The sequence below is a fragment of the Pristiophorus japonicus genome, unplaced genomic scaffold, assembly GCF_044704955.1.
Source record: "Pristiophorus japonicus isolate sPriJap1 unplaced genomic scaffold, sPriJap1.hap1 HAP1_SCAFFOLD_417, whole genome shotgun sequence".
Lineage (NCBI taxonomy): Eukaryota > Metazoa > Chordata > Chondrichthyes > Pristiophoridae > Pristiophorus > Pristiophorus japonicus.
Genome location: NW_027254058.1, coordinates 319,104 through 391,192, shown reverse-complemented (window position 1 = coordinate 391,192; position 72,089 = coordinate 319,104). Strand labels below are relative to the sequence as shown.

General features: G+C 49.0%; 1 protein-coding gene across 1 annotated transcript; it reads right to left on the bottom strand.

Annotated features, from left to right (window-relative positions):
• Window positions 1-37,166: 37,166 nt before the first annotated feature.
• fgf9 (fibroblast growth factor 9) lies at window positions 37,167-69,351 on the bottom strand. The gene is made up of 4 exons (XM_070873101.1): window positions 68,652-69,351; window positions 64,383-64,556; window positions 41,400-41,503; window positions 37,167-37,594 (listed from the first exon to the last, which is right to left on the bottom strand). Exons 1-4 carry the CDS (start codon window positions 68,827-68,829, stop codon window positions 37,406-37,408), a joined length of 645 nt encoding a protein of 214 aa, XP_070729202.1. The 5' UTR covers window positions 68,830-69,351; the 3' UTR covers window positions 37,167-37,405.
• Between the last annotated feature and the right edge of the window lie 2,738 nt (window positions 69,352-72,089).

Genomic DNA, 72,089 nt, shown 5'->3' with positions numbered 1-72,089 from the left:
TATAATTTAAACAAGATATTTCTCTGTAAAAGGGGAGAAGCTGCTCCATTCTGGCCGTTGGTGCGCCGCTGAGACATTGTACAAGTTTAAATTAAGGCGGCACTTGGTGCAAACGGAGGGGAGGAGAGAGTAGGGGACGGGAGGGGAACGGAGGGAAGGGGACGGGAGCGGAGGGGAGGGGAGGGAGTAGAGGGGTCCCAGGGCCCCGGGTCAGGAGCTGCTGACCAGCCGCGGGATGAAGTGTGTGCTGGGGTGGTGAAGCCGAGCTTTGCTCCCGTTCTTAGCCCCCCCTCGCTTGGTTAACGCCACGTACAGTCGAGGATGGGAGTGTGAAGAGTAAGTGGTGTAATGATTCTCCTCCAGCTGTTCTTTAAAGAGACAGTCTTCCGTGAAGGTCTCCTAAACACAAGCACAACAGGGTCAGCCCCAACGTAAACTGCACGCTCGCCGCTTTACTCAAACAGCACGTCTGGATTTCCCCAATGGCACGATTCCTGAGGCGTATATCCGAGCTACACAGCCCAGGATCCATCTCTAGCTCTGTGCTTGTTTTGCTCATCTCAGCACCTTCAGGGACTGTACCCCAGGGAGAGTCAGCACCTTCAGGGACTGTACTCCAGGGAGAGTCAGCACCTTCAGGGACTGTACCCTAGAGAGAGTCAGCACCTTCAGGGACTGTACCCCAGGGAAAGTCATAGAAACATAGAAAATAGGTGCAGGAGTAGGCCATTCGGCCCTTCGAGCCTACACTGCCATTCAATAAGATCATGGCTGATCATTCCCTCAGTATCCCTTTCCTGCTTTCTTTCCAGACCCCTTGATCCCTTTAGCTGTAAGGGTCATATCTAACTCCCTCTTGAATATATCCAATTAACTGGCATCAACAACTCTCTGCGGCAGGGAATTCCACAGGTTAACAACTCTGAGTGAAGAAGTTTCTTCTCATCTCAGTCCTAAATGTCCTACCCCTTATAGAAACATAGAAGCATAGAAAATAGGTGCAGGAGTAGGCCATTCAGCCCTTCGAGCCTGCACCGCCATTCAATGAGTTCATGGCTGAACATGCAACTTCAGTACCCCATTCATGCTTTCTCACCATACCCCTTGATTCCCCTAGTAGTAAGGACTTCATCTAACTCCCTTTTGAATATATTTAGTGAATTGGCCTCAACAACTTTCTGTGGTAGAGAATTCCACAGGTTCACCACTCTCTGGGTGAAGAAATTCCTCCTCATCTCGGTCCTAAATGGCTTCCCCCTTATCCTTAGACTGTGTCCCCTGGTTCTGGACTTCCCCAACATTGGGAACATTCTTCCTGCATCTAACCTGTCTAACCCCGTCAGAATTTTAAACGTTTCTATGAGGTCCCCTCTCATTCTTCTGAACTCCAGTGAATACAAGCCCAGTTGATCCAGTCTTTCTTGATAGGTCAGTCCCGCCATCCCGGGAATCAGTCTGGTGAACCTTCGCTGCACTCCCTCAATAGCAAGAATGTCCTTCCTCAGGTTAGGAGACCAAAACTGTACACAATACTCCAGGTGTGGCCTCACCAAGGCCCTGTACAATTGTAGCAACACCTCCCTGCCCCTGTACTCAAATCCCCTCGTTATGAAGGCCAACATGCCATTTGCTTTCTTAACTGCCTGCTGTACCTGCATGCCAACCTTCAATGACTGATGTACCATGACACCCAGGTCTCTTTGCACCTCCCCTTTTCCTAATCTGTCACCATTCAGATAATAGTCTGTCTCTCTGTTTTTACCACCAAAGTGGATAACCTCACATTTATCCACATTATACTTCATCTGCCATGCATTTGCCCACTCACCTAACCTATCGAAGTCGCTCTGCAGCCTCATAGCATCCTCCTCGCAGCTCACACTGCCACCCAACTTAGTGTCATCCGCAAATTTGGAGATACTACATTTAATCCCCTCGTCTAAATCATTAATGTACAGTGTAAACAGCTGGGGCCCCAGCACAGAACCTTGCGGTACCCCACTAGTCACTGCCTGCCATTCTGAAAAGTCCCCATTTACTCCTACTCTTTGCTTCCTGTCTGACAACCAGTTCTCAATCCATGTCAGCACACTACCCCCAATCCCATGTGCTTTAACTTTGCACATTAATCTCTTGTGTGGGACCTTGTTGAAAGCCTTCTGAAAGTCCAAATATACCACATCAACTGGTTCTCCCATGTCCACTCTACTGGAAACATCCTGAGACTGTGTCTCCTGGTTCTGGACTTCCCCAACATTGGGAACATTCGACCCGCATCTAACCTGTCCAGTCCCGTCAGAATCTTATATGCTTTTATGAGATTCCCGCTCATCCTTCTAAACTCCAATGAATCAAGGCCCAGTTGATCCAGTCTCTTCTCATAGTCAGTCCTGCCATCCCAGAAATCAGTCTGAACCTGTATCTGCAGTTCCAAAGGGATATGAACCTGTATCTGCAGTCCCAGAGGGATATGAACCTGTATCTGCTGTCCCAGAGGGATATGAACCTGTATCTGCAGTCCCAGAGGGATATGAAGCTGTATCTGCAGTCCCAGTGGGATATGACCTGTATCTGCAGTCCCAAAGGGATATGAACCTGTATCTGCAGTTCCAGACGGATATGAACCTGTATCTGCAGTCCCAGAAGGAACAGAACCTGTATCTGCAGTGCCAGAGGGACATGGACATGTATCTGCAGTCCCAGGTGCATGTGAACATACATCGGCAGTCCCAGGGCATATAAACATGCATCGGCAGTCCCAATGGGACCTGAACCTGGATCTGCAGTCCCAGAGGGAGAGGAAGCTGTATCTGCAGTCCCAGAGGGATTTGAACCTGTACCTGCAGTCACAGAGGGATATCAACCTGTATCTGCAGTCCCAGAGGGCTTTGAACCTGTACTAGCATTTCCAGAGGGATATGAACCTTTATCGGCAGTTCCAGAGGGATATAAACCTGTATCAGCAGCCCCAGTGGGACCTGATCCTGTAACTGCAGTCCCAAAGGGATATGAACCTGTATTGGCTGTCCCAGTGGGACCTGAACCTGTATCTGCAGTCCCAGCGGGATATGAACCTGTATCTGCACCACCAAAGGGATATGAACCTGTATCTGCAGTTCCCGAGGGATATGAACCTGTATCTGCAGTCCCAGGTGGAACTGAACCTGTACCTGCAGTCCCAGGGGCATATGAACATGCATCGGCAGTCCCAGGGGCATATGAACATGCATCAGCAGTCCCAATGGGACCTGAACCTATATCTGCAGTCCCAGAGGGACAGGAAGCTGTATTTGCAGTCCCAGAGGGATTTGAACCTGCACCTGCAGTCCCAGAGGGAAATGAACCTGTATCTGCAGTCCCAGAGAGCTTTGAACCTGAACCAGCAGTTCCAGAGGGATATGAACCTGTATCGGCAGTTCCAGAGGGATATGAACCTGTATCAGCAGTCCCAGAGGGATATGAACCTGTATCTGCAATCCCAGCGCGATACGAACCTGTACCTGCAGTCCCACAGGGATAGGAACCTGTAACTGCTGTCCCAGAGAGATATGAACCTGTATCTATAGTCCCAGAAGGATATGAACCTGTATCTGCAGTCCCAGAGGGACATGAACCTGTATCTGCAGTCCTAGACGGATATGAACTAGTATCTGCAGTCACACAAGGATATGAATCTATATTTGCAGTCCCAGAGTCATATGAACCTGTATCAGCAGTCTCAATGGGACCTGAACATGTATCTGCAGTCCCAGAGGGATATGGACCTGTATCTGCAGTCCCAGAGGGATATGAACCTTCATCTGCGGTCCCAGTGGCATCTGAACCTGTATCTGCAGTCCCAAAGGGATATGAACCTGTATCTGCAGTCCCAGAGGGATATGAACCTGTATCTGCTGTCCCAGAGGGATATGAACCTGTATCTGCCGTCCCAGAGGGATATGAACCTGTATTGGCTGTCCCAGTGGGAACTGAACCTGTATCTGCAGTCCCAGCGGGATATGAACCTGTATCTGCACCACCAAAGGGATATCACCCTGTATCTGCAGTTCCCGGGGGATATGAACCTGTATCTGCAGTCCAGGAGGTATATGAACCTGTATCTGCGGTCCCAGAGAGATACAAACCTGTATATGCAGTCCCAGAGGGATATGAACCTGTATCTGCAGTCCTAGTGGGACCTGAATCTGTAACTGCTGTCCCAGAGGGATATGAACCTTTATCTGCAGTCCCAGAGGGATATGAACCTGTATCTATAGTACCTGAGGGATATGGACCTGTATCTGCAGTCCCAGAGAGATATGAATCTGTATCGGCAGTCCCAGAGGGAGATGAACCTGTATCTGCAGTCCCAGAGGGATATGAACCTGTATCTGCAGTCCCAGAGGGATATGAACCTGTATCTGCAGTCCCAGAGTGATATGAACCTGTATCTGCAGTACCAGAGGGATATGAACCTGTATCTGCGGTCCCAGAGGGATATGAACCTGTATCTGCAGTCCCAGAGTGATATGAACCTGTATCTGCAGTCCCAGAGTGGTATGAACCTGTATCTGCAGTACCAGAGGGATATGAAGCTGTATCTGCAGTCCCAGTGGGATATGACCTGTATCTGCAGTCCCAAAGGGATATGAACCTGTATCTGCAGTTCCAGACGGATATGAACCTGTATCTGCAGTCCCAGATGGAACAGTACCTGTATCTGCAGTCCCAGAGGGATATGAACCTGTATCTGCTGTCCCAGTGGGATCTGAACCTGTATCTGCAGTCCCAAAGGGATAGGAACCAGTATCTGCAGTCCCAGAGGGATATGAACCTGTATCTGCAGTCCCAGGTGGAACTGAACCTGTATCTGCAGTCCCACGGGCATATGAACATGCATTGGCAGTCCCAGGGGCATATGAACATGCATCAGCAGTCCCAGTGGGACCTGAACCTGTATCTGCAGTCCCAGAGGGACAGGAAGCTGTATTTGCAGTCCCAGAGGGATTTAAACCTGTACCTGCAGTCCCAGTGGGACATGAACCTGTATCTGCAGTCCCAGAGGGATATGAACCTGTATCTGCAGTCCCAGAGTGATATGAACCTGTATCTGCAGTACCAGAGGGATATGAACCTGTATCTGCGGTCCCAGAGGGATATGAACCTGTATCTGCAGTCCCAGAGTGATATGAACCTGTATCTGCAGTCCCAGAGTGGTATGAACCTGTATCTGCAGTACCAGAGGGATATGAAGCTGTATCTGCAGTCCCAGTGGGATATGACCTGTATCTGCAGTCCCAAAGGGATATGAACCTGTATCTGCAGTTCCAGACGGATATGAACCTGTATCTGCAGTCCCAGATGGAACAGTACCTGTATCTGCAGTCCCAGAGGGATATGAACCTGTATCTGCTGTCCCAGTGGGATCTGAACCTGTATCTGCAGTCCCAGAGAGCATTGAACCTGAACCAGCAGTTCCAGAGGGATATGAACCTGTATCGGCAGTTCCAGAGGGATATGAACCTGTATCAGCAGTCCCAGAGGGATATGAACCTGTATCTGCAATCCCACCGCGATACGAACCTGTATCTGCAGTCCCACAGGGATAGGAACCTGTAACTGCTGTCCCAGAGAGATATGAACCTGTATCTATAGTCCCAGAGGGATATGAACCTGTATCTGCAATCCCAGCGCGATACGAACCTGTATCTGCAGTCCCAGAGGGACATGAACCTGTATCTGCAGTCCCAGAGGGATATGAACTAGTATCTGCAGTCACACAAGGATATGAACCTATATTTGCAGTCCCAGAGTCATATGAACCTGTATCAGCAGTCTCAATGGGACCTGAACATGTATCTGCAGTCCCAGAGGGATATGGACCTGTATCTGCAGTCCCAGAGGGATATGAACCTTCATCTGTGGTCCCAGTGGGATCTGAACCTGTATCTGCTGTTCCAAAGGGATATGAACCTGTATCTGCAGTCCCAGAGGGATATGAACCTGTATCTGCTGTCCCAGAGGGATATGAACCTGTATCTGCAGTCCCAGAGGGATATGAAGCTGTATCTGCCGTCCCAGTGGGATATGACTTGTATCTGCAGTCCCAAAGGGATATGAACCTGTATCTGTAGTTCCAGACGGATATGAACCTGTATCTGCAGTCCCAGATGGAACAGAACCTGTATCTGCAGTCCCAGAGGGACATGGACATGTATCTGCAGTCCCAGTGGGATATGACTTGTATCTGCAGTCCCAAAGGGATATGAACCTGTATCTGCAGTTCCAGACGGATATGAACCTGTATCTGCAGTCCCAGATGGAACAGAACCTGTATCTGCAGTCCCAGAGGGACATGGACATGTATCTGCAGTCCCAGGTGCATGTGAACATACATCGGCAGTCCCGGGGCATATAAACATGCATCAGCAGTCCCAATGGGACCTGAACCTGGATCTGCAGTCCCAGAGGGAGAGGAAGCTGTATCTGCAGTCCCAGAGGGATTTGAACCTGTACCTGCAGTCACAGAGGAATAGCAACCTGTATCTGCAGTCCCAGAGGGCTTTGAACCTGTACTAGCATTTCCAGAGGGATATGAACCTTTATCGGCAGTTCCAGAGGGATATAAACCTGTATCAGCAGCCCCAGTGGGACCTGATCCTGTAACTGCAGTCCCAAAGGGATATGAACCTGTATTGGCTGTCCCAGTGGGACCTGAACCTGTATCTGCAGTCCCAGCGGGATATGAACCTGTATCTGCACCACCAAAGAGATATGAACCTGTATCTGCAGTTCCCGAGGGATATGAACCTGTATCTGCAGTCCCAGGTGGAACTGAACCTGTACCTGCAGTCCCAGGGGCATATGAACATGCATCGGCAGTCCCAGGGGCATATGAACATGCATCAGCAGTCCCAATGGGACCTGAACCTGTATCTGCAGTCCCAGAGGGACAAGAAGCTGTATTTGCAGTCCCAGAGGGATTTGAACCTGCACCTGCAGTCCCAGAGGGAAATGAACCTGTATCTGCAGTCCCAGAGAGCTTTGAACCTGAACCAGCAGTTCCAGAGGGATATGAACCTGTATCGGCAGTTCCAGAGGGATATGAACCTGTATCAGCAGTCCCAGAAGGATATGAACCTGTATCTGCAATCCCAGCGCGATACGAACCTGTATCTGCAGTCCCACAGGGATAGGAACCTGTAACTGCTGTCCCAGAGAGATATGAACCTGTATCTATAGTCCCAGAAGGATATGAACCTGTATCTGCAGTCCCAGAGGGACATGAACCTGTATCTGCAGTCCTAGACGGATATGAACTAGTATCTGCAGTCACACAAGGATATGAATCTATATTTGCAGTCCCAGAGTCATATGAACCTGTATCAGCAGTCTCAATGGGACCTGAACATGTATCTGCAGTCCCAGAGGGATATAGACCTGTATCTGCAGTCCCAGAGGGATATGAACCTTCATCTGCGGTCCCAGTGGGATCTGAACCTGTATCTGCAGTCCCAAAGGGATATGAACCTGTATCTGCAGTCCCAGAGGGATATGAACCTGTATCTGCTGTCCCAGAGAGAGATGAACCTGTATCTGCAGTCCCAGAGCGATATGAACCTGTATCTGCAGTTCCAGACGGATATGAACCTGTATCTGCAGTCCCAGATGGAACAGTACCTGTATCTGCAGTCCCAGAGGGATATGAACCTGTATCTGCTGTCCCAGTGGGATCTGAACCTGTATCTGCAGTCCGAAAGGGATAGGAACCTGTATCTGCAGTCCCAGAGGGATATGAACCTGTATCTGCAGTCCCAGGTGGAACTGAACCTGTATCTGCAGTCCCACGGGCATATGAACATGCATTGGCAGTCCCAGGGGCATATGAACATGCATCAGCAGTCCCAGTGGGACCTGAACCTGTATCTGCAGTCTCAGAGGGACAGGAAGCTGTATTTGCAGTCCCAGAGGGATTTAAACCTGTACCTGCAGTCCCAGTGGGACATGAACCTGTATCTGCAGTCCCAGAGAGCATTGAACCTGAACCAGCAGTTCCAGAGGGATATGAACCTGTATCGGCAGTTCCAGAGGGATATGAACCTGTATCAGCAGTCCCAGAGGGATATGAACCTGTATCTGCAATCCCAGCGCGATACGAACCTGTATCTGCAGTCCCACAGGGATAGGAACCTGTAACTGCTGTCCCAGAGAGATATGAACCTGTATCTATAGTCCCAGAGGGATATGAACCTGTATCTGCAATCCCAGCGTGATACGAACCTGTATCTGCAGTCCCAGAGGGACATGAACCTGTATCTGCAGTCCCAGAGGGATATGAACTAGTATCTGCAGTCACACAAGGATATGAACCTATATTTGCAGTCCCAGAGTCATATGAACCTGTATCAGCAGTCTCAATGGGACCTGAACATGTATCTGCAGTCCCAGAGGGATATGGACCTGTATCTGCAGTCCCAGAGGGATATGAACCTTCATCTGTGGTCCCAGTGGGATCTGAACCTGTATCTGCTGTTCCAAAGGGATATGAACCTGTATCTGCAGTCCCAGAGGGACATGGACATGTATCTGCAGTCCCAGTGGGATATGACTTGTATCTGCAGTCCCAAAGGGATATGAACCTGTATCTGCAGTTCCAGACGGATATGAACCTGTATCTGCAGTCCCAGATGGAACAGAACCTGTATCTGCAGTCCCAGAGGGACATGGACATGTATCTGCAGTCCCAGGTGCATGTGAACATACATCGGCAGTCCCGGGGCATATAAACATGCATCAGCAGTCCCAATGGGACCTGAACCTGGATCTGCAGTCCCAGAGGGAGAGGAAGCTGTATCTGCAGTCCCAGAGGGATTTGAACCTGTACCTGCAGTCACAGAGGAATAGCAACCTGTATCTGCAGTCCCAGAGGGCTTTGAACCTGTACTAGCATTTCCAGAGGGATATGAACCTTTATCGGCAGTTCCAGAGGGATATAAACCTGTATCAGCAGCCCCAGTGGGACCTGATCCTGTAACTGCAGTCCCAAAGGGATATGAACCTGTATTGGCTGTCCCAGTGGGACCTGAACCTGTATCTGCAGTCCCAGCGGGATATGAACCTGTATCTGCACCACCAAAGGGATATGAACCTGTATCTGCAGTTCCCGAGGGATATGAACCTGTATCTGCAGTCCCAGGTGGAACTGAACCTGTACCTGCAGTCCCAGGGGCATATGAACATGCATCGGCAGTCCCAGGGGCATATGAACATGCATCAGCAGTCCCAATGGGACCTGAACCTGTATCTGCAGTCCCAGAGGGACAGGAAGCTGTATTTGCAGTCCCAGAGGGATTTGAACCTGTACCTGCAGTCCCAGAGGGAAATGAACCTGTATCTGCAGTCCCAGAGAGCTTTGAACCTGAACCAGCAGTTCCAGAGGGATATGAACCTGTATCGGCAGTTCCAGAGGGATATGAACCTGTATCAGCAGTCCCAGAAGGATATGAACCTGTATCTGCAATCCCAGCGCGATACGAACCTGTATCTGCAGTCCCACAGGGATAGGAACCTGTAACTGCTGTCCCAGAGAGATATGAACCTGTATCTATAGTCCCAGAAGGATATGAACCTGTATCTGCAGTCCCAGAGGGACATGAACCTGTATCTGCAGTCCTAGACGGATATGAACTAGTATCTGCAGTCACACAAGGATATGAATCTATATTTGCAGTCCCAGAGTCATATGAACCTGTATCAGCAGTCTCAATGGGACCTGAACATGTATCTGCAGTCCCAGAGGGATATAGACCTGTATCTGCAGTCCCAGAGGGATATGAACCTTCATCTGCGGTCCCAGTGGGATCTGAACCTGTATCTGCAGTCCCAAAGGGATATGAACCTGTATCTGCAGTCCCAGAGGGATATGAACCTGTATCTGCTGTCCCAGAGAGAGATGAACCTGTATCTGCAGTCCCAGAGCGATATGAACCTGTATTGGCTGTCCCAGCGGGAACTGAACCTGTATCTGCAGTCCCAGCGGGATATGAACCTGTATCTGCAGTTCCAGACGGATATGAACCTATATCTGCAGTCCAAGAGGTATATGAACCTGTATCTGCGGTCCCAGAGAGATACAAACCTGTATCTGCAGTCCCAGAGGGATATGAACCTGTATCTGCAGTCCTAGTGGGACCTGAATCTGTAACTGCTGTCCCAGAGGGATATGAACCTTTATCTGCAGTCCCAGAGGGATATGAACCTGTATCTATAGTACCTGAGGGATATGGACCTGTATCTGCAGTCCCAGAGGGATATGAATCTGTATCGGCAGTCCCAGAAGGAGATGAACCTGTATCTGCAGTCCCAGAGGGATATGAACCTGTATCTGCAGTCCCAGCGGGATATGAACCTGTATCTGCACCACCAAAGGGATATGAACCTGTATCTGCAGTTCCCGGGGAATATGAACCTGTATCTGCAGTCCAAGATGTATATGAACCTGTATCTGCGGTCCCAGAGAGATACAAACCTGTATATGCAGTCCCAGAGGGATATGAACCTGTATCTGCAGTCCTAGTGGGACCTGAATCTGTAACTGCTGTCCCAGAGGGATATGAACCTTTATCTGCAGTCCCAGAGGGATATGAACCTGTATCTATAGTACCTGAAGGATATGGACCTGTATCTGCAGTCCCAGAGAGATATGAATCTGTATCGGCAGTCCCAGAGGGAGATGAACCTGTATCTGCAGTCCCAGAGGGATATGAACCTGTATCTGCAGTCCCAGAGGGATATGAACCTGTATCTGCAGTCCCAGAGTGATATGAACCTGTATCTGCAGTACCAGAGGGATATGAACCTGTATCTGCGGTCCCAGAGGGATCTGAACCTGTATCTGCAGTCCCAGAGTGATATGAACCTGTATCTGCTGTCCCAGTGGGATCTGAACCTGTATCTGCAGTCCCAAAGGGATAGGAACCTGTATCTGCAGTCCCAGAGGGATATGAACCTGTATCTGCAGTCCCAGGTGGAACTGAACCTGTATCTGCAGTCCCAGGTGGAACTGAACCTGTACCTGCAGTCCCAGGGGCATATGAACATGCATCGGCAGTCCCAGGGGCATATGAACATGCATCAGCAGTCCCAATGGGACCTGAACCTGTATCTGCAGTCCCAGAGGGACAGGAAGCTGTATTTGCAGTCCCAGAGAGCTTTGAACCTGAACCAGCAGTTCCAGAGGGATATGAACCTGTATCGGCAGTTCCAGAGGGATATGAACCTGTATCAGCAGTCCCAGAAGGATATGAACCTGTATCTGCAATCCCAGCGCGATACGAACCTGTATCTGCAGTCCCACAGGGATAGGAACCTGTAACTGCTGTCCCAGAGAGATATGAACCTGTATCTATAGTCCCAGAAGGATATGAACCAGTATCTGCAGTCCCAGAGGGACATGAACCTGTATCTGCAGTCACACAAGGATATGAACCTATATTTGCAGTCCCAGAGTCATATGAACCTGTATCAGCAGTCTCAATGGGACCTGAACATGTATCTGCAGTCCCAGAGGGATATAGACCTGTATCTGCAGTCCCAGAGGGATATGAACCTTCATCTGCGGTCCCAGTGGGATCTGAACCTGTATCTGCAGTCCCAAAGGGATATGAACCTGTATCTGCAGTCCCAGAGGGATATGAACCTGTATCTGCTGTCCCAGAGAGAGATGAACCTGTATCTGCAGTCCCAGAGCGATATGAACCTGTATTGGCTGTCCCAGTGGGAACTGAACCTGTATCTGCAGTCCCAGCGGGATATGAACCTGTATCTGCAGTTCCAGACGGATATGAACCTGTATCTGCAGTCCAAGAGGTATATGAACCTGTATCTGCGGTCCCAGAGAGATACAAACCTGTATCTGCAGTCCCAGAGGGATATGAACCTGTATCTGCAGTCCTAGTGGGACCTGAATCTGTAACTGCTGTCCCAGAGGGATATGAACCTTTATCTGCAGTCCCAGAGGGATATGAACCTGTATCTATAGTACCTGAGGGATATGGACCTGTATCTGCAGTCCCAGAGGGATATGAATCTGTATCGGCAGTCCCAGAAGGAGATGAACCTGTATCTGCAGTCCCAGAGGGATATGAACCTGTATCTGCAGTCCCAGAGGGATATGAACCTGTATCTGCAGTCCCAGAGTGATATGAACCTGTATCTGCAGTACCAGAGGGATATGAACCTGTATCTGCGGTCCCAGAGGGATATGAACCTGTATCTGCAGTCCCAGAGTGATATGAACCTGTATCTGCAGTCCCAGAGTGATATGAACCTGTATCTGCAGTACCAGAGGGATATGAAGCTGTATCTGCAGTCCCAGTGGGATATGACCTGTATCTGCAGTCCCAAAGGGATCTGAACCTGTATCTGCAGTTCCAGACGGATATGAACCTCTATCTGCAGTCCCAGAGGGATATGAACCTGTATCTGCAGTCCCAGGTGGAACTGAACCTGTATCTGCAGTGCCAGAGGGACATGGACATGTATCTGCAGTCCCAGGTGCATGTGAACATACATCGGCAGTCCCAGGGCATATAAACATGCATCGGCAGTCCCAATGGGACCTGAACCTGGATCTGCAGTCCCAGAGGGAGAGGAAGCTGTATCTGCAGTCCCAGAGGGATTTGAACCTGTACCTGCAGTCACAGAAGGATATCAACCTGTATCTGCAGTCCCAGAGGGCTTTGAACCTGTACTAGCATTTCCAGAGGGATATGAACCTTTATCGGCAGTTCCAGAGGGATATAAACCTGTATCAGCAGCCCCAGTGGGACCTGATCCTGTAACTGCAGTCCCAAAGGGATATGAACCTGTATTGGCTGTCCCAGTGGGACCTGAACCTGTATCTGCAGTCCCAGAGGGATATGAACCTGTATCTGCACCACCAAAGGGATATGAACCTGTATCTGCAGTTCCCGAGGGATATGAACCTGTATCTGCAGTCCCAGGTGGAACTGAACCTGTACCTGCAGTCCCAGGGGCATATGAACATGCATCGGCAGTCCCAGGGGCATATGAACATGCATCAGCAGTCCCAATGGGACCTGAACCTATATCTGCAGTCCCAGAGGGACAGGAAGCTGTATTTGCAGTCCCAGAGGGATTTGAACCTGCACCTGCAGTCCCAGAGGGAAATGAACCTGTATCTGCAGTCCCAGAGAGCTTTGAACCTGAACCAGCAGTTCCAGAGGGATATGAACCTGTATCGGCAGTTCCAGAGGGATATGAACCTGTATTAGCAGTCCCAGAGGGATATGAACCTGTATCTGCAATCCCAGCGCGATACGAACCTGTATCTGCAGTCCCACAGGGATAGGAACCTGTAACTGCTGTCCCAGAGAGATATGAACCTGTATCTATAGTCCCAGAAGGATATGAACCTGTATCTGCAGTCCCAGAGGGACATGAACCTGCATCTGCAGTCCTAGACGGATATGAACTAGTATCTGCAGTCACACAAGGATATGAATCTATATTTGCAGTCCCAGAGTCATATGAACCTGTATCAGCAGTCTCAATGGGACCTGAACATGTATCTGCAGTCCCAGAGGGATATGGACCTGTATCTGCAGTCCCAGAGGGATATGAACCTTCATCTGCGGTCCCAGTGGGATCTGAACCTGTATCTGCAGTCCCAAAGGGATATGAACCTGTATCTGCAGTCCCAGAGGGATATGAACCTGTATCTGCTGTCCCAGAGGGATATGAACCTGTATCTGCAGTCCCAGAGGGAAATGAACCTGTATTGGCTGTCCCAGTGGGAACTGAACCTGTAGCTGCACTCCCAGCGGGATATGAACCTGTATCTGCACCACCAAAGGGATATGAACCTGTATCTGCAGTTCCCGGGGGATATGAACCTGTATCTGCAGTCCCAGAGGGATATGAACCTGTATCTGCAGTCCTAGTGGGACCTGAATCTGTAACTGCTGTCCCAGAGGGATATGAACCTTTATCTGCAGTCCCAGAGGGATATGAACCTGTATCTATAGTACCTGAGGGATATGGACCTGTATCTGCAGTCCCAGAGAGATATGAGTCTGTATCGGCAGTCCCAGAGGGAGATGAACCTGTATCTGCAGTCCCAGAGGGATATGAACCTGTATCTGCAGTCCCAGAGGGATATGAACCTGTATCTGCAGTCCCAGAGTGATATGAACCTGTATCTGCAGTACCAGAGGGATATGAACCTGTATCTGCGGTCCCAGAGGGATATGAACCTGTATCTGCAGTCCCAGAGTGATATGAACCTGTATCTGCAGTCCCAGAGTGATATGAACCTGTATCTGCAGTACCAGAGGGATATGAAGCTGTATCTGCAGTCCCAGTGGGATATGACCTGTATCTGCAGTCCCAAAGGGATATGAACCTGTATCTGCAGTTCCAGACGGATATGAACCTGTATCTGCAGTCCCAGATGGAACAGTACCTGTATCTGCAGTCCCAGAGGGATATGAACCTGTATCTGCTGTCCCAGTGGGATCTGAACCTGTATCTGCAGTCCCAAAGGGATAGGAACCTGTATCTGCAGTCCCAGAGGGATATGAACCTGTATCTGCAGTCCCAGGTGGAACTGAACCTGTATCTGCAGTCCCACGGGCATATGAACATGCATTGGTAGTCCCAGGGGCATATCAACATGCATCAGCAGTCCCAGTGGGACCTGAACCTGTATCTGCAGTCCCAGAGGGACAGGAAGCTGTATTTGCAGTCCCAGAGGGATTTGAACCTGTACCTGCAGTCCCAGTGGGACATGAACCTGTATCTGCAGTCCCAGAGAGCTTTGAACCTGAACCAGCAGTTCCAGAGGGATATGAACCTGTATCGGCAGTTCCAGAGGGATATGATCCTGTATCAGCAGTCCCAGAGGGATATGAACCTGAATCTGCAATCCCAGCGTGATACGAACCTGTATCTGCAGTCCCACAGGGATAGGAACCTGTAACTGCTGTCCCAGAGTCATATGAACCTGTATCTATAGTCCCAGAGGGATATGAACCTGTATCTGCAGTACCAGATGGATATGAACCTGTATCTGCGGTCCCAGAGGGATATGAACCTGTATCTGCAGTCCCAGAGTGATATGAACCTGTATCTGCAGTCCCAGAGTGATATGAACCTGTATCTGCAGTACCAGAGGGATATGAAGCTGTATCTGCAGTCCCAGTGGGATATGACCTGTATCTGCAGTCCCAAAGGGATATGAACCTGTATCTGCAGTTCCAGACGGATATGAACCTGTATCTGCAGTCCCAGATGGAACAGTACCTGTATCTGCAGTCCCAGAGGGATATGAACCTGTATCTGCTGTCCCAGTGGGATCTGAACCTGTATCTGCAGTCCCAAAGGGATATGAACCTGTATCTGCAGTCCCAGAGGGATATGAACCTGTAACTGCAGTCCCAGGTGGAACTGAACCTGTATCTGCAGTCCCACGGGCATATGAACATGCATTGGCAGTCCCAGGGGCATATGAACATGCATCAGCAGTCCCAGTGGGACCTGAACCTGTATCTGCAGTCCCAGAGGGACAGGAAGCTGTATTTGCAGTCCAGAGGGATTTGAACCTGTACCTGCAGTCCCAGTGGGACATGAACCTGTATCTGCAGTCCCAGAGAGCTTTGAACCTGAACCAGCAGTTCCAGAGGGATATGAACCTGTATCGGCAGTTCCAGAGGGATATGAACCTGTATCAGCAGTCCCAGAGGGATATGAACCTGTATCTGCAATCCCAGCGTGATACGAACCTGTATCTGCAGTCCCACAGGGATAGGAACCTGTAACTGCAGTCCCAGAGAGATATGAACCTGTATCTATAGTCCCAGAGGGATATGAACCTGTATCTGCAATCCCAGCGTGATACGAACCTGTATCTGCAGTCCCAGAGGGACATGAACCTGTATCTGCAGTCCCAGAGGGATATGAACTAGTATCTGCAGTCACACAAGGATATGAACCTATATTTGCAGTCCCAGAGTCATATGAACCTGTATCAGCAGCCTCAATGGGACCTGAACATGTATCTGCAGTCCCAGAGGGATATGGACCTGTATCTGCAGTCCCAGAGGGATATGAACCTTCATCTGTGGTCCCAGTGGGATCTGAACCTGTATCTGCTGTTCCAAAGGGATATGAACCTGTATCTGCAGTCCCAGAGGGATATGAACCTGTATCTGCTGTCCCAGAGGGATATGAACCTGTATCTGCAGTCCCAGAGGGATATGAAGCTGTATCTGCCGTCCCAGTGGGATATGACTTGTATCTGCAGTCCCAAAGGGATATGAACCTGTATCTGCAGTTCCAGACGGATATGAACCTGTATCTGCAGTCCCAGATGGAACAGAACCTGTATCTGCAGTCCCAGAGGGACATGGACATGTATCTGCAGTCCCAGTGGGATATGACTTGTATCTGCAGTCCCAAAGGGATATGAACCTGTATCTGCAGTTCCAGACGGATATGAACCTGTATCTGCAGTCCCAGATGGAACAGTACCTGTATCTGCAGTCCCAGAGGGACATGGACATGTATCTGCAGTCCCAGGTGCATGTGAACATACATCGGCAGTCCCAGAGCATATAAACATGCATCGGCAGTCCCAATGGGACCTGAACCTGGATCTGCAGTCCCAGAGGGAGAGGAAGCTGTATCTGCAGTCCCAGAGGGATTTGAACCTGTACCTGCAGTCACAGAGGGATAGCAACCTGTATCTGCAGTCCCAGAGGGCTTTGAACCTGTACTAGCATTTCCAGAGGGATATGAACCTTTATCGGCACTTCCAGAGGGATATAAACCTGTATCAGCAGCCCCAGTGGGACCTGATCCTGTAACTGCAGTCCCAAAGGGATATGAACCTGTATTGGCTGTCCCAGTGGGACCTGAACCTGTATCTGCAGTCCCAGCGGGATATGAACCTGTATCTGCACCACCAAAGGGATATGAACCTGTATCTGCAGTTCCCGAGGGATATGAACCTGTATCTGCAGTCCCAGGTGGAACTGAACCTGTACCTGCAGTCCCAGGGGCATATGAACATGCATCGGCAGTCCCAGGGGCATACGAACCTGTATCAGCAGTCCCAGAAGGATATGAACCTGTATCTGCAATCCCAGCGCGATACGAACCTGTATCTGCAGTCCCACAGGGATAGGAACCTGTAACTGCTGTCCCAGAGAGATATGAACCTGTATCTATAGTCCCAGAAGGATATGAACCTGTATCTGCAGTCCCAGAGGGACATGAACCTGTATCTGCAGTCCTAGACGGATATGAACTAGTATCTGCAGTCACACAAGGATATGAATCTATATTTGCAGTCCCAGAGTCATATGAACCTGTATCAGCAGTCTCAATGGGACCTGAACATGTATCTGCAGTCCCAGAGGGATATAGACCTGTATCTGCAGTCCCAGAGGGATATGAACCTTCATCTGCGGTCCCAGTGGGATCTGAACCTGTATCTGCAGTCCCAAAGGGATATGAACCTGTATCTGCTGTCCCAGAGAGAGATGAACCTGTATCTGCAGTCCCAGAGGGATATGAACCTGTATCTGCAGTCCCAGTGGGAACTGAACCTGTATCTGCAGTCCCAGCGGGATATGAACCTGTATCTGCAGTTCCAGACGGATATGAACCTGTATCTGCAGTCCAAGAGGTATATGAACCTGTATCTGCGGTCCAAGAGGTATATGAACCTGTATCTGCGGTCCCAGAGAGATACAAACCTGTATCTGCAGTCCCAGAGGGATATGAACCTGTATCTGCAGTCCTAGTGGGACCTGAATCTGTAACTGCTGTCCCAGAGGGATATGAACCTTTATCTGCAGTCCCAGAGGGATATGAACCTGTATCTATAGTACCTGAGGGATATGGACCTGTATCTGCAGTCCCAGAGGGATATGAATCTGTATCGGCAGTCCCAGAGGGAGATGAACCTGTATCTGCAGTCCCAGAGGGATATGAACCTGTATCTGCAGTCCCAGCGGGATATGAACCTGTATCTGCACCACCAAAGGGATAGGAACCTGTATCTGCAGTTCCCGGGGAATATGAACCTGTATCTGCAGTCCAAGAGGTATATGAACCTGTATCTGCGGTCCCAGAGAGATACAAACCTGTATATGCAGTCCCAGAGGGATATGAACCTGTATCTGCAGTCCTAGTGGGACCTGAATCTGTAACTGCTGTCCCAGAGGGATATGAACCTTTATCTGCAGTCCCAGAGGGATATGAACCTGTATCTATAGTACCTGAAGGATATGGACCTGTATCTGCAGTCCCAGAGTGATATGAACCTGTATCTGCAGTACCAGAGGGATATGAACCTGTATCTGCGGTCCCAGAGGGATATGAACCTGTATCTGCAGTCCCAGAGTGATATGAACCTGTATCTGCAGTCCCAGAGTGATATGAACCTGTATCTGCAGTACCAGAGGGATATGAAGCTGTATCTGCAGTCCCAGTGGGATATGACCTGTATCTGCAGTCCCAAAGGGATATGAACCTGTATCTGCAGTTCCAGACGGATATGAACCTGTATCTGCAGTCCCAAATGGAACAGTACCTGTATCTGCAGTCCCAGAGGGATATGAACCTGTATCTGCTGTCCCAGTGGGATCTGAACCTGTATCTGCAGTCCCAAAGGGATAGGAACCTGTATCTGCAGTCCCAGAGGGATATGAACCTGTATCTGCAGTCCCAGGTGGAACTGAACCTGTATCTGCAGTCCCACGGGCATATGAACATGCATTGGCAGTCCCAGGGGCATATGAACATGCATCAGCAGTCCCAGTGGGACCTGAACCTGTATCTGCAGTCCCTGAGGGACAGGAAGCTGTATTTGCAGTCCCAGAGGGATTTGAACCTGTACCTGCAGTCCCAGTGGGACATGAACCTGTATCTGCAGTCCCAGAGAGCTTTGAACCTGAACCAGCAGTTCCAGAGGGATATGAACCTGTATCGGCAGTTCCAGAGGGATATGAACCTGTATCAGCAGTCCCAGAGGGATATGAACCTGTATCTGCAATCCCAGCGTGATACGAACCTGTATCTGCAGTCCCACAGGGATAGGAACCTGTAACTGCTGTCCCAGAGAGATATGAACATGTATCTATAGTCCCAGAGGGATATGAACCTGTATCTGCAATCCCAGCGTGATACGAACCTGTATCTGCAGTCCCAGAGGGACATGAACCTGTATCTGCAGTCCCAGAGGGATATGAACTAGTATCTGCAGTCACACAAGGATATGAACCTATATTTGCAGTCCCAGAGTCATATGAACCTGTATCAGCAGTCTCAATGGGACCTGATAATGTATCTGCAGTCCCAGAGGGATATGGACCTGTATCTGCAGTCCCAGAGGGATATGAACCTTCATCTGTGGTCCCAGTGGGATCTGAACCTGTATCTGCTGTTCCAAAGGGATATGAACCTGTATCTGCAGTCCCAGAGGGATATGAACCTGTATCAGCAGCCCCAGTGGGACCTGATCCTGTAACTGCAGTCCCAAAGGGATATGAACCTGTATTGGCTGTCCCAGTGGGACCTGAACCTGTATCTGCAGTCCCAGCGGGATATGAACCTGTATCTGCACCACCAAAGGGATATGAACCTGTATCTGCAGTTCCCGAGGGATATGAACCTGTATCTGCAGTCCCAGGTGGAACTGAACCTGTACCTGCAGTCCCAGGGGCATATGAACATGCAGCGGCAGTCCCAGGGGCATATGAACAGGCATCAGCAGTCCCAATGGGACCTGAACCTGTATCTGCAGTCCCAGAGGGACAGGAAGCTGTATTTGCAGTCCCAGAGGGATTTGAACCTGTACCTGCAGTCCCAGAGGGAAATTAACCTGTATCTGCAGTCCCAGAGAGCTTTGAACCTGAACCAGCAGTTCCAGAGGGATATGAACCTGTATCGGCAGTTCCAGAGGGATATGAACCTGTATCAGCAGTCCCAGAAGGATATGAACCTGTATCTGCAATCCCAGCGCGATACGAACCTGTATCTGCAGTCCCACAGGGATAGGAACCTGTAACTGCTGTCCCAGAGAGATATGAACCTGTATCTATAGTCCCAGAAGGATATGAACCTGTATCTGCAGTCCCAGAGGGACATGAACCTGTATCTGCAGTCCTAGACGGATATGAACTAGTATCTGCAGTCACACAAGGATATGAATCTATATTTGCAGTCCCAGAGTCATATGAACCTGTATCAGCAGTCTCAATGGGACCTGAACATGTATCTGCAGTCCCAGAGGGATATAGACCTGTATCTGCAGTCCCAGAGGGATATGAACCTTCATCTGCGGTCCCAGTGGGATCTGAACCTGTATCTGCAGTCCCAAAGGGATATGAACCTGTATCTGCAGTCCCAGAGGGATATGAACCTGTATCTGCTGTCCCAGAGAGAGATGAACCTGTATCTGCAGTCCCAGAGCGATATGAACCTGTATTGGCTGTCCCAGTGGGAACTGAACCTGTATCTGCAGTCCCAGCGGGATATGAACCTGTATCTGCAGTTCCCGGGGGATATGAACCTGTATCTGCAGTCCAAGAGGTATATGAACCTGTATCTGCGGTCCCAGAGAGATACAAACCTGTATCTGCAGTCCCAGAGGGATATGAACCTGTATCTGCAGTCCTAGTGGGACCTGAATCTGTAACTGCTGTCCCAGAGGGATATGAACCTTTATCTGCAGTCCCAGAGGGATATGAACCCGTATCTATAGTACCTGAGGGATATGGACCTGTATCTGCAGTCCCAGAGGGATATGAATCTGTATCGGCAGTCCCAGAGGGAGATGAACCTGTATCTGCAGTCCCAGAGGGATATGAACCTGTATCTGCAGTCCCAGCGGGATATGAACCTGTATCTGCACCACCAAAGGGATAGGAACCTGTATCTGGAGTTCCCGGGGAATATGAACCTGTATCTGTAGTCCAAGAGGTATATGAACCTGTATCTGCGGTCCCAGAGAGATACAAACCTGTATATGCAGTCCCAGAGGGATATGAACCTGTATCTGCAGTCCTAGTGGGACCTGAATCTGTAACTGCTGTCCCAGAGGGATATGAACCTTTATCTGCAGTCCCAGAGGGATATGAACCTGTATCTATAGTACCTGAAGGATATGGACCTGTATCTGCAGTCCCAGAGTGATATGAACCTGTATCTGCAGTACCAGAGGGATATGAACCTGTATCTGCGGTCCCAGAGGGATATGAACCTGTATCTGCAGTCCCAGAGTGATATGAACCTGTATCTGCAGTCCCAGAGTGATATGAACCTGTATCTGCAGTACCAGAGGGATATGAAGCTGTATCTGCAGTCCCAGTGGGATATGACCTGTATCTGCAGTCCCAAAGGGATATGAACCTGTATCTGCAGTTCCAGACGGATATGAACCTGTATCTGCAGTCCCAAATGGAACAGTACCTGTATCTGCAGTCCCAGAGGGATATGAACCTGTATCTGCTGTCCCAGTGGGATCTGAACCTGTATCTGCAGTCCCAAAGGGATAGGAACCTGTATCTGCAGTCCCAGAGGGATATGAACCTGTATCTGCAGTCCCAGGTGGAACTGAACCTGTATCTGCAGTCCCACGGGCATATGAACATGCATTGGCAGTCCCAGGGGCATATGAACATGCATCAGCAGTCCCAGTGGGACCTGAACCTGTATCTGCAGTCCCAGAGGGACAGGAAGCTGTATTTGCAGTCCCAGAGGGATTTGAACCTGTACCTGCAGTCCCAGTGGGACATGAACCTGTATCTGCAGTCCCAGAGAGCTTTGAACCTGAACCAGCAGTTCCAGAGGGATATGAACCTGTATCGGCAGTTCCAGAGGGATATGAACCTGTATCAGCAGTCCCAGAGGGATATGAACCTGTATCTGCAATCCCAGCGTGATACGAACCTGTATCTGCAGTCCCACAGGGATAGGAACCTGTAACTGCTGTCCCAGAGAGATATGAACCTGTATCTATAGTCCCAGAGGGATATGAACCTGTATCTGCAATCCCAGCGTGATACGAACCTGTATCTGCAGTCCCAGAGGGACATGAACCTGTATCTGCAGTCCCAGAGGGATATGAACTAGTATCTGCAGTCACACAAGGATATGAACCTATATTTGCAGTCCCAGAGTCATATGAACCTGTATCAGCAGTCTCAATGGGACCTGATAATGTATCTGCAGTCCCAGAGGGATATGGACCTGTATCTGCAGTCCCAGAGGGATATGAACCTTCATCTGTGGTCCCAGTGGGATCTGAACCTGTATCTGCTGTTCCAAAGGGATATGAACCTGTATCTGCAGTCCCAGAGGGATATGAACCTGTATCTGCTGTCCCAGAGGGATATGAACCTGTATCTGCAGTCCCAGAGGGATATGAAGCTGTATCTGCCGTCCCAGTGGGATATGACTTGTATCTGCAGTCCCAAAGGGATATGAACCTGTATCTGCAGTTCCAGACGGATATGAACCTGTATCTGCAGTCCCAGATGGAACAGAACCTGTATCTGCAGTCCCAGAGGGACATGGACATGTATCTGCAGTCCCAGTGGGATATGACTTGTATCTGCAGTCCCAAAGGGATATGAACCTGTATCTGCAGTTCCAGACGGATATGAACCTGTATCTGCAGTCCCAGATGGAACAGAACCTGTATCTGCAGTCCCAGAGGGACATGGACATGTATCTGCAGTCCCAGGTGCATGTGAACATACATCGGCAGTCCCAGGGCATATAAACATGCATCGGCAGTCCCAATGGGACCTGAACCTGGATCTGCAGTCCCAGAGGGAGAGGAAGCTGTATCTGCAGTCCCAGAGGGATTTGAACCTGTACCTGCAGTCACAGAGGGATAGCAACCTGTATCTGCAGTCCCAGAGGGCTTTGAACCTGTACTAGCATTTCCAGAGGGATATGAACCTTTATCGGCACTTCCAGAGGGATATAAACCTGTATCAGCAGCCCCAGTGGGACCTGATCCTGTAACTGCAGTCCCAAAGGGATATGAACCTGTATTGGCTGTCCCAGTGGGACCTGAACCTGTATCTGCAGTCCCAGCGGGATATGAACCTGCATCTGCACCACCAAAGGGATATGAACCTGTATCTGCAGTTCCCGAGGGATATGAACCTGTATCTGCAGTCCCAGGTGGAACTGAACCTGTACCTGCAGTCCCAGGGGCATATGAACATGCATCGGCAGTCCCAGGGGCATATGAACATGCATCAGCAGTCCCAATGGGACCTGAACCTGTATCTGCAGTCCCAGAGGGACAGGAAGCTGTATTTGCAGTCCCAGAGGGATTTGAACCTGTACCTGCAGTCCCAGAGGAAAATGAACCTGTATCTGCAGTCCCAGAGAGCTTTGAACCTGAACCAGCAGTTCCAGAGGGATATGAACCTGTATCGGCAGTTCCAGAGGGATATGAACCTGTATCAGCAGTCCCAGAAGGATATGAACCTGTATCTGCAATCCCAGCGCGATACGAACCTGTATCTGCAGTCCCACAGGGATAGGAACCTGTAACTGCTGTCCCAGAGAGATATGAACCTGTATCTATAGTCCCAGAAGGATATGAACCTGTATCTGCAGTCCCAGAGGGACATGAACCTGTATCTGCAGTCCTAGACGGATATGAACTAGTATCTGCAGTCACACAAGGATATGAATCTATATTTGCAGTCCCAGAGTCATATGAACCTGTATCAGCAGTCTCAATGGGACCTGAACATGTATCTGCAGTCCCAGAGGGATATAGACCTGTATCTGCAGTCCCAGAGGGATATGAACCTTCATCTGCGGTCCCAGTGGGATCTGAACCTGTATCTGCAGTCCCAAAGGGATATGAACCTGTATCTGCAGTCCCAGAGGGCTATGAACCTGTATCTGCTGTCCCAGAGAGAGATGAACCTGTATCTGCAGTCCCAGAGCGATATGAACCTGTATTGGCTGTCCCAGTGGGAACTGAACCTGTATCTGCAGTCCCAGCGGGATATGAACCTGTATCTGCAGTTCCCGGGGGATATGAACCGGTATCTGCAGTCCAAGAGGTATATGAACCTGTATCTGCGGTCCCAGAGAGATACAAACCTGTATCTGCAGTCCCAGAGGGATATGAACCTGTATCTGCAATCCTAGTGGGACCTGAATCTGTAACTGCTGTCCCAGAGGGATATGAACCTTTATCTGCAGTCCCAGAGGGATATGAACCTGTATCTATAGTACCTGAGGGATATGGACCTGTATCTGCAGTCCCAGAGGGATATGAATCTGTATCGGCAGTCCCAGAGGGAGATGAACCTGTATCTGCAGTCCCAGAGGGATATGAACCTGTATCTGCAGTCCCAGAGGGATATGAACCTGTATCTGCAGTCCCAGAGTGATATGAACCTGTATCTGCAGTACCAGAGGGATATGAACCTGTATCTGCGGTCCCAGAGGGATATGAACCTGTATCTGCAGTCCCAGAGTGATATGAACCTGTATCTGCAGTCCCAGAGTGATATGAACCTGTATCTGCAGTACCAGAGGGATATGAAGCTGTATCTGCAGTCCCAGTGGGATATGACCTGTATCTGCAGTCCCAAAGGGATATGAACCTGTATCTGCAGTTCCAGACGGATATGAACCTGTATCTGCAGTCCCAGAGGGATATGAACCTGTATCTGCAGTCCCAAAGGGATATGAACCTGTATCTGCAGTCCCAGGTGGAACTGAACCTGTATCTGCAGTGCCAGAGGGACATGGACATGTATCTGCAGTCCCAGGTGCATGTGAACATACATCGGCAGTCCCAGGGCATATAAACATGCATCGGCAGTCCCAATGGGACCTGAACCTGGATCTGCAGTCCCAGAGGGAGAGGAAGCTGTATCTGCAGTCCCAGAGGGATTTGAACCTGTACCTGCAGTCACAGAGGGATATCAACCTGTATCTGCAGTCCCAGAGGGCTTTGAACCTGTACTAGCATTTCCAGAGGGATATGAACCTTTATCGGCAGTTCCAGAGGGATATAAACCTGTATCAGCAGCCCCAGTGGGACCTGATCCTGTAACTGCAGTCCCAAAGGGATATGAACCTGTATTGGCTGTCCCAGTGGGACCTGAACCTGTATCTGCAGTCCCAGAGGGATATGAACCTGTATCTGCACCACCAAAGGGATATGAACCTGTATCTGCAGTTCCCGAGGGATATGAACCTGTATCTGCAGTCCCAGGTGGAACTGAACCTGTACCTGCAGTCCCAGGGGCATATGAACATGCATCGGCAGTCCCAGGGGCATATGAACATGCATCAGCAGTCCCAATGGGACCTGAACCTATATCTGCAGTCCCAGAGGGACAGGAAGCTGTATTTGCAGTCCCAGAGGGATTTGAACCTGCACCTGCAGTCCCAGAGGGAAATGAACCTGTATCTGCAGTCCCAGAGAGCTTTGAACCTGAACCAGCAGTTCCAGAGGGATATGAACCTGTATCGGCAGTTCCAGAGGGATATGAACCTGTATCAGCAGTCCCAGAGGGATATGAACCTGTATCTGCAATCCCAGCGCGATACGAACCTGTATCTGCAGTCCCACAGGGATAGGAACCTGTAACTGCTGTCCCAGAGAGATATGAACCTGTATCTATAGTCCCAGAAGGATATGAACCTGTATCTGCAGTCCCAGAGGGACATGAACCTGTATCTGCAGTCCTAGATGGATATGAACTAGTATCTTCAGTCACACAAGGATATGAATCTATATTTGCAGTCCCAGAGTCATATGAACCTGTATCAGCAGTCTCAATGGGACCTGAACATGTATCTGCAGTCCCAGAGGGATATGGACCTGTATCTGCAGTCCCAGAGGGATATGAACCTTCATCTGCGGTCCCAGTGGGATCTGAACCTGTATCTGCAGTCCCAAAGGGATATGAACCTGTATCTGCTGTCCCAGAGGGATATGAACCTGTATCTGCAGTCCCAGAGGGAAATGAACCTGTATTGGCTGTCCCAGTGGGAACTGAACCTGTATCTGCAGTCCCAGCGGGATATGAACCTGTATCTGCACCACCAAAGGGATATGAACCTGTATCTGCAGTTCCCGGGGGATATGAACCTGTATCTGCAGTCCAAGAGGTATATGAACCTGTATCTGCGGTCCCAGAGAGATACAAACCTGTATCTGCAGTCCCAGAAGGATATGAACCTGTATCTGCAGTCCTAGTGGGACCTGAATCTGTAACTGCTGTCCCAGAGGGATATGAACCTTTATCTGCAGTCCCAGAGGGATATGAACCTGTATCAAAAGTACCTGAGGGATATGGACCTGTATCTGCAGTCCCAGAGAGATATGAGTCTGTATCGGCAGTCCCAGAGGGAGATGAACCTGTATCTGCAGTCCCAGAGGGATATGAACCTGTATCTGCAGTCCCAGAGGGATATGGACCTGTATCTGCAGTCCCAGAGTGATATGAACCTGTATCTGCAGTACCAGAGGGATATGAACCTGTATCTTCGGTCCCAGAGGGATATGAACCTGTATCTGCAGTCCCAGAGTGATATGAACCTGTATCTGCAGTACCAGAGGGATATGAAGCTGTATCTGCAGTCCCAGTGGGATATGACCTGTATCTGCAGTCCCAAAGGGATATGAACCTGTATCTGCAGTTCCAGACGGATATGAACCTGTATCTGCAGTCCCAGATGGAACAGTACCTGTATCTGCAGTCCCAGAGGGATATGAACCTGTATCTGCTGTCCCAGTGGGATCTGAACCTGTATCTGCAGTCCCAAAGGGATAGGAACCTGTATCTGCAGTCCCAGAGGGATATGAACCTGTATCTGCAGTCCCAGGTGGAACTGAACCTGTATCTGCAGTCCCACGGGCATATGAACATGCATTGGTAGTCCCAGGGGCATATGAACATGCATCAGCAGTCCCAGTGGGACCTGAACCTGTATCTGCAGTCCCAGAGGGACAGGAAGCTGTATTTGCAGTCCCAGAGGGATTTGAACCTGTACCTGCAGTCCCAGTGGGACATGAACCTGTATCTGCAGTCCCAGAGAGCTTTGAACCTGAACCAGCAGTTCCAGAGGGATATGAACCTGTATCGGCAGTTCCAGAGGGATATGAACCTGTATCAGCAGTCCCAGAGGGATATGAACCTGTATCTGCAATCCCAGCGTGATACGAACCTGTATCTGCAGTCCTACAGGGATAGGAACCTGTAACTGCTGTCCCAGAGAGATATGAACCTGTATCTATAGTCCCAGAGGGATATGAACCTGTATCTGCAATCCCAGCGTGATACGAACCTGTATCTGCAGTCCCAGAGGGACATGAACCTGTATCTGCAGTCCCAGAGGGATATGAACTAGTATCTGCAGTCACACAAGGATATGAACCTATATTTGCAGTCCCAGAGTCATATGAACCTGTATCAGCAGTCTCAATGGGACCTGAACATGTATCTGCAGTCCCAGAGGGATATGGACCTGTATCTGCAGTCCCAGAGGGATATGAACCTTCATCTGTGGTCCCAGTGGGATCTGAACCTGTATCTGCTGTTCCAAAGGGATATGAACCTGTATCTGCAGTCCCAGAGGGATATGAACCTGTATCTGCTGTCCCAGAGGGATATGAACCTGTATCTGCAGTCCCAGAGGGATATGAAGCTGTATCTGCAGTCCCAGTGGGATATGACCTGTATCTGCAGTCCCAAAGGGATATGAACGTGTATCTGCAGTTCCAGACGGATATGAACCTGTATCTGCACTCCGAGATGGAACAGAACCTGTATCTGCAGTCCCAGAGGGACATGGACATGTATCTGCAGTCCCAGTGGGATATGACTTGTATCTGCAGTCCCAAAGGGATATGAACCTGTATCTGCAGTTCCAGACGGATATGAACCTGTATCTGCAGTCCCAGATGGAACAGAACCTGTATCTGCAGTCCCAGAGGGACATGGACATGTATCTGCAGTCCCAGGTGCATGTGAACATACATCGGCAGTCCCAGGGCATATAAACATGCATCGGCAGTCCCAATGGGACCTGAACCTGGATCTGCAGTCCCAGAGGGAGAGGAAGCTGTATCTGCAGTCCCAGAGGGATTTGAACCTGTACCTGCAGTCACAGAGGGATAGCAACCTGTATCTGCAGTCCCAGAGGGCTTTGAACCTGTACTAGCATTTCCAGAGGGATATGAACCTTTATCGGCAGTTCCAGAGGGATATAAACCTGTATCAGCAGCCCCAGTGGGACCTGATCCTGTAACTGCAGTCCCAAAGGGATATGAACCTGTATTGGCTGTCCCAGTGGGACCTGAACCTGTATCTGCAGTCCCAGCGGGATATGAACCTGTATCTGCACCACCAAAGGGATATGAACCTGTATCTGCAGTTCCCGAGGGATATGAACCTGTATCTGCAGTCCCAGGTGGAACTGAACCTGTACCTGCAGTCCCAGGGGCATATGAACATGCATCGGCAGTCCCAGGGGCATATGAACATGCATCAGCAGTCCCAATGGGACCTGAACCTGTATCTGCAGTCCCAGAGGGACAGGAAGCTGTATTTGCAGTCCCAGAGGGATTTGAACCTGTACCTGCAGTCCCAGAGGGAAATGAACCTGTATCTGCAGTCCCAGAGAGCTTTGAACCTGAACCAGCAGTTCCAGAGGGATATGAACCTGTATCGGCAGTTCCAGAGGGATATGAACCTGTATCAGCAGTCCCAGAAGGATATGAACCTGTATCTGCAATCCCAGCGCGATACGAACCTGTATCTGCAGTCCCACAGGGATAGGAACCTGTAATTGCTGTCCCAGAGAGATATGAACCTGTATCTATAGTCCCAGAAGGATATGAACCTGTATCTGCAGTCCCAGAGGGACATGAACCTGTATCTGCAGTCCTAGAGGGATATGAACTAGTATCTGCAGTCACACAAGGATATGAATCTATATTTGCAGTCCCAGAGTCATATGAACCTGTATCAGCAGTCTCAATGGGACCTGAACATGTATCTGCAGTCCCAGAGGGATATGGACCTGTATCTGCAGTCCCAGAGGGATATGAACCTTCATCTGCGGTCCCAGTGGGATCTGAACCTGTATCTGCAGTCCCAAAGGGATATGAACCTGTATCTGCAGTCCCAGAGGGATATGAACCTGTATCTGCTGTCCCAGAGAGAGATGAACCTGTATCTGCAGTCCCAGAGCGATATGAACCTGTATTGGCTGTCCCAGTGGGAACTGAACCTGTATCTGAAGTCCCGGGGGATATGAACCTGTATCTGCAGTCCAAGAGGTATATGAACCTGTATCTGCGGTCCCAGAGAGATACAAACCTGTATCTGCAGTCCCAGAGGGATATGAACCTGTATCTGCAGTCCTAGTGGGACCTGAATCTGTAACTGCTGTCCCAGAGGGATATGAACCTTTATCTGCAGTCCCAGAGGGATATGAACCTGTATCTATAGTACCTGAGGGATATGGACCTGTATCTGCAGTCCCAGAGGGATATGAATCTGTATCGGCAGTCCCAGAGGGATATGAACCTGTATCTGCAGTCCCAGAGTGATATGAACCTGTATCTGCAGTACCAGAGGGATATGAACCTGTATCTGCGGTCCCAGAGGGATATGAACCTGTATCTGCAGTCCCAGAGTGATATGAACCTGTATCTGCAGTCCCAGAGTGATATGAACCTGTATCTGCAGTTCCAGACGGATATGAACCTGTATCTGCAGTCCCAGAGGGATATGAACCTGTATCTGCAGTCCCAGAGGGATATGAACCTGTATCTGCAGTCCCAGGTGGAACTGAACCTGTATCTGCAGTCCCAAAGGGATAGGAACCTGTATCTGCAGTCCCAGACGGATATGAACCTGTATCTGCAGTCCCAGGTGGAACAGTACCTGTATCTGCAGTCCCAGAGGGATATGAATCTGTATCTGCTGTCCCAGTGGGATCTGAACCTGTATCTGCAGTCCCAAAAGGATAGGAACCTGTATCTGCAGTCCCAGAGGCATATGAACCTGTATCTGCAGTCTCAGGTGGAACTGAACCTGTATCTGCAGTCCCACGGGCATATGAACATGCATTGGCAGTCCCAGGGGCATATGAACATGCATCAGCAGTCCCAATGGGACCTGAACCTGTATCTGCAGTCCCAGAGGGACAGGAAGCTGTATTTGCAGTCCCAGAGGGATTTGAACCTGTACCTGCAGTCCCAGAGGGACATGAACCTGTATCTGCAGTCCCAGAGAGCTTTGAACCTGAACCAGCAGTTCCAGAGGGATATGAACCTGTATCGGCAGTTCCAGAGGGATATGAACCTGTATCAGCAGTCCCAGAGGGATATGAACCTGTATCTGCAATCCCAGCGTGATACGAACCTGTATCTGCAGTCCCACAGGGATAGGAACCTGTAACTGCTATCCCAGAGAGATATGAACCTGTATCTATAGTCCCAGGGGGATATGAACCTGTATCTGCAATCCCAGCGTGATACGAACCTGTATCTGCAGTCACACAAGGATATGAACCTATATTTGCAGTCCCAGAGTCATATGAACCTGTATCAGCAGTCTCAATGGGACCTGAACATGTATCTGCAGTCCCAGAGGGATATGGACCTGTATCTGCAGTCCCAGAGGGATATGAACCTTCATCTGTGGTCCCAGTGGGATCTGAACCTGTATCTGCAGTTCCAAAGGGATATGAACCTGTATCTGCAGTCCCAGAGGGATATGAACCTGTATCTGCTGTCCCAGAGGGATATGAACCTGTATCTTCAGTCCCAGAGTGATATGAAGCTGTATCTGCAGTCCCAGTGGGATATGACCTGTATCTGCAGTCCCAGCGGGATATGAACCTGTATCTGCACCACCAAAGGGATATGAACCTGTATCTGCAGATCCCGAGGGATATGAACCTGTGTCTGCAGTCCCAGGTGGAACTGAACCTGTACCTGCAGTCCCAGGGGCATATGAACATGCATCAGCAGTCCCAATGGGACCTGAACCTGTATCTGCAGTCCCAGAGGGACAGGAAGCTGTATTTGCAGTCCCAGAGGGATTTGAACCTGCACCTGCAGTCCCAGAGGGAAATGAACCTGTATCTGCAGTCCCAGAGAGCTTTGAACCTGAACCAGCAGTTCCAGGGGGATATGAACCTGTATCGGCAGTTCCAGAGGGATATGAACCTGTATCAGCAGTCCCAGAGGGATATGAACCTGTATCTGCAATCCCAGCGCGATACGAACCTGTATCTGCATTCCCAGAGGGATATGAACGTGTAACTGCTGTCCCAGAGAGATATGAACCTGTATCTATCGTCCCAGAAGGATATGAACCTGTATCTGCAGTCCCAGAGGGACATGAACCTGTATCTGCAGTCCCAGAGTGATATGAACTAGTATCTGCAGTCACACAATGATATGAATCTATATTTGCAGTCCCAGAGTCATATTAACCTGTATCAGCAGTCACAATGGGACCTGAACATGTATCTGCAGTCCCAGAGGGATATGGACCTGTATCTGCAGTCCCAGAGGGATAAGAACCTTCATCTGCGGTCCCAGTGGGATCTGAAGCTGTATCTGCAGTCACAAAGGGATATGAACCTGTATCTGCAGTCCCAGAGGGATATGAACCTGTACCTGCTGTCCCAGAGGGATATGAACCTGTATCTGCAGTCCCAGAGGGACATGGACATGTATCTGCAGTCCCAGTGGGATATGACCTGCATCTGCAGTCCCAAAGGGATATGAACCTGTATCTGCAGTTCCAGACGGATATGAACCTGTATCTGCAGTCCCAGATGGAACAGAACCTGTATCTGCAGTCCCAGAGAGACATGGACATGTATCTGCAGTCCCAAGAGCATGTGAACATACATCAGCAGTCCCAGGGCATATAAACATGCATCGGCAGTCCCAATGGGACCTGAACCTGGATCTGCAGTCCCAGAGGGAGAGGAAGCTGTATCTGCAGTCCCAGAGGGATTTGAACCTGTACCTGCAGTCACAGAGGGATATCAACCTGTATCTGCAGTCCCAGCGGGCTTTGAACCTGTACTAGCATTTCCAGAGGGATATGAACCTTTATCGGCACTTCCAGAGGGATATAAACCCGTATCAGTAGTCCCAGTGGGACCTGATCCTGTAACTGCAGTCCCAAAGGGATATGAACCTGTATTGGCTGTCCCAGTGGGACCTGAACCTGTATCTGCAGTCCCAGCGGGATATGAACCTGTATCTGCACCACCAAAGGGATATGAACCTGTATCTGCAGTTCCGAGGGATATGAACCTGTATCTGCAGTCCAAGAGGTATATGAACCTGTATCTGCGGTCCCAGAGAGATACGAACCTGTATCTGCAGTCCCAGAGGGATATGAACCTGTATCTGCAGTCGTAGTGGGACCTGAATCTGTAACTGCTGTCCCAGAGGGATATGAACCTTTATCTGCAGTCCCAGAGGGATATGAACCTGTATCTATAGTACCTGAGGGATATGGACCTGTATCTGCAGTCCCAGAGGGATATGAATCTGTATCGGCAGTCCCAGAGGGAGATGAACCTGTATCTGCAGTCCCAGAGGGATATGAACCTGTATCTGCAGTCCCAGAGGGATATGAACCTGTATCTGCAGTCCCAGAGTGATATGAACCTGTATCTGCAGTACCAGAGGGATATGAACCTGTATCTGCGGTCCCAGAGGGATATGAACCTGTATCTGCAGTCCCAGAGTGATATGAACCTGTATCTGCAGTCCCAGAGGGAGATGAACCTGTATCTGCAGTCCCAGGGGGATATGAACCTGTATCTGCAGTCCCAGAGGGATATGAACCTGTATCTGCAGTCCCAGAGTGATATGAACCTGTATCTGCAGTACCAGAGGGATATGAACCTGTATCTGCGGTCCCAGAGGGATATGAACCTGTATCTGCAGTCCGAGAGTGATATGAACCTGTATCTGCAGTCCAAAAGGTATATGAATCTGTATCTGCGGTCCCAGAGGGATACGAACCTGTATCTGCAGTCCCAGAGGGATATGAACCTGTATCTGCAGCCCTAGTGGGACCTGAACCTGTAACTGCTGTCCCAGAGGGATATGAAGCTTTATCTGCAGTCCCAGAGGGATATGAACCTGTATCTATAGTACCTGAAGGATATGGACCTGTATCTGCAGTCCCAGAGGGATATGAATCTGTATCGGCAGTCCCAGAGGGAGATGAACCTGTATCTGCAGTCCCAGAGGGATTTGAACCTGTATCTGCAGTCCCAGAGGGATATGAACCTGTATCTGCAGTCCCAGAGTGATATGAACCTGTATCTGCAGTACCAGAGGGATATGAACCTGTATCTGCGGTCCCAGAGGGATATGAACCTGAATCTGCAGTCCCAGAGGGAGATGAACCTGTATCTGCAGTCCCAGGGGGATATGAACCTGTATCTGCAGTCCCAGAGGGATATGAACCTGTATCTGCAGTCCCAGAGTGATATGAACCTGTATCTGCAGTACCAGAGGGATATGAACCTGTATCTGCGGTCCCAGAGGGATATGAACCTGTATCTGCAGTCCCAGAGTGATATGAACCTGTATCTGCAGTCCAAAAGGTATATGAACCTGTATCTGCGGTCCCAGAGGGATACGAACCTGTATCTGCAGTCCCAGAGGGATATGAACCTGTATCTGCAGCCCTAGTGGGATCTGAACCTGTAACTGCTGTCCCAGAGGGATATGAAGCTTTATCTGCAGTCCCAGAGGGATATGAACCTGTATCTATAGTACCTGAAGGATATGGACCTGTATCTGCAGTCCCAGAGGGATATGAATCTGTATCGGCAGTCCCAGAGGGAGATGAACCTGTATCTGCAGTCCCAGAGGGATTTGAACCTGTATCTGCAGTCCCAGAGGGATATGAACCTGTATCTGCAGTCCCAGAGTGATATGAACCTGTATCTGCAGTACCAGAGGGATATGAACCTGTATCTGCAGTACCTGACGGATATGAATCTCTAACTGCAATCCCAGATGGATTTGAACCTGTATCTGCAGTCCCAGTGGGATCTGAACCTGTATCTGCAGTCCCAGAGAGATATGAACCTGTATCTGCACTCCCAATGGGAACTGAACCTGTATCTGCAGTCCCAGTGGCACCTGAACCTGTATCTGCAGTCCCAGAGGGATATGAACCTGTATCTGCGGTACCAGAGGGATATGAACCTGTATCTGCGGTACCAGAGGGATATGAACCATTAACTGCAATCCCAGATGGATATGAACCTGTATCTGTAGACCCAGAAGGATGTGAACCTGTATCTGCAATCCCAGAGGGATATGAACCTGTATCTGCAGCTTTTCATTGGCTTACCCCAGAAATAACATGTTGAGCAAAATATTATTGACTGAAATAAAACATTGCTGAAAGATTTAGGTCTGAAATCAATTGTAGTTTACAGTGAGAAACATTACGGTTTGCATTTGCAATACATAATCTCAGCTTCACTCCTGCTGCACAATTGGATGAGAGTGAGGGAACAGACAGGAACGCAGTGACGTTGCTGAGACGCAGCGCCAAACATCGGTCATAAGTTAAAGAACTGGATGATATCAGGAACATTTTACAATGTATTTCATTCCGATTCTGGTGAAAAAACAGTTTCTTAGGAGAAACTCACAACAACAGCTGAGGTGGGCGGACACGTGGGCAGGAGCAGAGACCCCAGCTCAGAGCTCCAGCTCCGGGTTCACCAACTCAGGGTCACAGAGATGGGAGATCACTGGCTCTGGATTGGACAGCTCGATTGTTGACTGTCCAATCGAGGAATCTTTGAAAGGTGAAATTAAAATAATTCGTAAAAACCTGATTTTTTCTCATTTTGTTTCCATATCCCACAATGTGCATATATTAATTATTTGTGAATTATTCATGAATTATCGTCGGAGTCGAGGATGGCTTGCTTCCACACTAAAATGAGTTCTGAGGTAACTGATGAGCCAATGTGGGATCTACAGTCTGTCACAGGTGGGGCAGGTGGTGGTTGAAGGGACGGGTGGGTGGGGTATTTGGGTTGCCGTGCGCTCCTTCTGCTGTTTGTGCTTGGCTTCCGCATGCTCCTAGCGAAGATACTCGAGGTGTTTGGCGCCTTCCCACTTTGAGCTGTCTTGGGCCAGGGATTCCCAAGAGTTAGTGGGGATGTCACATTTTTTCAAGCAGACATTGAGGGTGTCCTTGAAGCATTTTCTCTGTCCTCCTGGGGCTCACCTGCCGTGACGTAGCTCAGAGTAGAGTGCTTGTTTCAGGAGTCTAGTTTCAGGCATGCAGACAATGTGGTCCGTCCACCGGAGCTGATCGAGCGTGGTCAATGGCTCGATGCTGGGGATGTTGACCTGAGAGAGAACGCTGACATTGGTGCGCCTATCCTGCCAATGAATTTGCAGGATTTTACAGAGGCAGGGTTGGTGGTACTTCTCCAGTGCGTTGAGTGCCTACTGTAAATCGTCCATGTCTCTGAAGCATTTAAGAGGGCAGGTATCACTACTGTTCTGTAGACCGTGAGCTTGATGCCGGGTTTGAGATCCTGGTCTTTGAATGCTCTTTTCCTCAGGCGGCCGAAGGCTGCACTGGCACACTGAAGGCGGTGTTGGACCTCGTCATCGATGCCTGTCCTCGCTGATAGGAGGCTCCCAAAATGGAAAGTGGTCCACGTTGTCCAAGGTCTTGATAATTGGGGAGAAGTACTATGTGGCGGGGGCAGGTTGGTAGAGAACCTTTGTCTGACTGATGTTTAATGTAAGGCCCAGACTCTCGTACGCTTCAGTGAAGGTGTCAACGATGGTTTGGAGTTCGGACTCCGAGTGCACAAACCCTATTGTAATTCAATGACAGAGGTTGGAACAACCTTGGATCTGGACTGGAGGTGTTGGAGGTTGAACAATTTCCCGCTTGTTCTGTAAATTAACTCCACTCCAGCAGGGAGCTTGTCAAAGGTGAGATGAAGAATTGCAGCGAGGAAGATTGAGAAGAGCGTTAGTGCGATGATACAGCCTTGCTTGACCCCAGTCTGCACTTGTATTTTCATTAATTATTCTTTGGCTAATCAGGTTTTCAATAAATTTTCATCAGCAGAACTCAAACTATGATCCCACTCCCTGACTGGACAGTGACCCACTGGTCAAACCGCTCACACCCACTCCGCACCAACTGGTCAAACACCTCACCCCTCCCTCCGCACCCACTGGTCAAACCCCTTACCCCCCTGCGCCCCCACTGGTCAAACCCCTCACCCCTCCCCCGCTCCGCACCCACTGATGAAACCCCCCCCTCCCACCCAGACCCACTGGTCAAACCGCCTCCCCCCCCTGCCCCCGGACCCACTGCCAAACCTCTCCCCCACCCCCCGCACCCACTGGTCAACCCCACCTCCCCCAACCACCCCCGCCCCCGGACCCACTGGTCAAACCTCCCTCCCCCCTCCGCACCCACTGGTCAACCCCCCGGAACCCACTGGTCAAACCCCCCTCCCCCCTCCAGACCCACTGGTCAAACCCCCCTCCCCCCTCCAGACCCACTGGTCAAACCCCCCCCTCCCCCTCCAGATCGATTTGTCAAGCCCCCTCCCCCGCCGGTCAACCCGCCCCTGGACCCACTGGTCAAATCAACCCTCCGGACCCACTGGTCAAACCTTCCCCGGATCCACTTGTCAAACCTCCCCCCCCCCCCACCCACTGGTCAAACTCCCCCTCCCTTCCCCCGGACCCACTGATCAAACCCCCCCACTCCCCCCCAGACCCACTGGTCAAACACACCCCCCGCCCCTGGACCCACTGGTCAAACCTCCCTCTCCCCCCCACCCCGGACCCACTGGTCAACCCCCCCGGACCCACTGGTCAAGCCACCCCTCCCTCCTCCGGACCAACTGGTCAACCACCCCCCGGACCCACTGGTCAAACCACCTCTCCCCCCTCCGGACCCACTGGTCAAACCCCCCCCCCCCCATGCCGGTCAACCCCCCCACCCGGACCCACTGGTCAAATCCCCCTCCGGACCCACTGGTCAAACCCCACCCCCGGACCAAGCAATGACCATCCAGAGATTGTAATATCCCCACTGGGAATTATTATTTGTGAAAATTCTGACTTAAATATAATTTAAACAAGATATTTCTCTGTAAAAGGGGAGAAGCTGCTCCATTCTGGCCGTTGGTGCGCCGCTGAGACATTGTACAAGTTTAAATTAAGGCGGCACTTGGTGCAAACGGAGGGGAGGAGAGAGTAGGGGACGGGAGGGGAACGGAGGGAAGGGGACGGGAGCGGAGGGGAGGGGAGGGAGTAGAGGGGTCCCAGGGCCCCGGGTCAGGAGCTGCTGACCAGCCGCGGGATGAAGTGTGTGCTGGGGTGGTGAAGCCGAGCTTTGCTCCCGTTCTTAGCCCCCCCTCGCTTGGTTAACGCCACGTACAGTCGAGGATGGGAGTGTGAAGAGTAAGTGGTGTAATGATTCTCCTCCAGCTGTTCTTTAAAGAGACAGTCTTCCGTGAAGGTCTCCTAAACACAAGTACAACAGGGTCAGCCCCAATGTAAACTGCACGCTCGCAGCTTTACTCAAACAGCACGTCTGGATTTCCCCAATGGCACGATTCCTGAGGCGTATATCCGAGCTACACAGCCCAGGATCCATCTCTAGCTCTGTGCTTGTTTTGCTCATCTCAGCACCTTCAGGGACTGTACCCCAGGGAGAGTCAGCACCTTCAGGGACTGTACCCCAGGGAAAGTCATAGAAACATAGAAAATAGGTGCAGGAGTAGGCCATTCGGCCCTTCGAGCCTACACTGCCATTCAATAAGATCATGGCTGATCATTCCCTCAGTATCCCTTTCCTGCTTTCTTTCCAGACCCCTTGATCCCTTTAGCTGTAAGGGTCATATCTAACTCCCTCTTGAATATATCCAATTAACTGGCATCAACAACTCTCTGCGGCAGGGAATTCCACAGGTTAACAACTCTGAGTGAAGAAGTTTCTTCTCATCTCAGTCCTAAATGTCCTACCCCTTATAGAAACATAGAAGCATAGAAAATAGGTGCAGGAGTAGGCCATTCAGCCCTTCTAGCCTGCACTGCCATTCAATGAGTTCATGGCTGAACATGCAACTTCAGTACCCCATTCATGCTTTCTCACCATACCCCTTGATTCCCCTAGTCGTAAGGACTTCATCTAACTCCCTTTTGAATATATTTAGTGAATTGGCCTCAACAACTTTCTGTGGTAGAGAATTCCACAGGTTCACCACTCTCTGGGTGAAGAAATTCCTCCTCATCTCGGTCCTAAATGGCTTCCCCCTTATCCTTAGACTGTGTCACCTGGTTCTGGACTTCCCCAACATTGGGAACATTCTTCCTGCATCTAACCTGTCTAACCCCGTCAGAATTTTAAACGTTTCTATGAGGTCCCCTCTCATTCTTCTGAACTCCAGTGAATACAAGCCCAGTTGATCCAGTCTTTCTTGATAGGTCAGTCCCGCCATCCCGGGAATCAGTCTGGTGAACCTTCGCTGCACTCCCTCAATAGCAAGAATGTCCTTCCTCAGGTTAGGAGACCAAAACTGTACACAATACTCCAGGTGTGGCCTCACCAAGGCCCTGTACAATTGTAGCAACACCTCCCTGCCCCTGTACTCAAATCCCCTCGTTATGAAGGCCAACATGCCATTTGCTTTCTTAACTGCCTGCTGTACCTGCATGCCAACCTTCAATGACTGATGTACCATGACACCCAGGTCTCTTTGCACCTCCCCTTTTCCTAATCTGTCACCATTCAGATAATAGTCTGTCTCTCTGTTTTTACCACCAAAGTGGATAACCTCACATATATCCACATTATACTTCATCTGCCATGCATTTGCCCACTCACCTAACCTATCCAAGTTGCTCTGCAGCCTCATAGCATCCTCCTCGCAGCTCACACTGCCACCCAACTTAGTGTCATCCGCAAATTTGGAGATACTACATTTAATCCCCTCGTCTAAATCATTAATGTACAGTGTAAACAGCTGGGGCCCCAGCACAGAACCTTGCGGTACCCCACTAGTCACTGCCTGCCATTCTGAAAAGTCCCCATTTACTCCTACTCTTTGCTTCCTGTCTGACAACCAGTTCTCAATCCATGTCAGCACACTACCCCCAATCCCATGTGCTTTAACTTTGCACATTAATCTCTTGTGTGGGACCTTGTTGAAAGCCTTCTGAAAGTCCAAATATACCACATCAACTGGTTCTCCCATGTCCACTCTACTGGAAACATCCTGAGACTGTGTCTCCTGGTTCTGGACTTCCCCAACATTGGGAACATTCGACCCGCATCTAACCTGTCCAGTCCCGTCAGAATCTTATATGCTTCTATGAGATTCCCGCTCATCCTTCTAAACTCCAATGTATCAAGGCCCAGTTGATCCAGTCTCTTCTCATAGTCAGTCCTGCCATCCCAGAAATCAGTCTGGTGAAGCTTCGCTGCACTCCCTCAATAGCAAGAACGCCCTTCCTCAGATTAGGAGACCAAAATTGAACACAATATTCCAGGTGAGGCCTCACCAAGGTCCTGTACAACTGCAGTAAGACCTCCCTGCTCCTATACTCAACTCCCCTAGCTATAAAGGCCAACATACCATTTACCTTCTTCACCGCCTGCTGTGCCTGTATGCCAACTTTCAATGACTGATGAACCATGACACCCAGGTCTCGTTACACCTCCCCTTTTCCTAATCTGCCGCCATTCAGATAATATTCTATCTTCGTGTTTTTGCCCCCAAAGTGGATAACCTCACATTCATCCACATTATACTGCATCTGCCATGCATTTGCCCACTCACCTAACCTGTCCAAGTCACCCTGCAGCCTCCTAACGTCCCCCTCACAGCTCACACCGCCACCCAGTTTAGTGTCATCTGCAAATTTGGTGATGTTACACTTAATTCCTTCATCCAAATCATTGATGTATATTGTAAAGAGCTGGGGTCCCAGCACTGAGCCCTGCGGCACTCCACTAGTCACTGCCTGTCATTCTGAAAAGGACCCGTTTATCCTGACTCTCTGCTTCCTGTCTGCCAACCAGTTCGCTATCCACGTCAGTATATTACCCCCAATACCATGTGCTTTGATTTTTCACACCAATCTCTTGTGTGGGACCTTGTCAAAAGCCTTTTGAAAGTCCAAATACACCACATCCACTGGTTCTCTCTTGTCCACTCTACTAGTTGCATCCTCAAAAAATTTCAGAAGATTTGTCAAGCATGATTTCCCTTTCATAAATCCATGCTGACTTGGACCGATCCTGTCACTGCTTTCCAAATGTGCTGCTATTTCATCCTTAATAACTGAATCCAACATTTTCCCCACTACTGATGTCAGGCTAACCGGTCTATAATTACCCGCTTTCTCTCTCCCTCCCTTTTTAAAAAGTGGTGTAACATTAGCTACCCTCCAGTCCATAGGAACTAATCCAGAGTCGATAGATAGTTGTAAAATGATCACCAATGCATTCATTATTTCCAGGGCCACATCCTTAAGTACTCTGGGATGCAGACTATCAGGCCCCGGGGATTTCTCGGCCTTCAATCCCATCAATTTCCCTAACCCAATTTCCCGCCAAATAAGGATATCCTTCAGTTCCTCCTTCTCACTAGACCCTCGGTCCCCTAGTACTTCCGGAAGGTTATTTGTGTCTTCCTTCGTGAAAACAGAACCAAAGTATTTGTTCAATTGGTCTGCTATTTCTTTGTTCCCCATTATAAATTCACCTGAATCCAACTGCAAGGGACCTACGTTTATCTTCACTAATCTTTTTCTCTTTACATATCTGAAGTCAGCATCTTCAGGGACTGTATCCCAGGGAAAGTCAGCACCTTCAGGGACTGTACCCCAGGGAGAGTCAGCACCTTCAGGGACTGTACCCCAGGGAAAGTCAGCACCTTCAGGGACTGTATCCCAGGGAGAGTCAGCACCTTCAGGGACTGTATCTCAGAGAGAGTCAGCACCTTCAGGGACTGTACCCCAGGGAGAGTCAGTACCTTCAAGGACTGTACCCCAGGGAGAGTCAGCACCTTCAGGGACTGTACCCCAGGGAGAGTCAGCACCTTCAGTGACTGTATCCCAGGGAGAGTCAGCACCTTCAGGGACTGTACCCCAGGGAGAGTCAGCACCTTCAGGGACTGTACCCCAGGGAGAGTCTCCCAGTGGACTCGGACCCAATTGCGCTCGATGCTGGGACCTTGTGCTGTGATGATGGTGGCTTCCTCCTGCCCACTCAGCAGGGAGTGTGTGGTGAGAGGATTCGGTGATTGTGAGCTGTGACACTTACCGACCCGTACAAGGTTCCTTGTCTGGTGATAGCGAGAAACAGTTGGGTGACCACTGCTCGAATGCCAACGATCCCAACTCGCACAGAAAATAGTTCCATAATACCTGTCGAAGCAGACAGAGAACCTTGAGCAATCCACGACATTAAGCTTATACAATGCAACACTGAGGGAGCTGGATTAACATCGGTGGAGATACAGTCAGTAACACAGGGTGCTGGGGGAGAGGAGTTACTGAGTGACAGCGTGATATATCCTTACTATACAGTACAAATGCACATGAGGCCCATACTTGAGAGAAGGTCACTCTGTGACCAGTAACCTTTATTTCCCAGCACTGAAGTGATGAAGGTGGGTGGAGCTTCCCCTTTTATACCTGAAAGACCAGGTTAGGAGTGTCTCCCACAAGTTCATCACCTAGTGGTCAATGTTCTCACTTTATACAACTTCGTTCAGTTTATACATGGGTTCAATGACAGTTAAATACATGACATCACCTCCCCCCCCCCGCCAAAGTCTTATTGGGATCACAGGTTAAGTCTCTCTGGTGGTTTACGCTCCCTTGTAGAGCACCTGAGTTGGGGCTCTGGTTGTTGGGCGCTGGCCTGAGTGTCTGCTGTTTGCGTTGCTCAGGCCTGTCCGGACTGCCCACAATGACTGGGCTCTCCTCCACTTGGTTCCGGTGTTCGGTCACCTGTGGAGGAGTGAACTCTACATCGTGTTCTTCCTCTGCTTCTTCTATGGGGTTGCTGAACCTCTTTTTTGTTTGATCCACGTGTTTGCGGCAGATTTGTCCACTGGTAAGTTTAACTACCAGAATCCTATTCCCCTCTTTGGCAATCACAGTGCCTGCGAGCCATTTAGGCCCTGCAGCGTAGTTGAGAACAAAGACAGGGTCATTGACATCAATACATCGCGCCCTCGCATTCCCGTCGTGGTAGTCACATTGTGACTGGCGGTGCTCTCAACAATTTCTTTCATGGTGGGGTGTATAAGGGATAACCTGGTTTTGCGCGTCCTTTTCATTAGCAGCTCTGCGGGTGGAATCCCTGTGAGCGAGTGTGGTCGGGATCTATCGGCCAACAGGAGGTGTGATAAGTGGCTTTGTAGGGAACCCCCTTGGATTCTGAGCATCCCCTGTTTGATTATCTGCACTGCTCGTTCCGCCTGGCCGTTTGAGGCTGGCTTGAACGGTACCATTCTGACATGGTTGATACTATTTCCTGCCATGAAGTCCTGGAATTCACGGGCCTGTAAAGCACGGGCCATTGTCGCTGATCAAGACGTCCGGTAAACCATGGGTGGTGAACATTGCCCGTAGACTTTCTACCGTGGCAGAGAATGTGCTTGAATTGAGAATGTCACACTCGATCCATTTGGAGTAGGCGTCGACTACAACCAAAAACATTTTTCCCATGAAAGGATCTGCGTAGTCCACATGGATGCGTGACCATGGTTTGGCAGGCCAGGACCTGGGGCTAAGGGGGGCTTCCCTGGGCGCATTGCCCATCTGGGCGCACGTGTTGCACCTGCGAACACAAAGTTCCAGATCTGCATCTATACCTGACCATCAAACGTGTGACCTGGCAATTGCCTTCATCATGACAATGCCCGGGTACTCATTGTGGAGTTCTCTGATGAACATCTCTCTGCCCATCTGGGGCATGACTACTCGGTTTCCCCATAGTAGGCAATCGGCCTGAATCGAGAGTTCATCCTTGCGCCTATGAAATGGTTTGAATTCCTCAGGGCATGCCCCGTATGTGGCTGCCCAGTCCCCATTAAGGACACATTTCTTGACTGAAGACAGTAGCGGGTCTCTATTTGTCCAAACTTTGATTTGACGGGTGAACCTTCACTTTCGAAAGCTTACACAGCCATGACCATCACAGCAGCATGCTCGGTTGCCCCCTCGGTGGTGGCTAGTGGGAGCCTGCTGAGTGCATCGGCGCAGTTTTCAGTGCCCGGTCTGTGCCGAATTGTATAGTCATAGGCGGCTAACATGAGTGCCCACCTCTGTATGCAGGCCGATGCATTTGCATTTATGACCTTGTTGTCGGCCAAAAGGGACGTTAGGGGTTTGTGATCTGTCTCCAGCTCAAATTTCCTGCTGAACAGATACTGGTGCATTTTTTTTACAACATAAACACACGCAAGCACTTCCTTTTCTACCATCCCGTAGCCCTGTTCTGCCTGGGCCAGACTTCTGGGGGCATAAGCTACCGGCTGTAACTGACCCTTGGCATTAACATGCTGCAACACACAACCGACCCCATAGGACGACGCGTCGCACGTTAAAACAAGTTTCTTACATGGGTCATATAGCGTTAACAGATTGTTGGAGCATAACAAATTTCGTGCTCTATCAAAAGCCCTTTCCTGGCTGTCCCCCCAGACCCATTCACGACCTTTGTGTAGCAGCACATGTAGCAGCTCTAATAGCGTGCTCAACTTGGGAAGAAAGTTACCAAAATAGTTCAGGAGCCCGAGGAACGAACGCAACTCCATCGTGTTACGGGGTCTGGGTGCTCTCTGGATCGCTTTTGTTTTGGACGCAGTAGGTCTGCTCCCGTCTGCTGCTACCCTCATCCCCAGGAATTCTACCCCTGGAGCTAGGAAGGCGCACTTCACCTTTTTCAGTCTGCGTAGCACCTCCTCCAGGTTGCGGAGGTGTTCTTCAGTATCACAACCCGTGATGAGGATGTCGTCTTGAAAAACCACTGTCCTTGGAATCGACTTGAGGAGGCTTTCCATATTGCGTTGAAAGATTGCGGCGGCCGAGCGAATCCCAAATGGACATCTGTTATACTCAAACAACCCCTTGTGTATCGTGATGGTGGTCAGCTTCTTCGACTCACTTGCCAGCTCCTGGGTCATGTAAGCTGAGGTCAGGTCCAATTTTGAAAAAAGTTTGCCACCGGATAGCGTCGCAAAGAGGGTAGCGGGTACTGGTCTTGGCGTGACACCCGATTGATGGTGGCCTTGTAATCACTACATATTCTGACCGACCCATCCGCCTTGAGCACCGGCACAATCAGGCTCGCCCAGTCACTGAATTCGACTGGCGAGATGATGCCTTCCCTCAGCAGGCGGTCCAATTCGCCTTCTATCTTTTCCCACATCACGTACGGCACCGCTCTGGCCTTGTGGTGTACTGGCCTGGTGTCCGGGTTTATGTGAATCACTACCTTGGTCTCCATGAAAGTGCCAATGCCGGGCTGAAATAGTGAGTCAAATTTGTCCAGGACCTGTGAGCATGATATTCACTCCACAGAAGAAATTGCATTGACATCGCCCCATTTCCAGTTCATGACAGCCAGCCAAATCCTCCCCAGCAGTGCGGGACCGTCACCCGGGACAATCCAGAATGTCTACCTGTTCTCCGAATCTTTGTGGGTCACGTCTACTGTGGCGCTGCCTAGCACCGGAATGATCTCCTTTGTGTATGTCCGTAGCTGTGCATCAATTGGCAATAATTTTGGCCTCCTGGCCTTGGATGCCCACAACTTGTCGAACTGTTTGATACTCATCAGGGACTGGCTGGCCCCCGTGTCTAGCTCCATTGATACTGGGATGCCATTGAGGAGCACTTTCATCATTATCGGTGGCGTCACGGTGTATGAACTGTATATGTGCTCCACATGAACTCACTGAACTTCAGCTTCCAGTGATTTCCCCCAGTGTCCATTTGGCCTCGTAGGGCTTACATCGTCCGCGTCCTCCTCATACATCAACCTGGCCGCAGGCTTCCTTCACATACGCGGCAAGTGACCGCGGACGTTGCAATTTCTGCAGGTATATTGCTGATACCTGCAAGCTCTGGCTGTGTGTTTGCCTCCACACCTCCAACATGAGCCGTTGTTGGAATCGAAAGACCCATTATCAGTCGATCGTCTCTGACTGTCTGTGTAACTGTTTTTAAGCACACCATTAACAGGTGTTGATGGCCCCATTACTGGCCGCATTGTCCCTTGCAATGATGTGAATCGCCGTTCAGCTAGCCATTGTCTCTGTTGAATTCCCCCTTTGGATTCGACTACATGCTCGGGCATGTCCGATTGCCACTGTCTGCCTGGGGAACTGTGTGCTGCGTTAACAATGTTGACTCCCTGTCCATTTGCTGCATTTAAACCAAGATTTTTGTCAACCATCATTCTGGTCTCTTCCTCCCGTGAGATAAATGTCTGGGCCATCAAAGCCGCTGTTTCCAGGGTCAAGTCTTTGGTTTCGATCAGTTTCCTGAAAATCCCAGCATGCCCGATGCCCTCAATTAAAAAGTCCCGCAGCATCTCCGCTCTGCATGCATCTGGTAACTTACGCCATGCTGCTCGCCGGTTTAAAATGTTCCCTGATCAACTTACTGAGCTCTTCAAAAGTCTTGTCCGCCGACTTCTCTGGCGCTAGAAGGTCCTTCATCAGGGAGTACGTCCTGGACCCACAGGAGATGAGCCCTGCGTTTTGTCAGTCGAATCCTGTCCCAGCCATTCCTGTCCCAGCCATTCCTTAGTGACGAAACTTTGCTGTCGTCTCTCAATAAAGTCGTCCCAATCATCACCAACACAGTACCTCTCGTCTGTGCTGTTAGTGACCATGCTCGCATGGTTTTAATCCCAGTTTCTCGTCGCCATTGATATATCCTTACTATACAGTACAAATGCACACGAGGCCCATACTTGAGAGAAGGTCACTCTGTGACCAGTAACCTTTATTTCCCAGCGCTGAAGTGATGAAGGTGGGTGGAGCTTCCCCTTTTATACCTGAAAAACCAGGTTAGGAATGTCTCCCACAAGTTCACCACCTAGTGGTCAATGTTCTCGCAGTGTACAACTTGGGTCAGTTTATACATGGGTTCAATGACAGTTAAATACATGACACAGCGTGAGGGAGCTGGATTAACATCAGTAGAGATATAGTCAGTAACACAGGGTGCTGGGGAAGAGGGGTTACTGAGTGACAGTGAGGGAGCTGGATTAACATCAGTAGAGATACAGGCAGTAACAGGGCGCTGGGAGAGAGAGGTTACTGAGTGACAGTGTGAGGGAACTGGATTAACATCAGTAGAGATACAGTCAGTAACACACGGCACTGGGGGAGAGGGGTTACTGAGTGACAGTGTGAGGGAGCTGGATTAACATCAGTAGAGATACAGTCAGTGACACACGGCACTGGGGGAGAGGGGTTACTGAGTGACAGTGTGAGGGAGCTGGATTAACATCAGTAGAGATACAGTCAGTGACACAGGGCGCTGGGGAAGAGGGGTAACTGAGTGACAGTGTGAGTGAGCTGGATTAACATCAGTAGAGATACAGTCAGTGACACACGGCACTGGGGGAGAGGGGTTACTGAGTGACAGTGTGAGGGAGCTGGATTAACATCAGTACAGATACAGTCAGTAACACAGGGCACTGCGGGAGAGGGGTAACTGAGTGACAGTGTGAGGGAGCTGGATTAACATCAGTAGAGATACAGTCAGTAACACAGGGTGCTGGGGGAGAGGGGTTACTAAGTGACAGCGTGAGGGAGCTGGATTAATATCAGTAGAGATACAGTCAGTAACACAGGGCACTGGGGGAGAGGGGTTACTGAGTGACAGTGTGAGGGAGCTGGATTAACATCAGTAGAGATACAGTCAGTAACACAGGGTGCTGGGGGAGAGGGGTTACTAAGTGACAGCGTGAGGGAGCTGGATTAACATCAGTAGAGATACAGTCAGTAACACAGGGTGCTGGGGGAGAGGGGTTACTGAGTGACAGCGTGAGGGAGCTGGATTAACATCAGTAGAGAAACAGTCAGTAAGCTGGGGGAAGAGGTACTCCCGGGTATCTGTTATTCCATATATAAACCCCCGAACCCCTCGATTACTTCCAGTCTGTAACACACTCCCTGGTATCTGTTATTCTATATATAAACCCTCAATTAGATTCCAGCCTGTAACTCATTCCTGGGTATCTGTTATTCTATATATAAACCCTCCGAACCCCTTGATTAGATAACAGCCTGTATCGCACTCCTGGGTATCTTTTATTCTATATATAAACCCCCAAATCCCTCGATTAGATTCCAGCCTGTCATCATCATCATAGGCAGTCCCTTGGAATCGAGGAAAACTTGCTTCCACGCCCAAACTGAGTTCTTTAATGGCAGAACAGTCCGATACGAGAGCCACAGGCCCTGTTACAGGTGGGACAGACATTCGTCGAGGGGCTGGTTTGCCGCGCGCTCCTTCCGCTGCCTGCGTCTGGCCTCTTCACGCTCTTTCCGTTGAGACTCGAAGAGGTCTCCCTGGTGTCAGTGGTGATGTCGCACTTTACCAGGGAGGCTTTGAGGATGTCCTTATAACGTTTCCGCTGTTTTCCTTTGGCTCGTTTACCATGAAGGAGCTCCGCATAGAGCAATTGCTTAGGGAGTCTTGAGTCTGGCATGCGAACTATGTGGTCTGCCCAGCGAAGCTGATCGAGTGTAGTCAATGCTTCAATACTGGGGATGTTAGCCTGGGCGAGGACACTGATGTTGGTGCGCCTGTCCTCCCAGGGGACTTGCAGGATCTTGCGGAGACATCGTTGATGATATATCTCTGGCGACTTGAGGTGTCTTCTGTACATCGTCCATGCCTCAGATCCATACAGGAGGCCGGGTATTACTACAGCCCTGTAGACCATGAGCTTGGTGGTAGATCTGAGGGTCTGGTCTTCGAACAATCTTTTCCTCAGGCGGCCGAAGGCTGCACTGGCGGCGATGCTGAACCTCCGCATCAATGTCTACCTTTGTTGATAAGAGGCTGTAACTCATTCCCGGGTATCTGTTATTCTATATATAAATCCCCCCGAACCCCTCGATTAGATCCCAGCCTGTAACTCACTCCCGGGTATCTGTAATTCTATATATAAATCCCCCCGAACCCCTCGATTAGATCCCAGCCTGTAACTCACTCCCGGGTATCTGTTATTCTATATATAAATCCCCCCGAACCCCTCGATTAGATCCCAGCCTGTAACTCACTCCCGGGTATCTGTTATTCTATATATAAATCCCCCCGAACCCCTCGATTAGATCCCAGCCTGTAACTCACTCCCGGGTATCTGTAATTCTATATATAAATCCCCCCGAACCCCTCGATTAGATCCCAGCCTGTAACACACTCCCGGGTATCTGTTATTCTATATATAAATCCCCCCGAACCCCTCGATTAGATCCCAGCCTGTAACTCACTCCCGGGTATCTGTTATTCTATATATAAATCCCCCCGAACCCCTCGATTAGATCCCAGCCTGTAACTCACTCCCGGGTATCTGTTATTCTATATATAAATCCCCCCGAACCCCTCGATTAGATCCCAGCCTGTAACTCACTCCCGGGTATCTGTTATTCTATATATAAATCCCCCCGAACCCCTCGATTAGATCCCAGCCTGTAACTCACTCCCGGGTATCTGTTATTCTATATATAAATCCCCCCGAACCCCTCGATTAGATCCCAGCCTGTAACTCACTCCCGGGTATCTGTTATTCTATATATAAATCCCCCCGAACCCCTCGATTAGATCCCAGCCTGTAACTCACTCCTGGGTATCTGTTATTTATATATAAACCCCCCCGAACCTCTCGATTAGATTCCAGCCTGTAACTCACTCCCGGGTATCTGTAATTCTATACATAAATCCCCCCGAACCTCTCGATTAGATTCCAGCCTGTAACTCACTCCCGGGTATCTGTTATTCTATATATAAATCCCCCCGAACCCCTCGATTAGATCCCAGCCTGTAACTCACTCCCGGGTATCTGTTATTCTATATATAAACCCCCCCGAACCTCTCGATTAGATCCCAGCCTGTAACTCATTCCCGGGTATCTGTAATTCTATATATAAATCCCCCCGAACTCCTCGATTAGATCCCAGCCTGTAACTCACTCCCGGGTATCTGTTATTCTATATATAAACCCCCCCAACCTCTCGATTAGATCCCAGCCTGTAACTCATTCCCGGGTATCTGTAATTCTATATATAAATCCCCCCGAACCCCTCGATTAGATCCCAGCCTGTAACTCACTCCCGGGTATCTGTTATTCTATATATAAACCCCCCCGAACCTCTCGATTAGATCCCAGCCTGTAACTCATTCCCGGGTATCTGTAATTCTATATATAAATCCCCCCGAACTCCTCGATTAGATCCCAGCCTGTAACTCACTCCCGGGTATCTGTTATTCTATATATAAACCCCCCCAACCTCTCGATTAGATCCCAGCCTGTAACTCATTCCCGGGTATCTGTAATTCTATATATAAATCCCCCCGAACCCCTCGATTAGATCCCAGCCTGTAACTCACTCCCGGGTATCTGTTATTCTATATATAAATCCCCCCGAACCCCTCGATTAGATCCCAGCCTGTAACTCATTCCCGGGTATCTGTAATTCTATATATAAATCCCCCCGAACCCCTCGATTAGATCCCAGCCTGTAACTCACTCCCGGGTATCTGTTATTCTATATATAAATCCCCCCGAACCCCTCGATTAGATCCCAGCCTGTAACTCACTCCCGGGTATCTGTTATTCTATATATAAATCCCCCCGAACCCCTCGATTAGATCCCAGCCTGTAACTCACTCCCGGGTATCTGTAATTCTATATATAAATCCCCCCGAACCCCTCGATTAGATCCCAGCCTGTAACACACTCCCGGGTATCTGTTATTCTATATATAAATCCCCCCGAACCCCTCGATTAGATCCCAGCCTGTAACTCACTCCCGGGTATCTGTTATTCTATATATAAATCCCCCCGAACCCCTCGATTAGATCCCAGCCTGTAACTCACTCCCGGGTATCTGTTATTCTATATATAAATCCCCCCGAACCCCTCGATTAGATCCCAGCCTGTAACTCACTCCCGGGTATCTGTTATTCTATATATAAATCCCCCCGAACCCCTCGATTAGATCCCAGCCTGTAACTCACTCCCGGGTATCTGTTATTCTATATATAAATCCCCCCGAACCCCTCGATTAGATCCCAGCCTGTAACTCACTCCCGGGTATCTGTTATTCTATATATAAATCCCCCCGAACCCCTCGATTAGATCCCAGCCTGTAACTCACTCCTGGGTATCTGTTATTTATATATAAACCCCCCCGAACCTCTCGATTAGATTCCAGCCTGTAACTCACTCCCGGGTATCTGTAATTCTATACATAAATCCCCCCGAACCTCTCGATTAGATTCCAGCCTGTAACTCACTCCCGGGTATCTGTTATTCTATATATAAATCCCCCCGAACCCCTCGATTAGATCCCAGCCTGTAACTCACTCCCGGGTATCTGTTATTCTATATATAAACCCCCCCGAACCTCTCGATTAGATCCCAGCCTGTAACTCATTCCCGGGTATCTGTAATTCTATATATAAATCCCCCCGAACTCCTCGATTAGATCCCAGCCTGTAACTCACTCCCGGGTATCTGTTATTCTATATATAAACCCCCCCAACCTCTCGATTAGATCCCAGCCTGTAACTCATTCCCGGGTATCTGTAATTCTATATATAAATCCCCCCGAACCCCTCGATTAGATCCCAGCCTGTAACTCACTCCCGGGTATCTGTAATTCTATATATAAATCCCCCCGAACCCCTCGATTAGATCCCAGCCTGTAACTTACTCCCAGGTATCTGTTATTCTATATATAAATCCCCCCGAACCCCTCGATTAGATCCCAGCCTGTAACTCACTCCCAGGTATCTGTTATTCTATATATAACCCCCCCCGAACCCCTCGATTAGATTCCAGCTTGGAACTCACTCCCCAGTATCCATTATTCAAAACAAGTCAGAGGAAACTGTTTCCTCTGGCAAGTGGGCCAGTAAGCAGCGGCCAGAGATTTAAAATCATTGGCAAAAGAACTCGAGGGGAAATGAGGAGAATTTTTTCACACATGGAGCTATGATCTGGAACGCTCTACCTGAACTGGAGCAGGGATCAGATTCCATCGGAACTTTCATGTACTTGAAGAGGACTAATTTGCAGGGTTATGGGGAAAGAGCAGGGAGTGGAACTAATTGGATTGCTCTGTCACAGAGCCAGCACAGGCAGGATGGGCCGAATGGCTTCCTTCTGTGCTGTGAGAGTCTATGAATCCCAGCTTTTCCACATAACTGAAGTCTCTCATCCCTGCTATCATCCTGGTAAACGTCCTCTGCACCCTGGCCAAGGTCTTGACATCCTTCCTAAAGTATGGTCCCCACAACTGTACACAGTACTCCAGCTGGGGCCTAACCAGTGATTTGTAAAGGTTGAGCATCACTTCCTTGTCTTTGTATTCAATGCCAGTATTCACAAAGCCAAGTATCCCATAAGCTTCCTTAACCACCTTATCAACTTGCCCAACCACCTTTAAAGGTTTGTGAATCTGCCCCCCACCCCCCCCATCCCAGGTCCCTCTGCTCTTGCACCCCACCGCACCCCCCCCCAAATAATACCATTGAGATTACACGGCCTCCATGTTGTTCCTCCCAAAGTGCATCTCTTCACACGTAGCTGCATTAAATTGCATCTGTCATATGTCCTCTTTTAGCCCCAGTATAATTTTGGTGAACCTGTGTTGCATCCCTTTCAAGGTGCGGAGCCTAGAACTGAACACCGTTACTCTACATGGGGTCTGACCGAGGCTCTGTACAACTGATGCAGAACCTCCTCCCCTTTGTATTCAAACCCTTGAGATAAAGACCAACATTCCATTACCGTTTTTGATAATTTTTTGTGCACTAGCTTTGAATGGTTTGCGTACCTGGACCCCGAAATCCCGTTGCTCCTTCACAGCTCCCAGTCTCTCGTCATTAAGAAAGTATTCCGATTTTTCTCTCAGATCCAAAGTGGATGACCTCACACTTTCCCACATTGTATTCTATCTGCCATAGTTTAGGAACATGAGAACAGGAGAAGGCCAATCAGCAGCTCGAGCCTGTCAATCTGTCATGGCTGATCTGTATCCTAACTTCATCCACCTGCTGGCTCCATATCCCTTAATACCCTCAGATTTAAAATTATGAACTGAGCTAGCACCTACTGCTTTTCGTGGAAGAGAGTTCCACACTTCTACCCTTTGCATGACGAAATGATTCCTAACTTGTCTCCTGATTGGCCCTCCTCTACATTCTCACCCTGTAGTTGTAAAGGCTAACATTCCATTTGCCTTTTTGATTATATTTTTGGACCTGACCATTACAGTCGAGCGATCTGTGAACATGGACCCTCAAGTCTATTTGCACCTCCACTGTTCCCAGCTTTTCACCACGAGAAATACTCCGATCTATCCGTTTTATGTCCAAGATGGACGACTCACACATACCTGTGTTGAATCCATCTGCCACAGTTTTGTCCACTCACTTAATCTATCAATGTCTCTGTGTCAAAGTTATGCACCCGTCTACACAAACATGTCACCAATCTTTGAGTCATCGGCAAACTTGGAGATATGGCTCTTGTGTTATCGAAATCATTAATATTTAAAGTGAATAGTTGCGGCCCCAGCACAGATCCTTGTGGGACACCACTAGTCATATCCTTCCAATTCGATTCCCATTATCCCTACTTTCTGCCTAAACTCCTAATCAGGTCAATAATTTGCCTTCATTTCATAGAATCAGAGAAATTTACAGCACGGAAGGAGGCCATTTCGGCCCATCGTGTCCGTGCCGGCCAACCAAGAGCTCTCCAGCCTAATCCCACTTTCCAGCTCTCAGTCCGTAGCCCTGTAGGTTACGTCATTTTAAGTGCACATCCAAGTACTTTTTAAATGTGATGAGGGTTTCTGCCTCTACCACCCTTTCAGGTAGTGAGTTCCAGACCCCCACCACCCTCTGGGTGAAAACATTTCCCCTTAAATCCCCTCTAAACTTCCTAACAATTACTTTAAATTTATGCCCCATCGTTGTTGACCCCTTTGCTAAGAGAAATAGGCCCTTTCTGTACATTCTATCCAGGTCCCGCATCATTTTATACACCTCAAATTAAATCTCCCCTCTGCCTCTTCCATTTCAAAGAAAAGTACCCGGTCTATCCAATCATTCCTCATAGCTAAAATTCTCCAGTCCTGGCAATATCCTCGTAAATCTCCCCTCTAGTACAATCACATCTTCCCTGTAATGTGGTGACCAGAACTGCACGCAGTACTCCAGTTGCGGCCTTACCAGTGTTTTATCATCATCATCATCATCATAGGCAGTCCCTCGGAATCGAGGAAGATTTGCTTCCGCTCCTAAAGTAAGTCCTTTGGTGGCTGAACAGTCCAATGCGAGACCCTATCACAGGTGGGACAGACATTTGTTGAGGGAAGGGGAGGGGCGGGACTGATTTGCCGCACGCTCCTTCCGCTGCCTGCGTCTGACCTCTTCACGCTCGCGGCGTTGAGATTCAAAGAGCTCAACGCCCTCCCGGATTCACTTTCTCCACCTAGGGCGGTCTTCGGCCAGGGACTTCCAGGTGTCAGTGGTGATGTTGCAATTTACCAGGGAGGCTTTGAGGGTGTCCTTGGTACAATTCCGCTGCCCACCCTTGGCTCGTTTACCATGAAGGAGCTCTGCATAAAGCATTTGCTTAGGGAGCCTCATGTCTGGCATGCGAACTATGTGGCCTGCCCAGCGAAGCTGATCGAGTGTGGTCAGTGCTTCAATGCTGGGGATGTTGGCCTGGTCGAGGACACTGATAGTGTGCCTGTCTTCCCAGGGGATTTGCAGGATTTTTTGGAGACGTCGTTGGTGATATATCTCCAGCAACTTGAGGTGTCTACTGTACATCGTCCATGTCTCTGATCTAAACAGGAGGGTGGATATTACTACAGCCCTGTAGACCATGAGCTTGTGGTAGATTTGAGGGCCTGATCTTCGAACACTCTTTTCCTCAGGTGGCCAAAGGCTGCACTGGCGCACTGGAGGCGATGTTGAATCTCCGCATCAATGTCTGCCTTTGTTGATAAAAGGCTCCCGAGGTATGGGAAGTGGTCCACGTTGTCGAGGGCCGCGTCGTGGATCTTGATGACTGGGGGACAGTGCTGTGCGGTGAGTACAGGCTGGTGGAGGACCCTTGTCTTACGGATGTTAAGCGTAAGGCCCATGCTTTCATTATACAGTTCAAGCATAACCCCCCTGCTCTTGTATTCCATGCCTCGGCTAATAAAAGGAGAGTATGCCAAATGCCTTCTTAACCACCTTATCGACCTGGCCTGCTACCTTCAGCGATCTGTGAACCTGCACTCCAAGGTCCCTTTGTTCATCGACACTTCTCAGTGTCCTACCATTTATTCTGTATTCCCTTTCCTTGTTAGCCCTCCCCAAACGCATTCTATGGACTTTAATTTTAGCTCACATTCTCTCATATGAAAGTTTATCGAATGCCTTCTGGAAGTCCAAATAAAAGACATCTACAGACATTTCCCTGTCAACTACTTCATTTATTGCCTCAAAAATTCCAATGAGGTTTGTTATACATGACCCAGCCTTTACAGATCCAATCTCTCTCTAATCAGCTGAAATTTCTTCAAGGGCTAAGTCACTCTGTCTTTAATGACCAATCGCACTAACTCCCCACAACAGATGTTGGACTAACAGGTCTATCGTTTCCTTTTCTCTGTCACTTGCCTTTCTTAAATAATGAAGTTACCTTTGTGATTTATAATCTAAGGGGATTATAAATTAAAATGATGGAATCAATTATTAAGGATGTCAGAGCAGTGCATTTGGAAAGAGGTGACATGATAGGTCCAAGTCAGCATGGATTTGTGAAAGGGAAATCATGCTTGACAAATCTTCTGGAATTTTTTGAGGATGTTTCCAGTAGAGTGGACAAGGGAGAACCAGTTGATGTGGTATATTTGGACTTTCAGAAGGCTTTCGACAAAGTCCCACACAAGAGATTAATGTGCAAAGTTAAAGCACATGGGATTGGGGGTAGGGTGCTGATGTGGATTGAGAACTGGTTGGCAGACAGGAAGCAAAGAGTAGGAGTAAATGGGTACTTTTCAGAATGGCAGGCAGTGACTAGTGGGGTACCGCAAGGTTCTGTGCTGGGGTCCCAGCTGTTTACATTGGACATTAATGATTTAGACGAGGGGATTAAATGTAGTATCTCCAAATTTGCGGATGACACTAAGTTGGGTAGCAGTGTGAGTTGCGAGGAGGATGCTATGAGGCTGCAGAGTGACTTGGATAGGTTAGATGAGTGGGCAAATGCATGGCAGATGAAGTATAATGTGGATAAATGTGAGGTTATCCACTTTGGTGGTAAAAACAGAGAGACAGACTATTATCTGAATGGTGACAGATTAGGAAAAGGGAAGGTGCAACGAGACCTGGGTGTCATAGTACATCAATCATTGAAGGTTGGCATGCAGGTGCAGCAGGCGGTTAAGAAAGCAAATGGCACGTTGGCCTTCATAGCAAGGGGATTTGAGTACAGGGGCAGGGAGGTGTTGCTACAGTTGTACAGGGCCTTGGTGAGGCCACACCTGGAGTATTGTGTACAATTTTGGTCTCCTAACTTGACGAAGGACATTCTTGCTATTGAGGGAGTGCAGCGAAGGTTCACCAGACTGATTCCCGGGATGGCGGGACTGACATATCCAGAAAGACTGGATCAACTGGGCTTGTATTCACTGGAGTTCAGAAGAATGAGAGGGGATCTCATAGAAACATTTAAAATTCTGACGGGTTTAGACAGGTTAGATGCAGGAAGACTGTTCCCAATGTTGGGGAAGTCCAGAACCAGGGGTCACAGTCTGAGGATAAGGGGTAAGCCATTTAGGACCGAGATGAGGAGAAACTTCTTCACCCAGAGAGTGGTGAACCTGTGGAATTCTCTACCACAGAAAGTTGTTGAGGCCAATTCACTAAATATATTCAAAAAGGAGTTAGATGTAGTCCTTACTACTCGGGGGATTAAGGGGTATGGCGTGAAAGCAGGAATGGGGTACTGAAGTTGCATGTTCAGCCATGAACTCATTGAATGGCGGTGCAGGCTCGAAGGGCCAAATGGCCTACTCCTGCACCTATTTTCTATGTTTCTATGTTTCTTTAATTCCTGAATTGTAATTTATAATCTAAGGGGATCATTCCTGAATCGTGAAACTCGACAGTTACACAGAGGCAGGGAACTGCTGCATCCAGGAGTTAAGTGGCTTTATACCCATCTCCTGGACCCAGGGTACTCCCCCCCCCCACCCGCCCCCCACCACGATCCTAGACCCCCCCCTCCCCATCCCCTCCGTCCCTAGACCCCCTCACCGACCAACCAGAGACAATCCCCACAAGGCCTCCAATCCCATTCCCAGGCCTCCCCACGCCCCAGGACAGGCTGGTGAAATGGCCGGACACGTGGCAGATGAAATTTAATGCAGAAAAATGTGAAATTATACATTTTGGTAGAAAGAATCATAGAATTACAGAAATTTACAGCACGGAAGGAGGCCATTTCGGCCCATCATGTCCGTACCGGCCGACCAACAGCTATCCAGCCTAATCCCACTTTCCAGCTCTCGGTCCGTAGCCCTGCAGGTTACGGCACTTCAAGGGCACATCCAAGTATCTTTTAAATGTGGTGAAGGTTTCTGCCTCTACCACCCTTTCAGGCAGTGAGTTCCAGACCCCCATCTCTGGGTGAAGAAATTTCCCCTCATATCTCCTTTAAACCTCCTCCCAATTACTTTAATCTATGCCTCCTGGTTGTTGACCCCTCTGCCAAGGGAAACAGATCCTTCCTATCCACTCTATCCAGGCCCCTCATAATTTTATACACCTCAATCAGGTCTCCCCTCAGCCTCCTCTGTTCCAAAAAATCCAGACCCAGCATCTCCAATGTTTCCTCATAGCCAAAATTCTCCAGTCCAGGCAACATTCTTATAAATCTCTTCTGCACCCTTTCCAATGCAATCACATCTTTCCTGTAATGTGGTGACCAGAACTGCACACAGTACTCCAGCTGTGACAAACGTAGGTCCCCTGCAGTCAGAATCAGGGGAAGTCATATCGGGGAACAAAGAAATGGCAGACCAATTGAACAAGTACTTTGGTTCGGTATTCACTAAGGAGGACACAAACAACCTTCCGGATATAAAAGGGGTCAGAGGGTCTAGTAAGGAGGAGGAACTGAGGGAAATCTTTATTAGTCGGGAAATTGTGTTGGGAAAATTGATGGGATTGAAGGCCGATAAATCCCCAGGGCCTGATGGACTGCATCCCAGAGTACTTAAGGAGGTGGCCTTGGAAATAGCGGATGCATTGACAGTCATTTTCCAACATTCCATTGACTCTGGATCAGTTCCTATCGAGTGGAGGGTAGCCAATGTAACCCCACTTTTTAAAAAAGGAGGGAGAGAGAAAACAGGGAATTATAGACCGGTCAGCCTGACCTCAGTACTGGGTAAAATGATGGAATCAATTATTAAGGATGTCATAGCAGCGCATTTGGAAAATGGTGATATGATAGGTCCAAATCAGCATGGATTTGTGAAAGGGAAATCATGCTTGACAAATCTTCTGGAATTTTTTAAGGATGTTTCCAGTAAAGTGGACAAAGGAGAACCAGTTGATGTGGTATATTTGGACTTTCAGAAGGCTTTCGACAAGGTCCCACACAAGAGATTAATGTGCAAAGTTAAAGCACATGGGATTGGGGGTAGTGTGCTGACTTGGATTGAGAACTGGTTGTCAGACAGGAAGCAAAGAGTAGGAGTAAATGGGTACTTTTCAGAATGGCAGGCAGTGACTAGTGGAGTACCGCAAGGTTCTGTGCTGGGGCCCCAGCTGTTTACATTGTACATTAATGATTTAGACGAGGGGATTAAATGTAGTATCTCCAAATTTGCGGATGACACTTAGTTGGGTGGCATTGTGAGCTGCGAGGAGGATGCTATGAGGCTGCAGAGTGACTTGGATAGGTTAGGTGAGTGGGCAAATACATGGCAGATGAAGTATAATGTGGATAAATGTGAGGTTATCCACTTTGGTGGTAAAAACAAAGAGACAAACTATTATCTGAATGGTGACAGATTAGGAAAAGGGAAGGTGCAACGAGACCTGGGTGTCATGGTACATCAGTCATTGAAGGTTGGCATGCAGGTACAGCAGGCGGTTAAGAAAGCAAATGGCATGTTGGCCTTCATAGCGAGGGGATTTGAGTACAGGGGCAGGGAGGTGTTGCTACAGTTGTACAGGGCCTTGGTGAGGCCACACCTGGAGTATTGTGTACAGTTTTGGTCTCCTAACTTGAGGAAGGACATTCTTGCTATTGAGGGAGTGCAGCGAAGATTCACCAGACTGATTCCCGGGATGGTGGGACTGACCTATCAAGAAAGACTGGATCAACTGGGCTTGTATTCACTGGAATTCAGAAGAATGAGAGGGGACCTCATAGAAACGTTTAAAATTCTGACGGGTTTAGACAGGTTAGATGCAGGAAGAATGTTCCCAATGTTGGTGAAGTCCAGAACCAGGGGTCACAGTCTGAGGATAAGGGGTAAGCCATTTAGGACCGAGATGAGGAGAAACTTCTTCACGCAGAGAGTGGTGAACCTGTGGAATTCTCTACCACAGAAAGTAGTTGAGGCCAATTCACTAAATATATTCAAAAGGGAGTTAGATGAAGTCCTTACTACTCAGGGGATCAAGGGGTATGGCGAGAAAGCAGGAAGGGGGTACTGAAGTTTCATGTTCAGCCATGAACTCATTGAATGGCGGTGCAGGCTAGAAGGCCTGAATGGCCTGCTCCTGCACCTATTTTCTATGTTTCTATGTCTATGTTTCTAACCAGTGTTTTATACAGTTCAAGCATAACCTTGTTGCTCTTGTATTCCATGCCTCAACTTATAAAGGCAAGCATTCCATATACCTTCTTAACTGCCTTATCTACCTGGCCTGCTACCTGCAGAGATCTGTGGACTTGCACTCCAAGGTCCCTTTATTTCTCTACACTTTTCAGTGTTGTACAATTTAACGTGTATTCCCTTGCCTTGTTAGCCCTCCCCAAATGCATTACCTCCCACTTATCCGGATTGAATTCCATTTGCCACTGTTCTGCCCACCTGACCAATACATTGATATCTTCCTGCAGTCCGCAGCTTTCTTCTTCATTATCAACCACACGACCTATTTTAGTGTCATCTGCAAACTTCTTAATCATACCCCCAACATTTAAGTCCAAGTTATTGATATATACCACAAAAAGCAAGGTGCCAGTACTGAGCCCTGCGGAACCCCACTGGATACAGCCTTCCAGCCACAAAAACACCCATCAACCATCACCCTTTGCTTCTTGCCTCTGATCCAATTTTGGATCCAACTTATCACTTTGCCCTGGATCCCATGGGTTATTACTTTCGTGACCAGTCTGCCATGTGGGACCTTATCAAAAGCTTTGCTAAAATCCATATACACTACATCATACGCACTGCCCTCATCGACCCACCTGGTTACCTCCTCGAAAAATTCAATCAAGTTAGTCAGACATGACCTTCCCTTAACAAATCCATGCTGACTGTCCCTGATTAATCCATGTCTTTCCAAATGAAGATTTATCCTGTCCCTCAGGATTTATTCCAATAATTTTCCCACTACCGAGGTTAGGCTGACTGGTCTGTAATTACTCGCTCAATCCCTTTTTAAACAAAGGAATCACATTAGTTGTCCTCCAGTCCTCTGGCACCACACCTGTAGTCAGAGAGAATTGGAAAATGGTCAGAGCCTCTGCTATTTCCTCTATTGCCTCTCTTAACAGCTTGGGATACATTTTATCCAGGCCTGGGAATTTATCCACTTTCAAAGCTGTTAAGCCCCTTAGTACTTCCTCTCTCACTATGTTTATCTCGTCTAATATTTCACACTCTCCTCCCTCGTTGCAAAGTCTGCATCTGCCCTCTCTTTTGTGAAAACGGATAATGTATTTAATCCCTTGTAACCTGTATAAAACCTGACCACCAGAGGGCCTACGTGTTGAAGTCCCAAGGGATCCCAGCATCCCTTGGGAGCACAGTATATAAGCAGGCCATCCACGAAGTGCCTGCACTCTGGAGTCTTATTAAAGGAGCTAAGGTCACACTTACTCATTGTACATAATACTCAGTTTCATCCTTTATTATGAGTGTTCCAAAACGAAGGCAAAGTATTCATTAAGAATCATACCCACATCTTCTACCTCCACACACAGATTTCCATTATGGTCTTTAAGAGGCCCCACTCTTTCTCTAGTTATCCTCTTGCTCTTAATGTATTTATAAAACATCTTTGGGTTTTCCCTGATTTTACTTGCCAACATACTTTCATGCTCTCTCTTTGCTATCCTGATATATTGTTAATTGGCCCCTGCATTTCTTATTCTCCTCTAGAGTCTCTGCGGTATTGAGTTTCTGGTACCCATCATAAGCTTCCCTTTTTTTCTTTGTCTTACCCTGTATGTCCCTTGACATCCACGGGGCTCTAGATTTGTTAGCCCCACCCTTTTTCTTTAAGGGAACATACTTGCTCTGTACCCTCAGGATCTCCTCCTTGAATGCCTCCCACTGCTCTGACACTGATTTATCATCAAGTAGCTGTTTCCAGTTCACTTTGGCCAAATCCCATCTCAGCTCAGCAAAATTGGCTTTACCCCAATTGAGAACTTTTATTCCTGTTCCATAACTACCCTAAAGCTTACTGAATTATGATCACTAGCAGCAAAATGCTCTCCCACTGATACCTCTTCCACCTGCTCTCTTCATTCCCCCAAACCAAGTCCAGAACCGGCCCCTCCCTTGTTGGGCTTGTTACATACTGGCTAAAGAAGTTCTCCTGAATACACTTTAGGAATTCCGCACCCTCTGTACCATTCACACTAGTCTTTTCCCCAGTTAATATTAGGATAGTTGAAATCCCCCACTATTACAGCTCTATAGTTTTTGCACTGCAGCAATTTGCCCACATATTTGTTCTTCTATCTCCCTCTGACTGTTTAGGGGTATACAGCACATTCCCAGTAGTGTGATCGTCCCTTTTTTATTCTTTAATTAAACCCATATGGCCTCGTTGGATGACCCCTCTAACATATCATCCCTTCTTTAATAATACTGCGACTCCCCCTCCTCATTTTTTAATCCCCCTCTCTATCCCATCTAAAAACCCTGTAACCAGGAATGTTGAGCTGCCATGCCTGCCCTTCTTTCAGCCATGTCTCAGTAATGGCTATAATATTGTACTCCCATGTGTCAATCTGTGCTCTCAGCTCATCTGCCTTATTCCCTCTACTCCTTGCATTGAAGTATACCATTTAGTATTGCCAAACTCCCCTGTTGTCTATTTTCCAGCCCTTGTTTCTTCTGTCTTCCAAATTCACTTTCTAGTTCTACTTCTCTGCAGCCCAATTCCAGCTTTGCTTCTTTCCCTGCTGGAGAGGAAATATAAACTAAAGGGTACAATCCTAAGGGGGCTGCACAAACAGAGAGACCTGTGGGTGGCAGAGCAGGTTGAGAAACAGTTAAGAAAGCTTATGGGATCCTGGGCTTTATAAATAGAGCTATAGAGTACAAAAGCAAGGCAATTATGATGAGCCTTTATGATGGACAGATTTTTGAATGTTAAGGGAGTCAAGGGTTATGGGGAGCAGGCAGAGAAATGGAGTTGAGATCAAGATCAGATCAGCCATGATCTTATTGAATGGTGGAGCAGGCTCGAAGGGCCAGATGGCCTACTCCTGCTCCTATTTCTTATGTTCTTATGTTTATAAAACTCTGGTTCGGCCTCAACTGGAGTATTGTGTCCAATTCTGGGCACCACACTATAGGAAGTATGTGAAAGCCTTAGAGAGGGTGCAGAAAAGATTTACGAGAATGGTTCCAGGGATGAGGGACTTCAGTTACGTGGATAGACTGGAGAAGCTGGAGTTGTTCTCCTTGGAGCAGAGAAGGTTGAGAGGAGATTTGATCGAGGTGTTCAAAATCATGAGGGGTTTGGACAGAATAGATAGAAAGAAACTGTTCCCATTGGCAGAAAGGGTCAAGAACCAGAGGACACAGATTTAAGGTGATTGGCAGAAGCACCAAAGGCGACATGAGGGAACCTTTTTTACGCAGCGAGTGGTTAGGATCTGGAATGCGCTGCCTGAAAGAGTGGTGGAGGCAGACTCAATCGTGGCTTTCAAAAGGGAGTTGGATATCTGAAGTACCTGAAGGCAAAAATGTTGCAGGGCTACGGGGAAAGGGTGGGAGTGGGACTGGCTGAAGTGCTCTTGCAGAGAGTTCAACGGGCTGAATGGCCTCCTTCTGTGCTGTAACCATTTTATAATTCTATAATACTTTTTAACCAGGAATATTTAACTCCCAATCCCGACCAGCTTGCAGCCATGTCTCTGTAATGCCACCATGTCACATCCGCAAACCTGTATTTGCGCCTCTAATTCACTCAATAAATTTATTATACTCTGCGTGTTCGTATATAAAACTCTAATTTGGGCAAGAGTCCCGAGCCAGTCCTTGTGCCCTGATGCTGCCTGTCTCACACCGTTTAACCTTATTGATCACTCGTGCTGTGACGACTTTAGTTATTTTACTATTCCCTTCACCTGGTAGGAAGAATAGAGAAAACAGAATATTTTTTAAACAGTGAGAAACTATTAAATGTTGGTGTTCGGATGGATTTGGGTGTTCTAGTACATGAAACTCAGGGAGTTACCATGCAGGTACAGCAAGCAATTAGGTATTACCAGGGGGTTGGAGTAAGGAAGTTTTACTGCAATTGGACAGGGCCTTGGTGAGACCACACCTGGAGTACTGTGCAGTTTTGGTCTCCTTATTTAAGGAAGGATATACTTGTCTTGGAGGCGGTGCAACAAAGGTTCACTAGACTGATTCCTGGGATGAGAGGGTTGTCCTATGAGGAGAGATTGTGTAGAATGGGCCTATACTCTCTGGAGTTTAGAAGAATGAGAGGTGATCTCATTGAAACATACAAGATTCTGAGGGGGATTGACAGGGTAGATGCTGAGAGGATGTTTCCCCTGGCTGGAGAGTCTAAGGATAAGGGGGTAGGCCATTTAAGACTGAGATGAGGAGGAATTTCTTCACTCAGAGGGTTGTGAATCTTTGGAGTTCTCTGCCCCAGAGAGCTGTGGATGCTGAGTCGTTGAGTATATTCAAGACTGAGATGGATAGATTTTTGGGCTCTCGGTGAATCAAGGGATATGGGGATAGTGCAGGAAAGTGGAGTTGAGTTTGAAGATCAGTCATGATGTTGAATGGCAGTTCAGGCTCGAGGGGCCGAATGGCCGACTCCTGCTCCTAATTCTTCTATCTCACTGTTTGTGACCTGAACTCTGTGCTTATCCCCTCTTTATCCTTAAAGTATCATTTTTACTATTGTTTCTGACTAAGGCCTCTCCCCTTTATTAGTTTAAGATAATTTTTACCTGCCTATTCATCCTTCCACTAGGCCCTTGGTTTCAGCCCAGTTCAGGCGAAGCCCGTCCCAACAGTACAGCTCCTTCCTGTCCTAGTCCTGGTGCCAGTGCCCCCTGAAATGGAAGCCCTCTTTCCCACACCAGCCGTTCTGGAATGTACTCACTGATCTGAATATCCCTATGACAATTAACATATGGCTTGGTTCATATTCCTGAGATTACCGCCTGCAAGGTCCTACTTTTTAAATTTAGCTCCTAACTTCTGATATTCCTTAGCAGGACCTCTTCCCCTTCCTTTCGTATGTCACTGGTACCGACATGGACCACGACAACTGGATCTTCCCCCTCCCTTTCCAAGTTCCTCTCCAGTTGCTCTGAGATATCCTTGACCCTTGCACCAGGTAGGCAATACACCCTCCTGGACTCTCAGTCACAACTGCAGAGGATGCTATCTATCCCCCGAATTATCGAATCCCGATGACTACAACTTTTCTATTCTGCTCTTCCCCCCCCCTTGGACTGCGTCCTGCCCCTCCGCTGACCATGTTGTGCCGGAGACAGAGCCGCACCCCAGGTACTTACCGTAGTGATTGCTTTCATGGGCTCCGTTGACTCTGCCATTGGGAAGGATCTGGAGATGGAATCCAATTCCAATGCTGCAGTAGAGGAATTGTCGTTTGGTTGCTCCTTTGCTCAGCCAAGTCACTTCATTGCGTCTCTGATCCAACAAGGAAGGAAGCAGTGTTGGATCTGGTTCTGGGAAATGAAGTAGGGCAAGTGGAGTGTGTTACAGTAGGATATCATCAAGCTAACAGTGATCATAACATCATTCGGTTTAAAGTAATTATGGAACGAGACCAGAAAATATCGAAGGAAAAAATACTCAACTGGGGAGGAGCTAATTTCGGTGATTTAAGGGATCCAATACAGGTATATTGGAAAAGGCGATTGCAGGGTAAAGCAACAATGGAGAGCATTCAGGGAAGAGATAGTTCAGGTACAAACTAGGCCTATTCCTTTGATGGGAAAAGGTAGAGGGTCCAAAGATAATGCCCCCTGGTGAACAAAGGAAATAAAAGATAAAATAAAACAGAAAAGGGAGGCTTATGACAAATGTCAGGAGCAAGATTCAGTTAATAACCAGGAAGATTATGCTAAGTACAGGAGGGAATTGAAAAGTTAATACAGGAGGCGAAGTGGTTATGAGAAAATATTAGCAGGCAACATTAAATTGAACCCTAAAACATTTTATAAAGATATAGCGGTAGTGCCCCGTTCGGGTGCCAAACTTGAAACGTTGAACAAGTTGCGCTGGGCGCTAATGATTCTGAACTTCCACTAACTAGACTGTTAGAGCCTCAGGAATGCACTAGAGTGCTCAATCAAGCGCTAATGACCTCACTAGGGTGCTACAGGGCTCTACCACTCTTTTAGGAGACAAAGTAAACATTTAAATCAAGTGCCCCCCAATCTGGCGACACTCCAAACATTTTTTAAGGCCCTTACAGGGCTCTACCAGCAGGGCGAATGAATTTCAGGTGCAATGCAATCGGCAAGGATCCTTCACACTGGCTCCTTCCAGCTCTTAAAGTGGGGGGGGGGGGGAGGGGGGGGGTTGCATCATTGTGCGGATCCTCAATATCAGCATTGCTGGTTGTGAAGGCGACCTGCCACCAACTCAATCCCCTGATCGTCATGGCTGATCCCAGTCCCAGGGAGAGCTTGCCATTTCCCTTTCCTCATAAGTCAACCCCCTCATCTCCGGAATCAACATAGTGAACCTTCTGGGAACTGCCTCCAAAGCAAGTATATCCTTTCGTAAATATGGAAACCAAAACTGCACGCAGTATTCCAGGTGTGGCCTCACCAATACCCTGTACAACCGTAGTAAGACTTCCCTGCTTTTATACTCCATCCCCTTTGCAATAAAGGCCAAGATTCCATTGGCCTTCCTGATCACTTGCTGTACCTGCATCCTAATCTTTTGTGTTTCATTCAGGTCCCGCTGTACTGCAGCACTTTGCAACCTTTCTCCATTTAAATAACTTGTTCTTCAATTTTTCTGCCACAGTGCATGACCTCACACTTTCCAACATTATACTCCATCTGCCAAATTTTGGCCCATCGTGCTGAATGGCCTGCTCTGTGCTGTACGTTTCTATGATTCTATGAAATGCTGCCTGCAGATATGGGAAGATCGGTATTCGTCAATATTCTGGGCTGTTAAGTCATTGCTGTCTCGGCTCTAGTTCCTCATGTCTCACTGTGATTTCCGCTCTGCTGGGCTGGCTGGGTCGGGAACTTCGGTCAGTGCTGCTCCGGGAGTGTGAGAGGGGCCGAGAGACCGGCCCTCATCACATTGTCTGATAGCTTGCCTAACATCCCAGAACAACACACACTGACCAGGGCTGAGAATCAGTTGTTGCTAACTATCTCCCTGGGTCACTCGCCGCTGGTCTGTCTCACAGCCCAAACCCCTTCTCAGCTCAATTAGCCAATCCCAGCCGGAGGCTGCTTTGATCTTCAATCATCGCTCCTGGGTCAAGGGAATGAAAGGGACAGAATGTGCGACATTGATAGTACTGCAGAGTATGACACAGAAATTACAGCTTGGACACAGGCCAGTCAGCCCAACGTGTCTGTGCTGGTGTTGCTGCTCCACGAGCGGTATCCTCATCGCATGTGACTGTCCTGGCCCCAGTTCACCAATTTAACCTATACTTCAATGTGAACATAGAATCATAGTATCTTACAGCACTGAATGAGGCCATTCGGCCCATCGAACCTGTGCTGGCTCTTTGAGAGAGCTATCTAATTAGTCCCACTTCCCTGATCTTTCCCATAGCCCTGTAAGTTTGTCTCTTCAAGTATTCATCCAATCCCTTTTCGAAAGTAACGACTGAACCTGCTTCCACCGCTCCTTAAGGTAGGGGATTCCAGATCACAACAACTCACTGCATAAAAAAATCTTTCCTCGTGTCACTTCTGGTTCCTTTGTCAGTCATCTTAACTCTATGTCCTCTGGTTACCAACCATCCTGCCCCTTGAACCCGAACCCCAGTGAGAGTCAGTGTGTGTGGGATCCGTAACCCAGTGAGTGTCAGTGTGTGTGTGACCCGTAGCCCAGTGAGAGTCAGTGTGTGTGTGATCCGTACCCCAGTGAGAGTCAGTGTGTGTGGGACCCGTACCCCAGTGAGAGTCAGTGTGTGTGGGATCCGTAACCCAGTGAGAGTCAGTGTGTATGGGACCCGTACCCCAGTGAGAGTCAGTGTCTGTGGGACCCGTACCCCAGTGAGAGTCAGTGTGTGTGGGATCCGAAACCCAGTGAGAGTCAGTGTCTGTGGGACCCGTACCCCAGTGAGAGTCAGTGTGTGTGGGACCTGTACCCCAGTGAAAGTCAGTGTGTGTGGGACCCGTACCCCAGTGAGAGGCGGTGTGTGTGGGATCCTTACCCTAGTGAGAGTCAGTGTGTGTGGAATCCGTACCCCAGTGAGAGTCAGTGTGTGTGGGACCTGTACCCCAGTGAGAGTCAGTGTGTGTGGGACCTGTACCCCAGTGAGAGTCACTATGTGTGGCAACCGTACCCCAGTGAGAGTCTGTGTGTGTGGGACCCGCACCCCAGTGAGAGTCAGTGTGTGTGGGACCCGTACCCCAGTGAGAGTCAGTGTGTGTGGAATCCGTACCCCAGTGAGAGTCAGTATGTGTGGGACGCGTATCCCAGTGAGAGTCAGTGTGTGTGGGACCCGTACCCCAGTGAGAGTCAGTGTGTGTGGGACACGTACCCCAGTGAGAGTCAGTGTGTGTGGGACCTGTACCCCAGTGAGAGTCGGTGTCTGTGAGTGATTAGTTTGGATTTAATTCAGCTCTGAAATGAATCATGGTTGTGGAATTATTGTAGATGTGTCCGTGACAGAAAACCCAGTGACGAGGCTGTCAGTGACGCATTGCTTGGGAATCACTCCTCCACATTTCTCAGCGATATCTCTGTATTTTGATATAATGACATTTCTGAAAAGACATCAGAAATATTTCACCAGTTTCCCGTTTAATAACAATTCCTGCTAACTGAATAAAACTCAAACACACACAATTTCTCTCACTGGGGTACGGGTCCCACACACACTGACTCTCACTGGTGTACGGGTCCCACACACACTGACTCTCACTAGGGTACAGGTCCCACACACACTGACTCTCACTGGGGTACGGATCCCACACACACCGACTCTCACTGGGGTAGGGTCCCACACACACTGACTCTCACTGGGGTACGGATCCCACACACACTGACTCTCACTGGGGTACGGGTCTCACACACACTGACTCTCACTGGGGTACGGGTCCCACACACACTGACTCTCACTGGGGTACGGGTCCCACACACACTGATTCTCACTGGGGTACGGGTCCCACACACACTGACTCTCACTGGGGTACGGGTCCTACACACACTGACTCTCACTGGGGTACGGGTCCCACACACTGACTCTCACTGGGGTACGGGTCCCACACACACTGACTCTCACTGGGCACCTGATGCCGCCAGTTATCAGTGAACCCTGATCCGGAGCCATGCCAGATCTCCCCGTGCATGTGCTCAGGGCCCGGCGGCCAATTGCAGCATCTGTCCCGATGTACGTGAGGTGGGAAAGGCAGCACTGACCACGGATGGACACAGTCGGTCTGGGCTGTGTGGCTGTGGCCTGCACTGAGTGGCCTGCTTCTAGCGTCCATTGGCTGATGTGGGAAGTCAGATATTGAGCAGTCACTGTACAGCTGAATTTCTTTCGCGAGCTATGGATAAAAGCCCAGTGCTGACCCCTCGCACAGACAGATGACCCCGGTCCCTACCTTGCCACTTGACCTTGTATTTCTGAAGGCTGTTTTTCCACGTCCTGCTCCGCACTGCACCTGCTCGGTCTGGGGTCGCTGCTTCTGAACACATCTCTTGAGCCTTCACAAACATTAACATCATAATCAAGCAGTTCAAGGACCTCTGGGCTGGAGTTAAAGTGACGCATCGCGACATTACCGTGTTAATGCAACTGCTGATCCTGGGGTTAAATCCTTTCACCACGAGCTCCCGAATGTCCAGGGGATTAAACCCTCTCACCACGAGCTCCTGAATGTCCAGGGGGTTAAACCCTCTCACCACGAGCTCCAATCGACTGCATCAATCACGTACTGGAAGGTTGTATAGATGAAACCAAATGATTTTTGTTGTATTTCGAGTCTGGGTTAGTGATGATATTTATAGGGCGTCTGCAGTCAGTGATGTGTTTTACACCCTGATTGGTAATCAGACTGTCCTCTAATTAAAGTAAACACAGTTGGTGCAGGGTCAATCACCACAGGGATACTGAGAACTCTCCCTTTCCACCGACTGGAACAGTGACTGTGGCCGGAGCGATGCTGAGTGACTCGGCGACAGAAGAGCGCAGGTTCCATCGCTGAACTGTGCGGAGTTAGGTGATCCCAGCCAGAGCCATGATACCAGCTCACAGCTTGAAATGGTACAGAGGCAGGGAGAGGAAAAGGCAGCCAGTGACCTTTACTGACAAATACGTGAGCTCGCGGCGAATGTGTATGTGTCAGCGTGTGTTGTGTGATATGTAAGTGTGTGGACAGAGGTGGTTGCACAAGCAGAAGTTACCATGATGCTTCCCGTTTTCAAATATCTGCTCACACAGTCTAGTTACACCGAATGGAAATGCAGCAAGGTGTCAGATAGTGGCAGTATGGAGGAACTGAAAGCGCTGACTCTCCCTTCTGTTACAGTCCCTGAAGGTGTTGACTCTCCCTGGGGTACAGTCCATGAAGGTGCTGACTCTTCCTGGGGTACAGTCCCTGAAGGTGCTGACTCTCCCTGGGGTACAGTCCCTGAAGGTGCTGACTCTCCCTGGGGTACAGCTCCTGAAGGTGCTGACTCTCCCTAGGGTACAGTTCCTGAAGGTGCTGACTCTCCCTGGGGTCCAGTCCCTGAAGGTGCTGACTCTCCCTGGGGTACAGTCCCTGAAGGTGCTGACTCTCCCTGGGGTCCAGTCCCTGAAGGTGCTGACTCTCCCTGGGGTACAGTCCCTGAAGGTGCTGACTCTCCCTGGGATACAGTTCCTGAAGGTGCTGACTCTCCCTGGGGTACAGTCCCTGAAGGTGCTGACTCTCCCTGGGGTACAGTCCCTGAAGGTGCTGACTCTCCCTGGGGTCCAGTCCCTGAAGGTGCTGACTCTCCCTGGGGTACAGTCCCTGAAGGTGCTGACTCTCCCTGGGGTACAGTCCCTGAAGGTGTTGACTCACACCAGGTTACAGTTCCTGAAGGTGCTAACTCTCCCTGGGGTACAGTCCCTGAAGGTGCTGACTCTCCCTGGGGTAGAGTCCCTGAATGTGCTGACTCTCCCTGGGGTACAGTCCCTGAAGGTGCTGACTCTCCCTGGGGTACAGTCCTTGAAGGTGCTGACTCTCCCTGGGGTACAGTCCCTGAAGGTGCTGACTCTATCTGGGGTACAGTTCCTGAAGGTGCTGACTCTCCCTGAGGTACAGTTCCTGAAAGTGCTAACATTCCCTGGGGTACAGTTCCTGAAGGTGCTGACTGTATTAAATCTCGGGGGTTTTGGGGTTGGAGGAGATTACAGAGATAGGGAGGGGAGAGGCCATGGAGGGATTTGAAAATAAGAATGAAAATGTTACAATCGAGGCGTTGCTTAAACGGGAGCCAATGTAGATCAGCGAGCACAGGGATGATGTGCGAGTGGGACTTGGTGTGAGTTAGGACACGGGCAGCCGAGTATTGGATGACCTCTAGTTTACGTAGGGTAGAATGTGGGAGGCCAGCCAGGAGTGCGTTGGAATAGTCAAGTCTAGAGGTAACAAAGGCATAGATGAGGGTTTCAGCAGCAGATGAGCTGAGGCAGGGGCGGAGATGGGCGATGTTACGGAGGTGGAAATAGGCAGTTTTAGTTATAAGAACATAAGAAATAGGAACAGGAGTAGGCCATACGGCCCCTCGAGCCTGCTCCGCCATTCAATAAGATCATGGCTGATCTGATCATGGACTCAGCTCCATTTCCCCGCCCGCTCCCCATAACTCCTTATTATTTAAGAAACTGTCTATTTCTGTCTTAAATTTATTCAATGTACCAACTTCCACAGCTCTCTGAGGCAGCAAATTCCACAGATTTACAACCCTCTGAGAGAGGAAATCCTCCTCACCTCTGTTTTAAATGGGCGGCCCCTTATTCTAAGATCATGCCCTCTAGTTCTAGTCTCCCCCACCAGTGGAAACATCCTCGCTGCATCCACCTTGTCAAGTTCCCTCATAATCTAATATGTTTCTGTAAGATCGCCTCTCATTCTTCTGAATTCCAATGAGTAGAGGCCCAACCTTCTCAACCTTTCCTCATAAGTCAACCCCCTCATCCCCAGAATCAACCAAGTGAACCTTCTCTGAACTGCCTCCAAAGCAAGTACATCCTTTCGTAAATATGGAAACCAAAACCGCACGCAGTATTCCAGGTGTGGCCTCACCAATACCCTGTATAACTGTAGCAAAACTTCCCTGCTTTTATACCCCATCCCCTTTGCAATAAAGGCCAAGATACTATTGGCCTTCCTGATCACTTGATGTACCTGCATACTATCCTTTTGTGTTTCATGCACAAGTACCCCCAGGTCCCACTGTACTGCGGCACTTTGCAATCTTTCTCCATTTAAATAATAACTTACTCTTCAATTTTTTTCTGCCAAAGTGCATGACCTTACACTTGCCAACATTATACTCCATCTGCCAAATTTTTGCCCACTCACTTAGCCTGTCTATGTCCTTTTGCAGATTTTTTGTGTCCTCCTCACACATTGCTTTTCCTCCCATCTTTGTATCGTCAGCAAACTTGGCAACGTTACACTCATTCCCTTCTTCCAAGTCGTTAATGTAGATAGTTGGGGTCCCGGCACTGATCCTTGCGGCACCCCACTGGTTACTGGTTGCTTCATCCAAGTCATTAATATAGATTGTAAATAGTTGGGGTCCCAGCACTGATCCCTGTGGCACTCCACTGGTTACTTTATCCAAGTTGTAAATGTAGATTGTAAATATGCTGCGGAGATGTGGCCCGAAGCTCATCTCAGGGTCAAATAGGACAGCGAGGTTGCGAACAATGAGATTCAGCCTCGGACAGGAGTTGGGGAGAGGGATGGAGTGAGTGACGAGGGAACGCAGTTTGAGGCGGAGACCGAAAACAACGGCTTTGGTCTTCCCAATATTCAATTGGAGAATGTTTCTGCCCAGGCCGGGCA

Excerpts from the sequence above, each read along its gene's own strand:
- fgf9 (XM_070873101.1), bottom strand. The coding sequence starts at position 68,829 with ATGTCGCGATGCGTCACTTTAACTCCAGCCCAGAGGTCCTTGAACTGC. Across the intron at positions 64,557-68,651 it reads ATACAAGGTCAAGTGGCAAG|AACCAGATCCAACACTGCTT; the intron begins GTAGGGACCGGG and ends TTCATTTCCCAG. Across the intron at positions 37,595-41,399 it reads AAGGAACCTTGTACGGGTCG|GAGACCTTCACGGAAGACTG; the intron begins GTAAGTGTCACA and ends ACTTGTGTTTAG.